The following is a 72089-nucleotide window of genomic DNA, read 5'->3' as shown; positions in this document are numbered from 1 at the left end:
GTCATGTACCTCCTCCCCCGACGGAAGATCTCAAAGAGGTGGGTTATTTGCTGTCATTTTGTACCTGAAGTTGTGACACACATAAATTAGTAACAAAGAAGGAAAGAATAATACTACACAAAACTATTTAGATAGATAGCCAAAACTGTTAGCTCCACGGCAACGACACCAAAAAGTGATCGGTGCCAACCCTGCACTACTACAAAGTAGCGAGAGTGGTCGAAGCAACTTTTACCCGAGAAGGTCGGGATCGATTTCCACAGGGAGATAGAAATGGGAATTGAGTTTCTATCTAAATTGGAGATGCGTAATTGCTCTTAATTGCACTTTTAATCATAGTTCGTTTTGATATTACTTCTAAATTTATACTAATAAGATGCTAAATTAAGCTAAGTTAAGCTAAGAGTAAGATACTTGAAGGGTTGTCTAAATAGTTAAAAGGGACTAGGGAAGTGACTTTCTCCTAGGTGGATACTTGACGGATTCTCGAGTCTAAGGCTAGGTTGTCATGTTGGGGATTACGATATAACCAATGCACTGAGCTTCTCACTCTATACCTCTCGGTAGTATGAGTGATTTTGCCCTAATTGACTTTCTCAAGACCAATTGGGTATGATAATTTGTGCAAGCAATTTAGGTTCAAGTCGGGTATTAATCTCTAGGTTTAACCCTTTAATTGGGGATATTAATCTCTTGAATACGCCCTAATTTTTTGTTGGACTAATTTTTCTAGACTCAAGTTCTCTTTCTCAAGAAGAACCCAAGTCAAATAGGCATAAATTAGTGTTTGCAACCACTGATTCAACATTGAAACCATAAATTAGTCCAAATATCAAACACCCATAGACATTCAAGCCTTAAAACACAAGACCCATCAAATACCCACACTAGGGTTGAGCCACAATCCTAGCTAATGGGTTTAGCTACTCATGATAATAGAAGAAAACAAAGAAATAGATGAAGAAAAACCCATAATATTTAATTACAAGCTAAAACTTGAAGATTCAATGATAAAACTACTCCAAAATTACTCAAAATAGTTAAGAACTACTGGTCACGAGCGCAACCCAACGTTAAAATACAACTGATGACCTAAAAATGGGAAAAGAAACTATTGATACTAGGTTGAATTTTCTGGACAAAAATACCCCTACGGGGGTAGTGCGGTCCGCACAAAATCGAGTGTGGCCGCACTGAGGCTTCTTGGCTTTAAACTCTACTCTCTGAACTTGGCCACCGCGGGCCGCACAAAATGCACCACGGCAGTGGTGGCTTCTATTGCGGTCCGCACAAAAAGTACTGCGACCTCACTGGCAATGATTCCCCAAATTGACAACTCTCTGAACTCCAGCTTTGCGGACCGCACAATATTGAGTGCGGCCGCGATGAAGCCAATGCGGTCCGCACAAACTGCTTTGCGGATGCATTGCTTGAGTGTCTGAAATGAGCACCTCTCTGAACTTCCTCACTGTGGACCACACAGAATGGAGTGCGGCCGCATTGGACCTGTTGCACTGTGCTTGGACTTGTTCTTGGCACTTGTGCATGTTTCACTCCTTTTTGAGCTTGTTTTGATGAATTGTCACCTTGTTGACCAAATCCTGCAAACAAGTACAACATGTAAGCCTTTGGAACTATTTTTTACACATTTTTAATGAAAACTCAAGTAAGAAGAAGTGTAAAATGCATCATAATCCCTAGTTATCACTCGCACCTGCGCCCTCTTGTCTGCATCTGTGCTATGCAGGTGCGTGAAATCCTTCACTCCTGCGACCCTGACCTTCTTGGCCTTGCTGCACCTGCGACCTTCCTCTCTGCTTCTGCGGGCTTGTACCTACGATGAAAATTCTGCAGGTGCGAATACACAAGCTGAGTCCAAACTTCAGCAGTCTTCAAACTTCAAAACTTGTTCCGTTAACCACCCGAAATCAATCCGAGACCCCCAGGACCTCAACCAAATATACCAACAAGTCTTATAACCCAATACGAACTTAGTCGAATCCTCAAATCACCTCCAACGACATTGAAAACATGAACTACACACGGATTCAAGTATAAAGAACTTTGAAATTTCCAAATTCTACAAACAATGTCAAAACATATCAAATCATGTCCGATTGACCCCAAGTTTTGCACACAAGTCATAAATGACACCACGGATGTAGCCTAACTTCCGAAAATCCAACCCGACCCTGATATCAAAAAGTCCACTCCTGGTCAAATTTGCCAAAAAATTTAATTTTTGCCAATTCAAACCTAATTTTAATACGGACCTCCAAATCACATTCCGGGCGTGCTCCTAGGTCTAAAATCACCTAACGGAGCTGACGGAACCATCATAATTCACATCCGAGGTCATTTATACATAAGTCAACATCCGATCAACTTTTCCTACTTAAGCTTCCAAATAAGAGACTAAGTGTCTCAATTCCTTCCGAAATCACTTCGGACTCGAACCAACTAACCCCGGTAAGTATAATACAGATTTAAAACATAAATAAAGCAGAAAATTAGGAAAACGGGGCTACAACTCTCGAAACGACCGGTCGGATCATTACACTATAAGTGACCAAATAACTAATATCCAAAGTTCTAACTTCCAAACCTATTTGACTACTCATATCGAAACTAAATTAGTTCTAACATCATGAGTAGCAAGCCACAAGGCATTCTAATGATCTCTAGTAGTAAGCCACACAGTATTGGATATCTTTTCTCTCATATGATTTAGATTAATCTTGTTAGATACTAATATTCTAATAAGCTCTATTTTTGAGTCCCAACTTGATTAGTATATTTTCACTCGTATAATTTATATTTATCTTGTCTTTGCTTAATTTATTTTACACTACCATTGAATAGCCGAATGACTGAGACAGTTTCAAAAAGTCTTATTTGGTTATACAAAATGGAATAACCGAAAAATTTGTATGGTATAAATTTTATAAAATAACCGGCTGAACCGAACCATTGACACCCCTAAGATTAACCCATGAGATTATAATCTCACTTCTATATGGGATAATTGATCCTATTTTTTTTATGTAAGTTTTATCGTGATATAAGTTAATGCTTTCAATCAAACGCGAAATATCAAATTCTATACCGAGATAACCCCTTAGGGGTGATTTTGGTATGATGGATAAGAAAAAATAATCATGGAATAAAAATTTACTACCACCTTATCTCTTGTTTGGTTACTAATTCTGGGATAAGTTATACATGTTAGAGGATAAAATAATAATCCCAGGATAAGTTATTCCAGGATAAAACGACAATTTAATAATCCTAGGATTAATATAATATAACAAATAGTCAATAAGAAATAATACAAGGATAACTAATTCCAACATAACTAATCTCAGTATAACTAACTCCAACCTAACTAATCCCAACTATCACGACCCAAAAAATACTATAGGCCGTGAGAGAGTCCAACGTCGCCGTTAGGCAAGCCAATGGTGGACTATCAAAATAATTATTTATTTTATTACTTTTGAACTCATAAATTTGTATTAAATAAGGAAATCTATGCATTAGAAATCATAAGTACATACAATTAGTAAAATATAAAATAAAAATGTGTCAATATTAAGCAAAACTACAAACAACTACAAAAACATCCCAAAATCCGGTGTCACAAGTGCAAGAGCATCCACTAGGAAGTATAATAATAATAATAATAATACAACATATTCCTGGAATATAAGATAGACAAGATAAAGTAAATAAATATGATGGAGACTCGGTGTGCTACGGATCGTAACATGGAATACAGCTCACCCAGTTTGTGTCTAGCCTAACCCCGGAGAAGTAGTGATAAGGGGTCAACATCGATACTTACTGGTGGCCCAATAAATAAAATATGGGAATTATAAATAAGTATGAAATACAACAATATCAAATTCAAGTTAATTCAAATAGTTATCTACGGGAGATAAACTCCGCATATGCAGAAGCAAAGGAAAAGCGTCGATCGAAACTCGAAGCTTTCAAAATCATTGGGAATCGAAATTGAAGTCTTCCTTTTCATTCAATCTAACAATTTTTTAAAAAAATTCTTATTGAACCAGGAGATCTTCTCTATCCATCTATACTTTTTCGGCTATTTTGAAAATCATTTTCGATTTTAGGGTTTCACATCTCCTCTATTTTCTATAGGTCTATTCAATTTTGAGTTCTTTTTGTAAAATTAATTGTTATTATCTCTTAATTTCGTTTTTTCCTTGATTTCTCTGGTTTTTTGAAAGAAAAACCGTCATCTTTTTTGATAATTTTGGCTTTATTGAACCTCAAAAATCTGATTTTCTCCCCCTTTCATTCTTTCTTCTTTTCCTCTTTTTTGCACTATTGTGTTAGACCAAATATCCCTCCACTATTTTTCCACCCTCCTTTTATCATGTTTTTCTCTTCTTTGCTTTTATTGGGGATCCACCAGTGGTAGCGGAGGCAACAACTTTTTTGGTTCTTGACTTTTGTTGTGTCTTTTAAGTAATACGTGGTGGCTATTGGAGACGAGCCAGGAGCGGGCGCGCAAACATAGGAGTGCTGCTAGGGTGAGTAGTAGTAAGGGGCTGTGGAAAGTTAGACGTGAACGAGCCAGGTGCTGGATTAGTGTCGTGTACATCAAGACGACTTCCAGGTTCTTTCTCGGGAGTTGGTACCTCCCATTTTCCTATTCTCCTTCCCCTTGCGTTAGTTAAATTGTTGCCTTTTTAGTTCGCATTAGTGTTAAGCTTTCTATTAGCTTCAACTTTTTTTCTCCTAGTCTGGTCCGTTTGCCTAGTGAGTGTGAGTGATTCTCCTTAGTCTATTGTAGGTATAGTGGTTGGAGTATGGGATGGTAGAGTAAGGTCATATCTTTGGGGAGGACAGAGGGCAGGGTAGGGGTCAGGGGGTGGGACGAGAGGCAAGGGAGGTAAGGGGCACAAGGGTGCTTGTAGGTTGAGAATTGGGTCATGGAACATAGGTACATTGGCGGGTAAGTCTATAGAGCTGACGAAGATCCTACAGAAGAGGAAGGTCAATATAGCGTGTGTCCAAGAGACTCATTGGGTAGGTTCGAGGGCGAGGAATGCAGACGAGTATAAGCCGTGGTACTCTGGAGTCCTGAAGGGTAAGAATGGTGTAGGCATTCTGGTGGATATGGAAATTAGAGAGTTTGTGGTAGAGGTTAGGTGGGTGAATAATAGGTTAATGTCTATTAGGTTGGTGGTTGGAGAGTGCACCCTAAATGTCGTTAATGCGTATGCGCCGCAAGCAGACTTAGATGAGGAGATCAAAAGGCGCTTCTAGGAGGGGTTGGATGAGATTGTGCATAGTATTCCACCTACTGAGAGGTTATTTATAGGAGGGGATTTTAATGGTCATATTAGGTCGACTGAAAGCGGTTATGGCGAGGTGCATGGTGGATTCAGTTTTGGGGATAAGAACGCATGAGGAACTTCACTGTTGGATTTCCCAAGGGCGTTTGAGCTGGTGATTGCTAACTCTAGTTTCCCAAAGAGAGAGGAGCATTTTGTTACTTTTTAGAGCACGGTGGCGAAGACTCAGATTGACTATCTACTCCCTAGGACGCACGACAGAGGGTTGTGTAAGGATTTCAAGGTTATCCCAGATGAGACCAGTCGCGCCCCCTTTTTCTCGCGAAATTTGGTTTATGACATTTGGTGTGGGACAACTTGTTCCTTTTGGGAGCTGAGTTTTTGCAATTTTGAAGAGTCGCCACCTAATGATTTAAGGTGCATTAGGACACCAATGAGGTTCAATTCTAAGTTTCATTTGAATAACCAGAGATAGGGTAGCTTGAAATTATCCCAAGGGGAAGGTATTAGGCACCCCTCGGGATCCACTAGTGTGATTCCTGGCCAGACAGTTTATTGTGAATTTAGAAAATAGACAAGTATGGGCTCAAATATTAGGGGATTTAAACGTATAAAAATAAAGAAAAATTAAAAGAAGAGTTTTAAAAAAGGAATTTGCAAATAAAGGGAAAGGGGGTCCTAGGTTTATATTTAACATGGATCACATCAATGCGATACCTGCTATGACACTCCTCAAAAGAGGGGATACACGTGGTATGAGCGAACCGGTCAACATATTCATATCTACCCTTTCCACCCTGCTAAGGTATTAAAGTGTGGATTGGTCTCGATTACTATTGCATGCTATTACCCGTCACATTCCTATCAGTCCGAAGGAGCTTAGGACTACTATTCCTAAAGGGGAGAGATATTAGGCTGATTGGTTTCAAAGGGTAAAAATCTAAGACGACATACAAAACACATACTGCATGTTGTGGAAAGCATATAAATAGATAAAGGCCTATATACACCTCCTTAAAACAAAAAAAATACATGACTAGCATGACTTGCACATACTTTTTAGGTCTGATTAAAATACTAAAGATGAGGGGAGTTTCATTATTGAAGCAGATCTGTTTATTACATAACTCAGATAAGAAGTCCAAATCAGGCCTGCCTGCTGGTTGTAGCAATTAACAAAGGCGGATTCAGTTTTTTATGGTTATTACTCTAAGGCTTGCCTAAGTGTTTAGATGGGATCCTATAGGCATGATATCTAATTGGTTCAGAATGTGGCAAAAAAAGTAATAATTCAAAATGAATTGTTTGAAATCCTATATAGGCATGCTTGCTAAACCTCGTTAAAGAATAGATTATTTAAAACTGATTCAGAATAGGCTGATCTTAAATTGAACTAGTTTCAGATTCTGTAGGCGATGGTATCTACTATTGCTGATTTTAAACCATATGGACATGATATCTAATATTGAATGTGAATGGAAACGAACCAGATTTACTTGGGAATCCCTATAGGCATGATTTCTATATGTTACTGATTTCGATATTATGAACATGACACTTATTTATATCTGCTTAGAACCTAAAGCATGATATCTAAGTGGCATGCAGTATGTAAATAAGTCCTATAGGTAGGTTATCTAGGTGTGACATTGACCATGAAGAAATTGAGATAAACCCTACAGACGTGGTGTCTAAAAAATGCAGAATTGAACACAAAGAATTTAAAACAGTTATATAGGCATGCTTTCTACCCTTGAGCATACATAGCTACCCAACCCCTTTCACTAGCCAACCCCTAAATTTTTATTACATATTATTACAAACCAGAAATAATGAATTACATCAGAAAAGTACAAAGAAAAGTTACAACTAGAGGAAACCTGATTCTTGACTTCCTCTCTGAGTTATGGAATAAACCACCTCAAAATGCCATTGATCCAAAGCCTTTCTCGAACTTGAGTGTATTAGAGTTCCATAAGGGTCTCAATAGGACCCCGGGCAGTGCTCACACCCAAGTTACATAACCAAAATAGGGATGAGTGCAGTGTGGAAATGTCAGCCCTTATGTATCCAAGTTCAAAGGGAGCTCATAGGTCCCAAGGCAGGGCTCACGTAAGGGGGGCAAAACATAAGTTTAAGAAGATGGTGAAAGTGCAGAAACAGAGTTTCAAGAACTGAGGGAATAGAGGAGGGGAAAGGATGATAGGGAGACAACCATTAGCATTTTACAGAGTTAACAATTTCATACAGAGGGGTCAAGGGATTGGGAGTCCATTGCAATGAGCCTATACACTTAGGTATGGGATAACATTGGGCATGCACAACAATAGGAAGTGCTGACATGCATGTAACCCAATCACAACATATGAGATAAACATGGAGGTTATGATCCCAGGGGAATCAGGTTTGGGTCATGCACAACAATGTCCAATGTTGTCATGACCCAAACCAACCACAAGTATTAAACATATTGGGGTAGGGATTTAGGATTCACAAGTCATGATACATCAATTCAGAACAGGAAAAAAGGGAAGTTACAGCATGCTTTAATAATGGTACTGGGTTAAATACAAACAGTAGACAAGCAAGGATGAAAGAAACAATCAATAAGCATGTTATTATTGGTGTAGAAGCTTAATTAGAACATACTAGTAAGAAATGCAAATGCAGAGGAAAATAAACAAGTTTCCCACAGCCTAGCCTTGGCTTTCAACCGGCTAGGTAAGGCAGAAATATAGTAGTAACAAGGGAAAAAAGAGAGATTTAGTGGAGTGTGTGTTCGAACTCAAGTGTTTATGCCTTGTGTTCGTGTCCTTGAAAGAAAAGAAGTACAGGGTATTTATAGTTTTTTGAAAACGAGTAAGAGAGAGGTAATAAGCTACAAACATAGAAACAATCATAAATCAGAATCAATTATATAAGTTATTGCCTTTAATTAAGGGATCACTTGCTTAACGGGCAGTGACAGATTCAAAATAAGGAAGGAAATCAATTTGTCAGCAGGCTGACAGTTGCCATAAAAGAAGTAGTAAAACATTAAGTAAGCAATCGAGTCTAGGTACAGAAATACTCTAATTTTGGAAAGGATTCAGTAAGGCAAAACATGAAAAGAAATCAGTTAACCTTAACAGGCGAGTGAAATCAGAATTTCGCAAAGGAAAAGTTTGAAATCAGTCACAAGTTTGAAGATCAGTCAAAGAAGGAAACTCAACATATAAATGCATAAACACTATACATGCGAGGCCAAGCATGTTGGCAAAAGGAAATAACATACAATAGTAACACAAAATTCAATAGATAGCATCATTCGAAGCATGATAGTCTAGTAGGTCAAGTCACATTGAGCCAGTAGTGAAGAAAACATAGAATATCAAAGGCATGCGAAGATCTCACAGTAGTAGGTGAGGAAAACCCCCTTTTAATAATTAGGGTTTCAAGCATAATCGAGTTTTAGAGATGATAGAAAACCAGACTAAGAAGAATCACACAAAAGAATAAAAGGCTTTGAAATAAAGAACTTCAAATCGAGTCATGCACTTAAACGAACAGTCTCAGACTCAAAACCATAGAATTTTCAATAACAGTAGAGTTTTAAAAGAGGATAAATAAACAAATCAGACAAAACTCAAGCAAACAAGCATTCGTCTAATAAACAGTCAAAAGAAATTAGGGCTTTTAATATGCAAACTCAGGTAGAAGAACGATATGAGCAAACATAGCAAAACATGTCAAAAATCAGAGGAAAGTTTTGAAATAACTTAACATGAACCCTAATCGGAAAAGATAAGGGGTTTTGAAAGCAGAGTTTTAAAAAGAAATTTCGAGAAAAACGCTTAGAAGTCCAAAGCAAACATAGATCTGAAGCAGATCTAAGAGAAATCGAAAGAACCTTAGAGGTTAGGGTTTCAGAAGAACCCCAAGTGATGAGAAAGGCCTTGAAAACCATCGATCTAAGCAGGAGAGTCAAAAGTCTGACTCGAATAGCCATGGCTGGCCGGAGAAAGGTTAGAGATGACCGGAGAACAGTCATCGAGCAAATACTGGACAAAACCCTTTTAGGATATAGCCATGAGACCACATGAATGAACACGTAGGGGCCATGAGAGGTTGATACAGGTCTCTGATGACCTTGGAAGGCCATGGATTAGAGTGGATTAGGGTGGCGGCGACTAGGGTTTGATGTGGTTGTAGAGAGGATTTGGGAGATGAGGGGTTTCAGAGGCGATAGATTATGAAGAATGAAAAGGGTTTGGGGGTCTTTGGTTTTAATTAGGAAAGGATTAATGGGAGTCGTTGATCTAAACGATCAACGACTGGGATTAGATGGGAGTCCGGGTGGGTCATTTAAATGGGTTGTGGGTCAGTTTGAATGGGAATTGGTTTAGGGTAATTGGGCTTCAAATTGGGTTCAATTGGGGTTCAAAATCGGGCTATAATTGAAATAAAATGGGGCTAACATTTAAATATCCAATTTTTCCTATTTGATTTATAAAAAATAGTAAAATATTTTTGTAAATAAATTAAAGGTACTAAAATGATTTATAGTACATAATTATCAAATTAAAAATACTGTACTTAATGTTAATAAATGTAAACGCAACTAAATCTTAAAAGAGGCTAATATTGCAATTATATTCAATTTGGCTCTAAAAATACTAAATAAATTTGTAAAAATATGCAAAAATTATCTTAGCTATATTTTGGAATAAATATGAGAATACAATAAATGAATCACCAAAATGATAATTTTGGGAATTATTATTGGATTTTTTATGAACAAAATAGGAAAATAAATTGGTTGAAAATCTTTAAAAATTAAGGGAAAAAAATAAAGCATTTGGACATACTTATATATGCACACATATGATATTTTGAAAGTATGTTGCATATTAGAAAAATATATAGGGAAAAATTGGGTATCAACAAGACCCTCGGGATGCAGCATAGGCTCTTGGTGATGGACATCAGTATTATGATGAAGAGAAAGAAGAGGGCTACATGAGGTCAACCGAGGATTAGGTTGGGATCCTTGAATAAGGATAAAGCTCAAGAGTTGGAAGAGAGGCTATCGGTTGTGGGAGCTCGGAGAAGCAGTGGGGATGCGATCGTTATGTGGTCAACAACGGTAGATTATATACGGGAGGCAGCGAGAGAGGTGTTGGGAGTCTTGAAGGGTTTTGTTGGCGGGCACAAAGGCACTGGTGGTGGAATGAAGTGGTCTAAGGTAAAATGGAAGCGAAGAAGGCGGCATACCTGAAGTTAGTAGAGAGCACATGCGAGGTTGAGAGGAATGCGAATAGGGAGAGGTATAAAGTAGCTAGGAAGGAGGCAAAACTGGTGGTCACGAAGGCTAAGACTGCGGCTTTTAGGCGTCTGTACGAGGATCTACGGGCCAAAGGTGAAGAGAAGAAGTTATTATGGCTGGCTAAGGTGAGGGAGATGAAGGCGAGGGATTTGGATCAAGTGAGGTGAATTAGAGACGAGAACGGTAGAGTGTTATGGGAGAGGCCCAGATTAAGCGGAGACGGCAGACTTACTTTCATAAACTTCTAAATAAAGAAGGGGATCATGATATTGTGCTATGCGAGTTGGGGCATTCTGAGAGACACCGCGATTTTGGGTATTGTAGGCGCATCAAGGTTGGGGAGGTCATGGGAGCTATGCGTAAGATGAGCAGGGACAGAGCTACCGGGCCCGACGAGATCCCGGTAGAATTTTAGAGGTGTGTGGGTAGAGCAGGTTTGGAGTGGCTGACAAGGTTATTTAATATCATTTTCAGTACAAAGAGGATGTCGGGCAAGTGGAGGTAGAGTACGGTAGTTCTGTTGTACAAGAACAAAGGTGACATCTAGAGTTGCAACAACTATAGAGGTATCAAACTATTGAGTCATACCATAAAAGTGTGGGAGAGGGTAGTAAAAGCGAGGGTGAGAAGGACGATGACTGCATTAGAAAACCAGTTCGGGTTCATGTCAGGTCATTCTACTACAGAAGTTATCCACCTTATTAGGAGGTTGGTGGAACAGTACAGGGATAGGAAAAAGGATCTGCACATGATGTTTATTAATCTGGAGAAAGCGTATGATAAGGTTCCTATAGATGTTCTTTGGAGATGTCTAGAGGCTAAAGGTGTGCTAATTTCTTACATTAGGGCAATTAAGGACATGTATGATGGAGCTAATACTCGGTTTAGGTCAGTGGAAGGCGACTCCAAGCATTTCCCGGTTATTATGGGGTTATACAAAGTATCTGCGCTCAGCCCATTCTTGTTTGCTTTGGTGATGGATGCACTGACATGCCATATTCAAGGAGAGGTACCATGGTGTATGTTACTCACTGATGACATTGTTCTGATTGACGAGATGCGGAGTGGCATTAATGATAGGCTGGAGGTTTGGAGACAAGCCCTTGAGTCAAAGGGTTTCAAGTTGAGTAGGACGAAGACAGAATATCTTGAGTTCAAGTTTAGTGTCGAGCCAAGGGAAGTGGGCGTGGACATGACGCTTGGATCGTAGGTCATTTCCAAGAGAGGCAATTTCAAGTACCTTGGGTCAGTTATCCATGGGGATGGGGAGATCGACGAGGATGTCACACACCGTATAGGGGTGGAGTGGATGAAATGGCAGTTAACATCTCGAGTCCTGTGTGACAAGAAAATGCCTCCGCTACTCAAAGGTACATTTTATAGGGAGGTGGTTAGGCTGACCATGTTGTATGGGGCTGAGTGTTGGCCAGTTAAGAATTCACATACCCAGAAGATGAAAGTAGTAAAAAATGAGGATGTTGAGGTGGATGTGCGGGCACACTAGGATGGATAAAATTAGGAATGAAGATATTTGGGAGAAGGTGGACGTGGATCCTATTGATGACAATATGCGGGAAGCGAGACTCAGATGGTTTGGGCACGTTTAGAGGAGGAGCTTGGATGCCCCGGTAAGGAGGTGCGAGCGGTTGGCATTGGTGGGTACGAGGAGAGGTAAAGGTCAGCCTAAGAAGTATTTAGGAGAGGTGATCAGGCGGGATGTGGCAAGACTTCAGATCTCTAAGGACATGGCACTCGATAGGAAGCTGTGGAGGTCTAGCAATAAGCTTGTGGGTTAGGAAGTAGTTAAGCATATTTGGTCTACTAGTGTGAGGCTAGGCTGATAGGATTTAGTCTTAGACTAGTAGTGGTCAGTGTTGTGTTTACACTACTCTTCCGTTTTCATAGTGTTGGGCCTTATTTACTGGTCATTATTCTTGCCTTTTATCTATTTGCTAGTTTTTGTGGTGTTGTTTTTATTTCCATGATGATGTTGATATATTGTCTCTTTTTGTCTTTTCGTCTTCTTGAGTCGACGGTCTTTCAGAAACAACCTCTCTACCCCATCAGTAGAGGTAACGTCTGCGTACACACTACCCTTCTCAGACATCACTTGTGGGACTACACTGGGTCGTTGTTGTTGTGAAATACAACAATATCGATAGAATAAGAAACAGTAGTTAATGTGATCCTTTAAAAGTATCATTTTTAAAATTCCAAATACCACATGTCATCTCAAAAAAGAAGAATCATCACGTAAATATCCCATCTCAAGTCATAAAGGGAATATCATGTAATTTCCAAGCCTTAATCAAGAGGGTAATATCGTGGATACCGGACTCCTAGCAATTTCACGCATAAATTATGTCGTGGTCATACAGCCCGATCTAGAATAGTGTGTACACAGCCGAGGGTCAACTGACGCGAATCATAGATGCATCTCAATATACTTCCAAGGCATTCAGCCCGATCCACAAGAAGGGAAGTAACTTATTGAATTATGGGCCACATGTTTGCAACACAAGAACAAGAGCATAAAGTGAACATGACTTTTAACATCTATCAAATATCTCACCAAACAACTCAAGTGATATAGATTGGCCTAGCATAATCCCAAATCATATTTCACTTATAAATTCAAGTATTTAAACTAGCAAATTGAGTTAAAATAATTTAAATATTACATGATAAAGTCCTAAGTCTACCCAGACATAAACATGATTTTAGCTACGTTCGAACTCTCATCACTTCATGCGTATGTAGCACCCACAACTAGTAGCACATAACAATTTAATACCTACAGGGTAGTTTCCCTCTCACAAGGTTAGACATGGGACTTACCTTGCTCCGAAATATCGGATCCAACGCCTCCCTAACACGTCATACCAATGTCGAACGATCCAAAACTTATCAAACAACGTGCAAACCAATCAAAATATACCCAAAGGACTCTTAATTAATCAATTTATAATAATTCCCAACTCCACTCGAAAAGTCAACAAAGTCAACCTCCAAGCCCATATGCCCATATTCCAAACAATTTCGAAGATAAACATTACCTATAGCAACACGAACTATAACATATAATTTATTTCCAATTTCATGTCCATTTTTGAGGTCAAAATCAAAAAAACCATATGTAGGTTTTCTTCTAAAAATTTCACAATTTCTAGCAAATTCCATGTTAAAATCCATATAGAATCCATGTATTTAACTCGAAATAAGTAGGAATAAATTTGTCACGACCCTAAGTTCCGTATGTAGAATGTCGTGACGACACCTAGTCTCTAATACTAGGTAAGCCTAACAACATGCAGAATAATTGAAGTACAACTTAGAATCTCAAAACTTCCGCAATTTCATAAATAAAATCTATAATTCAATATGTACAACTCCCAAAACCTGGTGAAATATAAGTCACAAGATCTAAGTAATAGTGTTGAACAGTCCTATACATCACTGTCTATAAAACTGTAATAAAATAAGGAAGAACACGATAGAAGGGGACTTCGAGGCCTATGACACGGGCAAGTGTACCTTGAAGTCTCCAAGGCAACCTCAACTCACTAATGTCAGGACTGATAGAAAGTACCTGGATCTACACAAAAATATGTGCAACAGCGTAGTATGAGTACACCACAATAGTACCCAGTAAGTGTCAAGCATAACCTTAGTAGAGTAGTGATGAGGTCGTGTAACGACCCGGGCGGTCATTTCGAGAGTTGTAGCCCCATTTCACCATTTACTGCTTATTTGGTACTTTATAGCTGTTATGTGACTTATTGGAGTAGTCAGGCCGGGTCTAGAGAGATTTCGAAATGAATTGAGACACTTAGTCTCAAGGTTAGAAGCTTAAGTTGAAATGGTTAACCGGATGTTGACTTATTTGTAAATGACTCCAAAATGAATTTTTAATGGTTCCGTTAATTCCGTTGGGTGATTTTGGACTTAGGAGCATATCAGGGCTGTGATTCGGAGGTCTATAGTTAAATTAGGCTTAAAAGGGCGAAAGTTGGAAATTTGAGAAGTTTGACTAGGAGTGGACTTTTTGATATCGGGGTCAGATTTTAATTCTAAAAGTTAGAGTAGGTCCGTGGTCTCATTTTTGACTTGTGTGCAAAATTTGGGGTCAATCGGACGTTTGAGGGGAGGTCCGCATTTGCGTGGGAGTCACTGCGTTTGGGTAGGGTAAATTTGAGGGGCAGGTTATTTTGTTCTATGCGAACGCGAGAGGATGGCCGCATTCGCAAATAAGGCTTAACTGGGACGATTTAAATGTTCAAAACAAGAGTTTGAGTTCACAACATAAAAAATGATTTAGGAGCTTGGTGGAAGGCAATTTTTGGAGAAATTTTCACGTAGGTGTTTGGGGTAAGTGATTCTTACCTAGTTTTGGTTAAAGTCCTTGATTATGCCTTTGATTTTAACATTATATTAGTGATTTGGGGTGGAAAATTGGAGAAAAGTTCTTATACTAGAATTTGAGGTTTTGATCGAAATTTTGGTATCAGATTTGAGTAATTTTTGTATGTATGAACTCGTGGTCAAATGTGTGTTTGGATTTTGTGACTTTTACCCGATTCAGAGACGTAGGCCCGGGGGCCGACTTTTGAGTTGACTTTTTGACTTTTGATTTAAAGCTTAGTATTTTCTTATGGAATTGATTCCTTTAGCTCGTACTGATTGTATCGAATTGTTTGTGGTTATATTCGAGGTATTCAGAGGTCGTTTCACGAGGCAAAGGTGTGTTGGAGTAGAGATTTTCTCGGATTATTTTAAGTAATAGTTTTAAATTTGGCTCTGAGGGTATGAAACCCCATATTATGTGTCTTGTGATTGGTTCGGATGCAACGCACATGCTACGTGATGGCCGTCTGGGCGTGCACCGTAGGAATTCTACCTTGGTCTATTCCATGGAATTGTGAAGTTGAATAACCTGTTGTTAGATGTATTCTCTCCATGTGTTATAGGAATTTGACTAGAAAATTGTGTTAGAAATCATGTTTAGGCTATGTGTTGGTACGGTAGGGACCCACAAAGGCCGTGTTACCTGTTGAATTATATGCTAATTGCTGCTTATACTTAGTCCCAGTTTTACTTGCATATCATATATTAGTCTCTATTGTTCTTTGTTGATACATTATATCATTTCTATTTTGTGCTGATTTTCATGATTACTGAGAGCCTGAGATACTGGAGAGGTTGATGACTGAGTGAGGCCGATGGCCTAATTGTGAGGATATTTATACTATATCACGTGAGTTGTCTGTGCAACACGTGAGTTGTCCATGCGAATTCAGATATTGATACTATAGTACGTGAATTGTCCGTGCAAATTATAGTGTTTGGGCTGAAGGAGCCCCTCCGGAGTCTGTACACACCCCCAGTAAGCGCAGGTACCTACTGAGTGCGAGTACCAAGTGTTGAGTAAATGGGAGGGCTGAGTAACTGTTGCCTTAAGAGGATGCATTTGATTTCATTATTGTTGCACTTAGCTGCCGTGTATCATTGTCTTGAAATTTATGAAAGGTATTACACTCTCTTCCACTTGAACTTGTCATGAAGTAACTGTTTTGACCTAAATTGTCGAACTTGAAAGCATGCCTAACTTCCTATGTTGAAATCAATATAATTGAACTATAGTTGTGAATCTCGTCACTACTTTCAGTTCTTTATTTAGTCTTGTTACTTACTGATTTGGTTGTACTCATGCATCCTGCACTTCGTGTGCAGATCGAGGTGTTTTCTGACACGGTGGTTGTTGATTCTCTACGCAGTTGATCCTTTGGAGATTTCAAGGTATCTTCCCGGTGTTCGCAGATCTTGTTTCTCCTTTCCTATCTTTCCGCTTATTGTATTTAGTTTCGGACTATCATAGACAGTATTTTCCCAGATTTATGATGTTTAGATGTTCATGTACTCCGTGATACCCCAATGTTGGGAATTTCCACATTATGTATTGGGTTTTCTATCCCGTTTATGAGAACTTTTATTATTTAAAACTATTTTACTCATTTTCAGTTAAACGTGTTGGAATATTTTGAAAGTCCACTTGTCTAGTATCACGTTAGGCGCCGTTAGGATTTTGGGCCGTAACAGGTCAGGTCAAGGCCCTACTAGAGATAATAAAAAATAAAACGAAAAATATAACGATATAATGATAATGATAGTTTAAACGAAACAATAAGGAATTTACAGAAAGTTAACAATACAAAATCAAGATAGTTAATACAACACGGAAGGAAACAAGGATTTACATGTTAAGGGAACATATAACCAAGACAAATACATCAAATATAGAAAGATCAACAAGGGCCACTACCGAGGTACCGCCTCGTAGTCCCAAATCATAAAAGTAACTCACAGTTTTTCCTTATATCCCCGCGGGAGCCTTATACCCATACCTTATACCACCATATGCATATCAATATCACAATGCATCACAAATCGTACCTCAAGTGCCCAATATGACAATTTGCCAAAGAAACCAAACAATGACAGAATTTCACAAAAAGGAGCCCACGGCTCACCCAAGATGTACACAAAGTCTCAATTGAAATCACGGTCTTTGTAACTCAATACCAACTTTAACAACAAGATACTCCACGGTTGAATAATGCATACGAAATAAGAGAACAAGGATTTCAACCAAACAAGTAGAGCAATTAGCAAGTAAGAGATAAGACAAGTAGACATGTGAAATTAGACTAAAAATATGAAGACTACAACATGTTAAAGTAACTCAATTAAGGCATGAAAGGAATTTACATAACTAAAAACCAGTAATTTTCTACATTTAGCCCGTGTACACACTCGTCACCTTGCGTACATGGCTTTTACATATCACAATTATCACAAGTAACACCAAATCCTAAGGGGAAGTTCCCTCACACATAGTTAGGCAAGTCATTTACCTCAAACCACTCTAAATCAATCAACTAGAAGGCCTTTCCCTCGATTTTTCCAACTCCGAACTGCTCGAATCTAGCCAAAACAATTTCATAATGTAAATATAACTGTGGGAAACTAATTTAAATAATGAAATTACGATATTTGCAAAGAATAGAAAAATCTCCCCAAAAAGTCAACTCGGGCTCGCGTCTCGGAACCCGACTAAAATTATAAAATCTGAACCCAATCAATATCGAGTCCAACCATACAAGAATTATCCAAATCCGACCTCATTTTGCCTTTCAAAACCCAAAAACGTAGTCTAAGAAGTTCTACCACTTTTTCCCAATTTTTCCAACTCCAATCCTTAATTACATGACAATAATAATGATAGATTAGTGAAATTTAATCGAAATTGAGATAAGAATACTTACCCCAAAAATTCCTCTGAAAAACCCTCGAAATTTCGTCTCCCACCGAGCTCCCAAAATCCCAAAATGAAATAAGAATCAAAACCCTCAAAAATTCCCTTTTCTGCCCAGCAATTCTCGCTTCTGCGAGGCCTTAGCCGCATATGTGGCTCCGCACCTGTGGAATTTTCATTGCAGGTGTGTCCCTCACTTAGGCCCCTGAAAACTCGCTCTTGAGGACACCCTAAGCGCACTTGTGCTTGCGCTTCTGCAGAAGACCAGCCGCATTTGCGCATCCGCTTCTGCGCACCACTAACTGTACCTGCGTCCCAGCTGGCCATACTCACTTTCACTTCTGAGGCTCGAGGGCAGCTTCTGTAGTGCCGCACATGCGGTCAAAAGTGTGTAGGTGCGATTGCATCAGAACCAGCAATGGTTCAACAATCAACCAAGGTCCAAAATGATTTAATTCCGATTCGATCACATCCGGTTCCCCCGGGACCCCGTCCGAATATACCAACTAGTTTCAAATCACATAATGGACCTGCTGGAGGCCAAAAATCACATCAAACAACGTAAATTCTACGAATCGCAACCCAAATTCAAGCCTAAGCAATTATGAACTTCCAAATTTCGAAACTGATGCCGATTCATACCAAACAACTCCAATTGACCCAAAATTTTACACACAAGTTATAATTGACATTACAAACCTATTCCAACTTCTGAAATCGGGATCCTATCCCGATATCTATAAAAGTCCACTGATGTCGCCCAAGTTCACACCTCAAATTGGGGTTGTGAATTGGTCAGTGCAATTATAATTACCCAGCTAGGAGTCGGGATTGAATCCGCAGGGAGCATAGATAGGATTAGGGATATACTCGAACTAAGCGTATAATGTGTCCAAAATGCACTTCCACATACTTTATTATTTTTGACTACTTCTAAATTAAGCTATTGTTTGCAAATATAAAACTAGAGAATGATATTTTTGGTGTTGTTTTTCAAGTTTGTAAAAGATCTAGGGCTGTGACTTCCACCTAGGTGGTTGCCTAACGGGTTGTGGGCTTTAGAGCGAGTTTCGTTGGTCGGGGCGTAATATAGAAATCAACACGCAATTACCCACTCAATACCTCTCGGTAATAGAGTGGTTTTACCCAACTTGGCTTTCTCAAGTCCAAATGGGTAATTCAGAAAATAGTTGATAGATGCTCAAGTCGGATTTTACTATCTCTAGATTCAAAGCTTTAATTGGGACTATCAATTTCTTGAGTTCACCCCAATTTCTTGTTAGCCAAGTTTTTCTAGACTCAGTCTCTCTTTCTTAAGTAGAGACAAAGTCAAATAGGCTTGAATCAATATTTGCAACCATTAATTCTACAACTAAAGCAAGAACTAGGCTAAATATTATACACCCAACCATAAACAAGCCCTAAATCAAGCACCCATTAGGTACCCACACTAGGGTGGGGTCACAACCCTAGCTAGAAATTTAGCTACTCATAGATGAAAATGAAGAAATTAAAGAAGAAATGATAATTAAACTCATATTGCAAGATTAAAAGACAAAATCCTAATGTTTAATTACTAATGTAAGCTAAAGTTACTAAAACTAGTAAAGAAAAACGGCTACATATATTTTGGATATACAAAACTTAACCTAATTTCGTCAAAAAGACTATTTATACACAACTGGAAATTTCGGACAAAAATGCCTTTTCGGAGGTTCTGTGGCCGCACAATTCTATGTGCGGTCCGCACTTGTTCTTCAGCCTTAGCAGGAGCTTGGTCTACAGCCGTATAATTTGCATTTCACTTTTTTTGCGGTCCGCACAAAACTGAGTGCAGCCGCATAGGGCCCTTCTGCGGACCGCACAAAATTAAGTGCGGCTGCACAATAATTGTGCAGTTCACATATCCTTGAAGTTCGAACTGGGACTTCTCTAAACTTGAACTCTTTGGTGGCTTCTGTGGCCTCACAATAATTATGCGATCGGCAAATTACACTAGACCTTTGACAGGATACACTTCATCTTCTGTGGCTGCAGAGAGAATTCTGCGGTCCGCACATTATGTTTTTTTCCTGCTTTTTGCTCATGAGTTTACTTCACTCCTTTTTGAGTTGGATTTAATCTTTGTGGCTCATTTCCCAATGCTCCTACAATTAAGCATATTTTATTAGTTTTCAGGAATTCACTTAAGCACTTTTGGACCAAAACAAAACTAAAAAGGCGCTAATAAGTAGTCAAAATATCAACTTATTATCCACTCCAGGTGAAACTTCCCAAAAATCCTCCAATTTCCAACTTTTGCCAAATCACGCCGAAACGACCTACGGACCTCTAAATCAACATCCGGACATGCTCCAAAGACCAAAATCACCATACGGAGCTTTCGGTACCATCAAAACTCCATTCCGGAGTCGTCTTCACACAAGTCAAATTACGGTCAACTCCTACGATTTAAACCTCCAACTTAGGGACTATGTGTCCCATTTAACTTCGAAACTCACCCGAAACCAAAACTAAACACCCCGACAAGTTACATAACCACAACATAGAGGAAGCATAATTTAAGGGATCGGGGTTAGAATACTCAAAATGACCGGCCGAGTCATTACATCCTCCCCTATTAAAACAAACATTTGCCCTCGAACGAGTATAGAGACATACCTGAAGTAGTGAAAAGATGAGGATAACGGCTACACATATCATGCTCGGTCTCCCAAGTTGCCTCCTCGACTAGATCACCCCTCCAATGAACTTTAAATGAAGCAATGTTCTTCGACCTCAACTTTCAAACCTGCCTATCCAAAATGGCCACCGACTCCTCAACATAAGACATCCTTGTCCAATTGGAATTAGCTAAAGTCTAATACATGAGACGGATCGTCGTGATACTTAAAAAGCATAAAAACATGGAACACTGTATGAACTGGAGCTAGACTAGGTGGTAGTGCAAACCTGTAGACCACCTCTCTAATCCTCTCAAATGGTCCGATATACCTAGGGCTCAACTTGCCCTTCTTCCCGAACCTCATAACACCCTTCATGGGCGAAACCTGGAGCAAGAACCGCTCCCCAACCATGAATGCAACGTCGCGAACCTTCCAATCCTCATAACTTTTCTGTTTGGATTAGGCTGTATGAAGTCGATCTTGAATCAATTTAACCTTTTACAAAGCATCCTGAACCAAGTCTGTACCCATAGCCTAGTCTCACCCGACTCAAACCAACCCACCGAAGACCGCCACCGTCTATCATACAAAGCCTTATACGGAGCCATATGAATTCTCAACTGGTAACTATTGTTATAGGCAAACTCCACAAGCGGCAATAACTGATCCTAAGACCTCCCAAACTCCATCACACATGCATGGAGCATATCCTCCAATATATGAATAGTGCGCTCAGACTGCTCATCCATCTTAGGGTGAAATGTTGTGCCAACTCAACCCGTGTACCTAATTTATGTAGTAAGACTCTCTAGAATCGCGATTTAAACTACTTACCCCGATCAGAAATGATGGATACCGGCACGCCATGAAGCCTGACAATCTCGTGAATATAAACTCCCACCAGTTGCTCAGAAGAAAAAGCAGTCACCAATAGAATGAAATGAGCTGACTTGGTCAACCTATCCACAATCACCCAAACTGCATCGAACTTCCTCTAAGTTTGTGGGAGCCAACAACAAAATACATAGTAATCCGCTCCCATTTCCACTCTAGAATCTCCAACTTCTGAAGCAATCCATTTGGCCGTTGATGCTCATACTTCATATGTAGGCAATTTAGGCACCGAGTTATATACTCCATTATGTCCTTCTTCATTATCCTCCACCAATAATGCCACCTCAAGTCTTGATACATCTTCGCGACACCTGGATGAATGGAGTACCGGTAACTGTGAGCTTCCTGGAGAATTAACTCACACAAACCATCTACACTAGGAACACATAGCCTGCCCTGCATCCGTAATACACCGTTATCTCCAATAGTGACCTCTTTGGCATAGCTGTGCTGAACCGTGTCCTTAAGGACAAGCAGATGGGGGCCGTCATACTTATTACGCCTTGCAATATTACGTCAATATTATGTCTCGCAGTATTAAATTACGACGATGTTGCACCCTGTAGTACTGTACGTTGAATTTATCGTAAGGTAATTGACATTAGTCCAAGAAAAGTAATTATTTGGAGATTATATGGATTATGCTATTTTAAACAAATGGTGAGTAAATTTATGAAGGTGAGAGGGGAAACAAGTCAAAGAAAATAAATAATTCGTCCAAGTTTGGCATATTGGGATAAAATATGGGTTGAGCCTTAATATTCGATATTTATGGACTAGTGTCATACAAGGTACTACATGACCATGCTAGTAAGGTGTACAAGGTATGTTAAAAGAGAGTAGTATTTTCAGTAAGTTGAGATAATTCTTAATTATGCGGGTAATTGGTTAATTACCGGGTAATGGAATATTATCTAATTAATTGGAGATATATTGGATAAGTATTAAAAAGCATGAGGTGGCAGCCCCATGCAATTGGAATGACTCGTATCACAATTTTAAAGGTGGCATCTAAGTGTCATTTGCAATGACAGTTACATACAACTACAAAGACTTTAAAAGAATGGATTGTAGTCTTCATTGATTATAGGACTTCTTTCTAAATCCAAACACATTCAATAATGGATTGTAGTCTTTATTGATTATAAGACTTCCTTCTAAATACAAACAGATTCAAGAATGGTAAATTTCATTCCAACAAATAACCGACATTAATCTTGAAACAAAACAATTCCAACGAGATTTTTAGCACCATAGCAACGTGAGATTTTGTGATTCTAAAGGAATATAGTGCAACCTTTTTCAAGAATATCATACGGATTTTTCCCTACCCCAGGTATGTTAAGGCAATCACTTCTTTCTTTTTGGCATGATCCAAATAATACAAATGAAACGAGCAAAATACGCAACTTTTATAAATGACTTTATTCATAAAAATACTAGGGGTGTCTATATTCTTGATTCTCCATGTGAATTATTATTATATCTTTTGTTCGTGGGTCTCAGAAAAATACGTATTTGATAAAGTTTATCCGAAAGGTATATTGATTTTTATTGCATTCCGAGAAAATCCTATTAATGTATTTCTTATGCATTTCATGCATTTATACATGTACATTGACCCATAACCAGATGGCCTTATATACGCCTATATATATGTATATGGGATATGGAAAAAGTTATGGCGTTATATACGCACCACCACCTGATCAGCTGGTATACGTTGATGATGTTGCCCACAGTGGCTGAGATGATATGGTGGGATGCCCTCAGAGGCTTGATGATATTATGAGACATGATATTCATACGCATATACATGACACTATAATTATTCTATGATTTACAGAGTTATTCAGACTTACATGTTGAGTCACTTACTCTATATTTCCTTCCACATATGTTGGTACTCGGTTGAATAAGGTACCGGGTGCCCGTCGCAGCCCATCGGTTTGGGTCGTGACAATACTGACGCTCTTTGATACGATCATAAAGAGAAGATTGAGAAACCACACAAGCCAAAACTCGACCCGTCTCAGAAACATCCAGTCTAACAAACTGGTTGGCCAAATCCTAAACATCTAATGCTAATGGCATTTTCGTTGTCGGTAGATTTACTAAACTGCCCAAACTCTCCGCATTGCGACTCAAGGCATCGGCCACCACATTAGCCTTTACGGGATGATATAAAATAGTGATATCATATTCCTTAAGCAACTTTAACCACCTCCGCTGACACAAGTTAAGATCCTTCAATTTGAACAGATGTTGTAGACTCCGGTGGTCGGTGTAGATCTCACAAGGAACACCATACAAATAGTGCCGCCAAATCTTCAAGGCATGAACAATAGCTGCTAACTCAAGGTCGTGGACATGATAGTTATTCTTATGCACCTTCACCTGTCTAGATGCATAGACAATCACCCTACCATCCTGCATCAATACCGCGCCGAAACCAATATGCGACGCATTATAATACACAATATAAGACCTGGAACCTGTAGGCAATAACAACACTGGGACTGTAGTCAAAGCAGTCTTGAGCTTTTGAAAGCTCTCCTCACACTCCTCGGTCCACCTGTACAGATCACCCTTCTGGGTCAGTCTGGTCACAAGTGCTGCAATAGGTGAGAAGCCCTCTACAAATTGACGGTAATACACCACCAAACCAAGAAAACCCTGGATCTCTGTAGCTGAAGACGGTTTAGTCCAACTCTGCACTGCTTCAATCTTCTTCAGATCTACCTTGATCCCCTCAGTCGACACTACATGAACCAAAAATACTAACGAATCGAGCCATAATTCACACTTTGAAAATTTTGCATATAACTCCTTTTCTCACAATGTCTGGAGCACGATCCTCAAGTGCTGCTCATGATCCTCCCGGATCCGGGAGTACACCAGAATGACTTCAATAAATGCAATGATGAACGAGTCAAGATAGGTCTAAAATACATTATTCATCAAGTGCATGAATGTTGTTGGGGCATTGGTCATCCCAAAAGACATCACAAGGAACTCGTAATGATACCGAGTCCTGAAGGCAGTCTTTGGGATATCTGGCTCCCGAATCTTCAACTGATGATAGCCTGAACGCAAGTCAATCTTGGAGAACACTCTGGCACCATGTAGCTAATAGGTCATAAATGTGTGGTAATGGATACCTGTTCTTCATCGTAACCTTGTTCAACTGGCGATAACCAATACACGTGCGCATAGAACCATCCTTATTCTTTACAAACAAGACTGGAGCACCCCAAGGCGACATACTAGGCCGAATGAAGCCCTTTTCAAGCAATTCTTGCAACTGCTCCTTTAACTCTTTCAACTCTGTTGAAGCCATACGATAGGTTGGAATAGAAATGGGCTGAGCGCTCAGTAACAAATCAATGCCAAAATTGACATCCCTATCGAGCGGCAAGCCCGGAAGATCCACCGAAAATATATCTGGATAATCCCTCACCACCAGAACAGACGCCACGGTAGGAGTATCAGCACTGTCATTCCTCACAAAGGCTAAATAAGCATTACAACCCCTTCTCAACCATACAACGAGCCTTTAGAAATGAGATAACCATGCTAGGAACATGATCTAAAGCACTTTCCCACTCCAATCATGGTAATCATGGCATAGCCAATATCACAGTCTTGGCATGACAATCGAGAATAGCATGATAGGGTGGCAACTAGTCCATGCCTAAAATAGTATCAAAATATACCATATTGAGCGACAATAGATCGGCTCTGGTCTCAAAACCACCAAGAACAACTAACAATAATAGAATCTCCCACAGGTGTGAAAACATAGACAAGAGAACTCAAATTATCATGGGATACACCCAAATATGGAGTAAAGTAAGATGACACATAGGAATAAGTAGAGCCTGAATCAAATAATATTGATACATCTCTATGACAGACCAGAACAATACATGTGATGACTGAGTCAGATGCAACTGCCTCTGTCCTAGCAGGAAGAGCATAATATCTGGCATGGCCTCCCCCTCTAGGGCTACCTCTACCTTCCCGACCTCCACCTCTAGCTGGCTATGCAGGTGGAGTGGCAACTGCTGCGGTAACCATGTTCTAAGGACTCAATGGAACACGCGGAGCCCTAGTAGTCTATGGAGGTGCAACCCTCCTGAGTCTGGGGTAATCCTCACCATGTGACGAGTATTACCACACTCAAAACAAGCCCTTGGAGTACGTGGTTGTTGTGGCTGGCTCAGGCCTGGTCGGTTGGTCTGACCAACGAAAGCACCCCGTGTAGGAGGTGCACTAGACAATAGCGGTGCATAATAGGGAGTCGAGGCCTAGGAGTGGCCGGAATACCGCTGGAACCTGGAACTACTGAATGAACAGGGCGACTCACACAGCCCCTACCATGACAAGCTACAATTGGGGCACGAGCACCAATATATCTGCCAGAATCTCAAGGCCTCATGGCCTTACTCTCTTCTCTCTCTCGAGCCCATATACCCTCCAACCTCCTAGTGATCTCCACTACTTGCTGGTATGCGATGTCCATTTCCAACTCTCAGGCCATGCTAAATATGATATCTGGGTTGAACCCCTCGATAAATCGACAGACTCGCTCTCTAATAGTAGCAACCAAGGATGGTGCATGCCTAGACAAATCACTGAACTAGACCACATAATATGACACAGTCATAGAACCTTGGTGCAACTACTCAAACTCTGCGTGCCATGCATTTCTGAGACTTGGGAACAAACTCCTTCAAGAACATATCTGAGAACTGAGCCCAAGTGAGTGAAGCTGCCTCGGCGGACTACCCAACTCATATGCTCGCCACAACTAATAAGCCGCTCCCTTAAGCTGGAATATAGTGAAAGCATCCCCACTAGACTCTACAATACCTATAGTATGGAGGATACAATGGCACTCCTCAAGAAAACCTTGGGCATCCTCTGACGCCAAATGGCTAAAAGTAGGAGGGTGGTACTTTTTGTACCTCTCGAGCCTGAGCTTCTCCCCCACAGAAGCTGCTGCCCTAACCTCGGGTTGAACTGGGGAGACCGGCTATACTGGTATGACCTTTGGAACTTGGTCAACCTGAACCCACTGCTTGGGGTACGGGCGGTGGGAGTCTATGCTCCTCCCCCGGCCTGAGATGTGGCAGGAGCAAGTGGTATCAACCTTGACTGAGCTAAAGTACCAAACATGCTCAGAAATTGGGCGAGAGTCTCCTAGAGTGTTGGAGCAGTAACAGGCGTTTCAGTTGTCTGCTCTCCAATAGGAGCTACTGGTGGCTCCTCTATAGCAGCTCGTGCAGGTGATCTGGCTGCGCCACATGGACGTCCTCGGCTTCTACCACCGCCCCAGCCTCTCGCAGCTCTAGCAGGGGCGCGAGTGTCTAGTCATCAGATCCAGCTGTACGTGTCCACACCATCTGTGAGAGAATAGAAAGACAGAAATTTAGAATCCCGAAATCAACATATTTGCACGATAATGTATCAAAGAAATGAAGCTTTCCTAATGGTTCCATTACCTCCCGAAGATAAGTACATACGTCTCCATACCGATCCGCAAAACTCTACTAAACCTACTTGTGACTCATAAGACCTATCAAATTCCGTGTTAAAATCCATGTACTTAACTCGAAATAAGTAAAAATAACTTTGTCACGACCCCAATTCCCTCTGTAGGATGCCGTGATGATACCTAGTTTCTAAGACTAGGTAATCCTAACAACATGCAGAATAATTGAAGTACAACTTAGAATCTCAAAACTTCTGCAATTTCATCAATAAAATCTGTAATTCAATACGTACAACTCCCAAAACCTGGTGAAATATAAGTCACAAGCTCTAAGTAATAGTGTTGAACAATCATATACATCACTGTACATAAAAGTGTAATGAAATAAGGAAGAACGTGATAGAAGGGGACTCTGAGACCAGCAAATGCGAGCAGGTGTACCTTGAAGTCTCCAAAGCAACCTCAGCTCACTAATGCCGGGACTGATAGGAAGTACCTGGATCTGCACAAAAAGATATGCAGAAGCGTAGTATGAGTACACCACAATGGTACCCAGTAAGTGTCAAGTCTTACCTCGGTAGAGTAGTGAAGAGGTCAGGTTAAGGTCCTACTGGAGATATAAGAAACAAGATGAAAGATACAACGATATAATGAGAATGACAATGGAAATGAAACAATAAGGAATTTATAGAAAGTTAACAATACAGAATCAAGATAGTTAATACAAAACGGAAGGAAACAAGGGTTTACATGTTAAGGGAACAAACAACCAAGACAAATACAGCAAATAGAGAAAGATCAACAAGGGACACTACCGAGGTACCGCCTCATAGTCCCAAATCATAAAAGTAACTCACAGTTTTTACTTATATCACCGTGGGAGCCATTACATTTAATTTTAAAAAAATATTTTTCCTGAAATAGCACCCCGCGCTTTAGCTCACCTTATCCCACTGCATGGCTTCTAGTAGTTCCTCTACTAGCCATGCGTATCAAGCCCATCTTATTTCACTAAATGCGTTTTAACACCCAGACATTATACCACCGCATGCATATAATTATCACAACGTATCACAAATTGCACCTCAAGTGCCCAATATCACAATTTGGCTGAGAAACCAAACAATGCCAGAATTTCACAAAAAGGAGCCCACGGCTCAACCAAGATGTACCCAAAGTCTCAATAGAAATCACGGCCTTTTAAACTTAATACCAACTGTAACAACAAGATATTCCACATTTAAACAATAAATACGGAATAAGAGAAACAAGGATTTCAACCAAACATGTAGAGCAATTAGCAAGTAAGAGATAAGACAAGTAGACATGTGAAATTAGACTAAAAAAAATAAAGACTACAACATGTTAAAGTAACTCAATTAAGGCATGAAAGGAATTTACATAGCTAAAACCCGGTGATTTTCATGTTTAGCCTGTGTACACACTCATCACCTTGCGTACACGGCTTTTACATATCACAATTATCACAAGTAACACCAAATCCTAAGGGGAAGTTCCCCCACACAAAATAAGGCAAGCCACTTACCTCAAACCACTCTAAATCAATCAACTAAAAGGTCTTTCCCTCGATTTTCCAACTTCGAACGACTCGAATCTAGCCAAAATAATTTCATGTTGTAAATAAAACTATGGGAAACTAATTTAATAATGAAATTACGATCTTTGCAAAGAATTGAAAAATCATCCCAAAATGTCAACCCGGGCTCACGTCTCGAAACCCGACCATAATTATAAAATCCGAACCCCCATTTGATATTGAGTTCAACCATACAAGAGTTATCGAAATCCGACCTCATTTTTTCCTTTCAAAACCCAAAAACTTAGTATAAGAAATTCTACCACTTTTCCCCAAATTTTCCAACTCTAATCCTTAATTACATGATAATAACAATGATAGATTAATACAATTTAACCGAAATCGATTTAAGAATTCTTACCCCAAAAATTCCTCTAAAAAACCTTCGAAATTTCGTCTCCCACCGAGCTCCCAAAATTCCAAAATGAAGTAAGAATCAAAACCCTCAAAAATTCCGTTTTCTGCCCAATGATTCTCGCTTTTGCGAGGCCTTAGCCTCATCTCTGGCTCCACACCTGCAGAATTTTCATCGCAGGTGCAGCCCTCGCTTAGGCCCCTGAAAACTCGCTCATGCGGACACCCTGAATGCACTTGTGCTTGCGCTTCTACGGAAGACCAATCGCATTTGCGCATCTGCTTCTGCGCGCCACTAACCGCACCTGTGATCCCATCTGGCTAGACTCACTTTTGCTTTTACGGATCGAGGGATGCTTCTGCGGTGCCGCACCTGTAGACCAAAATGCCAGGTGCAATTGTACTTGACCCGGCAATGGTTCAGCAATCAACCAAGATCCAAAATGATCCAATTCCGATCCGATTCATATCGGGTGCCCTAGGGCCCCCATTCGAATATACCAACTAGTTCCAAAACACATAATGGACCTGCTCAAGGCCAAAAACCACATCAAACAGCGTAAATTCTACGAATCGCATCCCAAATTTAAGCCTAAGCAATTATGAACTTCCAAATTCCGAAACCATTGACGATTCATACCAAACAACTCTGATTGATCCCAATTTTTGCACATAAGTCATAATTAACATTACGGACCTATACCAACTTTTGGAATCGGCATCCGACACCGATATCAATAAAGTCCACTCCCGGTCAAACTTCCCAAATTCCTCCAATTTCCAACTTTCGCCAAATCATGCTGAAACGACCTACGGACCTCCAAATCAACATCCAGACACGCTCCTAAGACCAAAATCACCATACGGAGCTATCAAGACCGTCAAAACTTCATTCCGAATTAATCTTCACACAAGTCAAACTACGGTCAACTCCTACGACTTAAACCTCTAACTTAGGGACTATGTGTCCCATTTTACTCTGAAACTCACCCGAAACCAAAACCAAACACCCCAACAAGTTACATAACCGCACTATAGCATAGAGGAAGCATAATTTAGGGGATCAAGGCTACAATACTCAAAATGACCAACCGGGTCGTTACAAACTTACCTTCTGATATATGGCGAAAATGGTCTTCAAGAATCACTCCAAATCGCCCCACATGTGCTGCAAGAACTTAAAAGTGAAGAAATGAGCTCAAAATTCCGAAATTAGATGTTTAATACACCTGCCAGGACTTCTTCTTTTGCGATCACGGTTAACAAAAGTTCCATCATTGTTTTCTTCATCGCGATCGCGCCAAGAAGCCCGCGATCGCGATATACAAATTGTGTTTTTTCTTCTCATAGACACTCTTTGGTATAATAGCTATAACCTTTTGTACAAAATTCCAAATGATACACAGTTTAATTTTCTGAAAATAAGATTCAAAGAACTTTTATTTTTGAATTATCTCCAAATTCCTTATAGATTACAAGATATAAGCTCCCAAAGTGAGACTAACAATAGAAATTCCTTGTTCGCAATCGCGACCCTACCTTCCGCGATTGCGATTCACAAGGCCTGAAATGCACTTTGCTCTTTGCGATCGCGGCCCAGACCTACGCGATTGCAATTCACACCCCTGGCATCAGATATCAGCAGTTCAAAATGACCTAAAAGTGGTCCGAAACCACCCCAAAACCCACCCGAGATCGGAGGAACCATGTCTAGTCATTCAAACAAGTTTATATACCCTATGTAAACTTGTCCAAAGGCTCAGAACATGAATTACAACATCAAAACCAAGAATTAAAGATCATGTTCAATTTCTTAAACTCTCTTAACTTTCAAACCTTCATCCTTCGTCGAACGCGTTCGAATAACACTTAGATATTCCGGATCACGACCAAACTTCACGCACAAGTTCCTATCAATAAAATGAACCTATCCAAGGTCCAGGAACGCCGCTCGGAGTCCAATAACACCAAAGTCCACTGTAAGTCAAACATAGAAAGTTTCAAAACCTTCAAAATGCAAACTTTTGATAATAAGCACTGAATCTCTCTCGGAGCATCCGATACTCAACCCGAACATACGCCCACGTCCAAAATCATCTTACGAACCTATACAACAATAACAACAACCCAGTATAATCCCACTTAGTGGGGTCTGGGGAGGGTAGTGTGTACGCAGACCTTACCCCTACCCTCGGGTAGAGAGGTTGTTTCCAAATAGACCCCCGACATCCTTCCCTCCAAGAACTTCCCACCTTGCTATTGGGGAGACTCGAACTCACAACTTCTTGGTTGGAAGTGGAGGTTGCTTACCATCAGAGCAACTCTTCTTGTCATTTTACGAACCTATAAGAACCTTCAAATCTCGATTTCAAGGTCGTTTATCTAAAAATCAAACGTTGATCAAATCTTCCAACTTAAACCTTCTGAATTGAGAATTATTCCTCCAAATCAACTCTAAACTTCTTGAAAATGAAAACTAACCACACGTGCAAGCCATAATACATAAAGTGAAACTACTTAATGTCTCAAACCGCCGAACGACGTGCTAGAGTTCAATGATCGATCAGGTCATTACACCAACATAACTAATCCCAAAAGCATAAGTACTACTAAAATAACATTATCTTCTGCTAACCACTGGTACCATGACTCACGCTTCTCTCTCCACGTGTCATCCGAAGCTTCCATTGACATCAGATAGGCCCAATCCCCTTCATTTTCCCAGATTACCCTTTTTATCTATTGTATTACTAGCATTTCTCGTGTCAGCATCGAACTGCGTGCCACCCCATTGACATACTAGTTGCATATAGTAAAAATTACTCTATTGCTGTGTTGTTGGAAAGTTGACGAAAAGAAAGGAAGAGTTAGCTAGCCATGGATCACGCAGCGGATGCTCATAGGACTGATTTGATGACCATAACAAGGTTCGTGTTGAATGAGCAGAGCAAATACCCTGAATCACGTGGTGACTTCACTATCTTGCTCAGTCACATTGTTCTTGGCTGCAAATTCGTCTGTACTGCTGTTAATAAGGTTAAATTTCTTTTATTTATAAATATTGTGGTACAGATGACTGATATGGCTAACTATAACTAATTTGGGATCAAGGTGTAATTCATTGATTCATATAGCCAATCCCAATTGAAGCATAGTTGACTGATATTGTTGTTGCTAACTTTATACATGTCTTTACTTCGATTGACTTTTTTTTTTCTTTGATTGACTTAGTGGGCGTTTGGACATAAGAAATGTGAAATTCCGGAAAAAAGTTGAAATCTTTTTTCAAGTGAAAATGATATTTGAAAATTAGAGTTGTGTTTGACATGAATATGATATTTGAAAATTAGAGTTGTGTTTGACATGAATACAATTTGGAGCTGATTTTTAATGTTTGTAAGTGATTTGGAGTGAAATTTTTGAAAAATAATTTTTTTTCAAAATTCCAAAATTCAGCTTAAAGGGAAATTTGAAATTTTCATGGCCAAACGCCGATTCCGAAAAAAGTGAAAAAAAATTTATGGCCAAATGGGCCGTAAGATTCTTGCTTAATCAAATTGTTTTTAGCTAGAAATTTGAGTCATGGTCAATTTCCTCATCCAATCATCTATGCACACGCGCTCGTCCGCGCGCACACACTGCTCTTCCGTAAAGGCAATATGGTTTTTGGGTTTTATTATAAGTATGATGGGTTGCCATTTTGCTTTCAAAAAGGATTTCTTTGCTTATGCTATGCATTGAAAATATGTATTCTTGCTATCAAGAGATCTTTTTATTTTTATAATTTTATGGTAATCCAGGTATGGCCGTGATATTCACTTTCAGGTTATCTCGTCATTGTCTTTGAGTTTGGGAGTCAGTATAAAATGGAATAACTCTTAATTTGTGTGAACATAAAGCTTATAATTTCTTAAGTGCATGGCCAGGAGGGTGAGCTTTTCTTTGATAAATTTGTTTTGCTTATAGCACTTAGTTAAATGGAGGAATGTCATTCTTCTTTCTCTCTTCTCTACTCGAATTGACTGCAGTTGGATAGGCCCAATAGCTGCTCTCTAACCTATCCTTCGTTAGTATGTTAATGGTCGAGGAAGAGGAAGCTTTACTGAAGTGACTCTTTCAGCGTGCACTTCAAACTAGTTTTACATTGTTTTGTTCTATCCTTACTTCCATTATTGATGTGTTTGCACTGTGTATACATCTTTTCAGGCAGGTTTGGCCAAACTCTTAGGGCTTGCTGGTGAGACTAATGTGCAGGCAAGTTGTTAGGAATGCGGCACTCATAGTGTTGAAGTGTTAAGTCTTTGTTTCTTATCAGAATGTTATAATTTCTAATTGAAGGGTGAAGACCAAAAGAAACTGGACGTACTCTCAAATGAAGTTTTCATCAAGGCTCTTGTCAGCAGTGGCCGAACAGTAAGACCCAAGACCCTCATGTTTTAGTGTACTGTGCTAAAATACATTCTCGTCTTGATATGAAAGAACTCAAAATTATACAGTGCGTTCTTGTGTCTGAAGAAGATGAAGAAGCTACTTTTGTGGAGCCAGCTAAGCGTGGAAAGTACGTATTATAGCTTTTCACAAGTTTATACTAAGGATTTTTTTTATTTAGGTTATCATTAATGTGATTGCATTTCATACAATATTAAAACAGGTACTGTGTAGTTTTTGATCCTCTGGATGGATCTTCCAACATTGATTGTGGTGTTTCAATTGGAACGGTATTATTCCACTTTGAACTATTAATTTTTCTTTCATAGGCTTTCAACTTGTATAATTTTTACTTCTTACGTGATGGCACAATGACAAAATGCGTCTGTTTTATCTAGATTTTTGGGATTTACATGATGAAAGATGCTCATGAACCAACACTAGATGATGTCTTGCAACCTGGAAAGAATATGTTAGCTGCTGGATACTGCATGTATGGAAGTTCTTGTACGGTACGGGAGTTACCTTTTATTGTAATAGATTTGGGAGTTGTTGGATTCCATAAAAAATAGATCTAAAAGTATACGAATAATTATATGAGTCCTATTGGAAACTCTTTCGAAGTATGAATTGCAATTACTGGTGACAATAATTTTTTCGGGCTCGGTTATTTGCAGCTTGTCTTGAGCACTGGAAAAGGTGTTAATGGTTTTACACTTGACCCCTCTCTTGGCGAATTCATCTTAACTCATCCAGATATCAAGGTAAAGTCACCCCGCAGCTATTTACTTCTGTTTAAGATGCAGACATGTCTCCTTACCTACTGGCTTGGTTGGCCACCCATTTCTGGATCGTGGCATGAGTACTCAAGATTGTCTTAGAACTTAAAGTTGAATATATCCCAGGAGGGTAGAGTTTGAAGGGAAACAATATTTCTAATCTTTAGATAATTTTAAAAGATTCTTTTGTGATACCTTCAGTTTCAATAAACGTCGTCTGTTAAAAGTTCTGTTAATTTCTTTCGGAATTTTCTTTATGTTATTACTTAACTAGTTAATCATTTCTTACTTGTTATCTTTCACAGATTTTTGATAATGCTGTAGTATTAATTTTGAAGTTGTAAAAACTTCTCGATTAAGCTATAGCTATCATGATGAGGAGCTGACTACAATAGTTGAATATTCATTCATCTCATATTTAACGATGTTTAAAATCTTCTCTTAAAATTGTTCTCTTTTTTGAAATTATTGAAAATTGGTAATCCTAAATTTCATTATAATTCTTAGTTATAGTATGATAATTATGTAATTACATCATAATAGAGCTATGTATTAAAATTGGAAAAATTAAGGTAAATTGGCCAAGGATGTTATTGGAAGAAAAAGGCACTCCGGTGCACTAAGCTCCCGCTATGCGCAGAGTCCGGGAAGGGCCGGACCACAAGGGTCTATTGTACGCAGCCTTAACCTGCATTTTTGCTTGTTGCTGTTTCCATGCTCGAACACATGGCAGCAACTTCACCGGTTGAGCCAAGGCTCATTAGAAGCAAGTTAGATTTCACTGTATAGTCAAATCTTACTGTAATTGACTAAACAGACGTAAAAAGTCGCAAATAATCGAGTGGCTGTTGTTGACTGTATTACAGCTCCTTTCATACAATCCATGATAGCTTGTTTGTGAAAATAATATAATGGTTTACTATGTAAAATGTGATCTCTTGGTAACAATCCTACACAGCATGCCATTGTTTTAGCATAAAATTTATCCAAAAGAAAATCATTTTAGCATAAACAACATCCTGTGTCCTTTTCTGACTCTGAAGTTACCTCTGCTTAAAGTTAAAATTCTCTTTCCTCAACTGCTATTTGTGACCTTTAGTTCTTAGCCTCATTTTCTCCACATCAGTCATTCTACTGCTTGTCTGGATTTTGTATTTGTTTTCGGAACATTCAAATTATGATCTTCCTATTTGCTTCTACTTTCTTTTATGTTAATAGGATTGATGTTGCATCTTTTCCATTTAGCAAGATCTTTATTTTGCTTTGTACATGCAGATTCCTAAGAAAGGGAAGATTTATTCAGTGAATGAAGGAAATGCCAAGAACTGGGATGGTCCAACATCCAAGTATGTGTAATGAGTTTAATGATCTACATTTTCCAGTTTCTATGATGTCTTACTTTTATTTGAATTTCAGATATGTGGAGAACTGCAAGTTCCCCAAGGATGGTTCATCACCCAAATCTTTAAGATATATTGGAAGGTACTGGAGCTATGTAGTGTGAGACTTAAATTGCGCAGCTTCTTATGTGTATTTTTGTGGGTTTTAACCCCTGTGATTTCATTTCCTTCCATAAAAAAATGCAACTTCAAGTTCATTGTTCAGGCATTGAATTAACTTTCTAAGATGTACTTAGAAATAGAGATGAAAAACTTCTGGTGTATTGTCATATCACAGATATCAGAATGTGTATGATCTTCACCAGACATCTTGTATTAGAAGCTATGTTGCGCGGACTCTCCAAAATGTAGCCGCACCCGTGTCGGATCCTTCAAAAATACACTACTTATGGAGGATCCGACACGTATCCGGCCACATTTTTAGAGGATCCGAGCAACATAGATTAGAAGTACTCGAATTTTGTATGAACCAACTTATTTGTCCTGGCATCTTAATCAGGTGTCAACCATGAATGATTGCCATTTCTCTCGTCATATTGGGCAATATAATTGTGTTCGTCTGATTAATTAGAGAAGTAATGTGAAGCTGAAACTCTTAACATATACAGAAATCGCTAATGCTGAGCTGCTCAGAACAAAAGCGATTATGATCTATCTATTTTTCTCGTAGACATGGCAAAAGTGGAGACCAAGCTTCCGATACTTTTAGCTTGAAGTCTGATAGCCTGAGTGGTGTCATCTATTGCTAAGATGAGTGGCATTTTAAGAATCATTATGACCATCTTACAGCTTTATAAGTCAACTGTAGTTCAAACTTCAAAAATTAAAAGTTCATATGAAATGTGCAGACAGCGCTGAATATCTATCAAATACTTATAATCAAGCTCTTGACTGGTTTGGTTTGATTGAATGGGTTGGTTTAATCAAATGGCTCCTTATATTTTGAGTGAGACATGAATAGGTCTTGTGAATTCTGAAAATCGTGAACGGGTGTGATGTTGGTGTTTTTTAATTTCAATTGTTAAGATGGATTGCTCCACTGGGATTTGCATTTTGCATTTGTTTTTAATGGGCAGATGCAACAACTTTTGTTTCCATTAGACAAATCTGAGTAAATGAACTAATCATGTTCTGAGTGTGATCGTAGATGTATGTTAAATATAACCTGACATAAGTAGTTATTATCACCTCATTTTACATGACATCTGACTGTTGTCTCGCAGCATGGTAGCTGATGTTCATCGAACATTACTCTATGGTGGAATCTTTTTGTACCCAGCTGATAAGAAAAGCCCCAACGGGAAGCTGCGGTAAGTTATGCACATCTTTTGAGTTACAAATGGAACTTCTCAACGATAATGATCTGAAAGAGTGCAACTGAAACTGTATGAAACAGGGTTCTTTATGAAGTATTTCCCATGTCATTTCTGATGGAACAAGCAGGAGGCCAAGCATTTACAGGAAAGCAGCGGGTAAGGTTTCTGCATATTTAGTTAAACTATAATAGAAAATCAAACTGCAAGTTTGTTTTGATTCCACTTTCAGTCCTTGCCAAAAAATCCTCCTACGAAAAAGTGAAAAGTGTCGCGGAGCTGGTATTCTCAGCTCAGTACTATTATACCTTTCTTCTTTTGGACTTGAGTTTAGTGCTCGAGATGTCAAATGTTGTTTAGTTTTCTGAGTCAAGATTAAAGATCCCTGAAAAAAAACATCTTCGAGGGCTTAGATGGCAGTAATTGTTTTATATGGTCATCTTAAACAGATAAATGTAGAAAAAAGAACTTTAATGTAGTCAAAGTATGTCCCTTTTAACTACTAATATTACTTTTATGCAGGCACTTGACTTAGTTCCTAAGAAAATACATGATCGGGCGCCAATATTCCTTGGTAGTTATGATGATGTGGAGGAGATCAAAAGGCTTTATGCTGCTGAAGAGAAAAACTAATGGATGCACATTTACCTTTTCTCACTTGACAACTCTTGCTGGTGCTGATTACTAATTTTTCAATGTAGATCAAATTGCTCATTATAGTACAAAATCATCAAGGATGATTACAGTTCTATGTTGCACAATAGAGTATAAGCTACTCTGCTAATAATACCTGCATATAAAATGAGCTTGTCAAGCTGCTACGTGTTTTTATTCTATTTGCCTATTGCCACTTCATCAACGTGTGAAAAATTCGGGTCAGGGTCGAAAAATTCGAACAAGTTCAGGGCGCTGTACTGTTGAAAATTAACAAAGTTTTACTATTAGAACATTATTCTGTGGAGCAAGAAATTGTGTTCAGGATTTTTCAAGATACGAAGATGGTAGAACTTCGTCCAGAGATGGTAGATTTTGATTTTGAGGCCTCTATTACACATCTCTTCATGTTAGGCTAATGCATTATATATTATTTGTCCAGCTTATTACTCAGCCGAATCCTAGTAAGTAGTAATGAATGGGAATATGAAGCAGATCCTTATTTTTCATTTGCAGTATTCTCCTTTCCCTTTACTCGTTCTAGCATTTTATATCTACGATAATACAAGGTGTAAAGATTTTAAATTTAGGTAAAACCCAAAATTTATTATTATGAATTTAAAGAAGGGAGAAGCTTATCAGGCCATGTTTGGCCCAAAAAAGTATGTACTTGTTTTCTGAAAATTATGTTGTTTAGTTGTGACTAAAACAAAGAAAAATCACTAAGAGATGCAATAGAATGGATGAGATTCCTCTATCAATGGTTTTTTTTTCTTTTCTTAAAATTTTGAACAAATCGGAGCGACAAATGGCTGAATCTGGCAGCAAGGCCACTCTGCCACTTACAACACTCCGTCACGTATTTAAGTCATAGGACTTTTTCATTCTTATACACTATTTGAAACTTTATTACCCTTAATGTCCATGTTTAGCTAATTACCTAGCATAAACAAGTTTTATTTATAAAATATATACAATCCACCTTAAAAGGCTCCCAAATTCATTATTTGTGAGGGAAAAAAAAAAGAGAGGCATCTTACCTTTTTAATTAAATTATCTATAGAAAGTGCAGTGCTCTTAAAACGTATTGAACAAAATTTGAGATTAGCGAACACGTTAAATAGTATATAGCACTAACTATTTTTTGGATACTGATTTTGCAACGATTATTTGAAACTAGCAGAAGTAATAGATGCAACCTAATTTTAAGACGACTGATGAGAATAACAGATTTGTACTGGGTCGATTTGGAATTGTCCTTCAACGATACGATTAACGATCCTTAACGACTATCTATTTTACCTGTTTTTTTATTTTTATTTTTATTTTGGCAGAGGTTTAGTGATCTGCTTGATGTTTATAACGATTCCACCAGTGAGAACAAAAGAAAGGTAAGACTTCAAATCATTCTTTGTTTCTCTTATGAACAGTAAGTAGAAAAACTAATTAAAAAGGCTCCCAAGTATTGCCGCCCCTCTATTGATTCAGTTTGAGACGATAATACAAACAACAAAAGCTGGAAACTCTAATTGCAGTAGCAATTGCAAAAATGCAATAGTATAGCAACAGAAAATAATATTAACAAGAAGAAATGAAAATTACACCACCCCCTATTCAGTTTCTTAGTTGAGTTGATGTAATGCCCAAGCAGAAACTTAACATGTACCGGGGTGAAGGTCAATAAAATACGTTTATACAGTTGTTGCTAATTCTTCGGGAAGACAAGATATTAGGCTTCTCCTAAGACAAATGTACAGCAAAACCAGGGAAAGGTTAATATTCAAAATCAGATACAAATTTTATACAGTTAAATACAACTACAATATCATAAAACTTAAATATAATTTTTATACAAATTTTATACAATATGTCTTTTGTATATTTGTATCTGATTTATACATAGTAAAACTTAATTTCATACAACTAATTATATATCATACAACTTATCTACAACTTTCATATATTATTTCTACCCAGTTATATACAACTACAATATTATACCACTTAAACACAATTTTTATACAAATTTTATACAATACGTTTTTTTTGTATATTTTGTATTTGATAAATACATAGTAAAAACAAATTTCATACAACTAATTATATATAATACAACTTATCTATAATTTTCATACATTATTTTTACTCAATTATATTCAACTACAATATCATACAACTTAAATACAATTTTTATACGATATTGTTCAACTTTCATACAATATTTAAATAAAAAAATATATATATAAACAACATAATACAATTTTTCTACAAATTTATTATAACTTTACTACAATTTCTGCAGTATAATGCATGTCATGTCTTCTTCTTCGAGTTTCAATCGGAAATTCAGCCAAAATCAAGTCTAATCTTCGCCAAAACACCCTCAAAATCGAGATATAAACTCCAAACCATATTTTCAATTGTTTGCAACAACACCAAATCCAAACAATGGTTTTTAAAAATTCAAATTCGAATTCAAAGCTTTATAACGACTATCAATGGTGGAATTGCTGCTATTTTTCCTTAGCTTTACATTACTGAAATTAGGGATTGAGAGATAGAGAGAGACGTAGAGAGAATCTCAATTCTTTGCAACAATACCCAAATCAAACAAATAACCCAAATTCGAATTCAAAGCTTCAAAGCTTTTTAACGGTTGTCAATGGTGGAATTGTTGCTCTCTTGTGCAAGATACGTGGGGAGGGGTAGTTGGGATGTGGAGAAAGAAACGTGGGGGAGTGGAATACGGAGAGAGAAATATGGGGGGAATGGAATTTGAACAGTTACAGTGATTATAGAAATTGATTAATTATCCTTAAATCCTAAAATTGTACATAATTGATAATTTTGTATATAGGAGTTAATTAGAGTGAAACTTGAGTAGGAGAGGTAATAAAGTTTCCAATAGTGTATAGGTATGTAAAAATTTCGTAAGGACTTATTAACTTCAAGGCGGCCACTGCGGCTCATCTGCCACAATGACTTAATCCACGACACGTGCGGCAAGCCTGTCCATAGCATTCAGTTCCAAGAATATCACTTATCCTTTTAATGTAACTTTCTTGGAGCAAAACACCAATTATAATCAAGCATAAAAAAAAGGAAAAAATCACTTTAAAAAAATGGAAAAGGAAAAGAAGGAAGCATTATTTAACTATGCTAAATTATTATGTTTTGGTGTATAAGTAAGTAATCTTTACCCTTGTATAGTGGGTACTAACAATCAGTTATTCAAATATAGAAAAGGTCTTCCCTTTCCTCTATTAACGGTTCATCCTTTCCACCAAAAGAACAAGATTGACGAAAAAAGTTCCGCTTTTCATACTTGTCGACATGGCAAATCTAACAAGTTTCCCCGTTAACAGCAAAAGAACAATCAATTACCATCTCCGAATTCAACAACCTCCATTTCTCATATTCTTAATTCTCCAAACTTCAAATTCACCTACACCGAGTACAAATTCTCAACGTACTCAGTAATTCGTACAAACTGAGAACAAAAAAATGTCAAGCGACAGTGACGAAGATGAGCTGTTACAAACGGCATTACAGGAGCAAGCACAGGGCAAAAAACCGCCAGGGCAACCGCCAAAGCCGAATCCGAGTAGCGGCAGAGGAGGTGCGACGCCGAACAGAAAAAGCACCAATGCCGTGCCGCAGAAGCAGAGGAAAGGAGTGGAGGAAGATGAAGACGATTCGGACTTAGAGATACTCAGCATTTCATCTGGTGATGATGTTCCTTCCTCTAAGGATCGTAAGGGCGTGTCGAAGAGAAGAGGTGCTGCAAGTGGAGGAGGAAGATCAGTTGGAAAGGATGATGATGAACCGTGGGAAGGTGGTGAACCTGATTGCTGGAAACGCGTCGATGAAGACGAGGTATCCTTACTTGCCTTATATATTTACTAGTCTTGTATCTAGAATTTAGACTCAGTTCGAGTAGGTTTGGCAATATTTTAAAAATACATTTTACTAAGCATACATAGTCAGGCCACTTGTTATGTAATTAAAGGTAAATATCTTGTCAAACATTAATCGATAACCTGATAAAATTGATTAGTGGCGGAGCCCAGTAGCATTTGCCCAGACCTTGTATATGCATTAAAAAATTCACCAAATATCTATAAATATATAATAGTGAACCCAGTTGTTATTGTACATTAACCATAAACTTTAAATCCTGGACCCGCCACTGAAACTGATAACTAACCTGAACCTGCTATTACAGGTTAAATTCATTGACAGTATAATTTACGCTGTCATTGTGTTGTGGGTATAATATCTGGTAGTAGCTTTGTAAGCTGATGCTGTGATTATGATTTCATGATGTTTTATCAAAAAGCTGTGGATCACTTAAACTTTTGTTTGATTTCTTTCCTCTTACGTGGGCAATTCTTGTGGTTTTAATACTGTTAGTTGATTTTACGACTGGTAATCTCAGCATTACTCTTTCTACATACAGTCATGTTTGTTATGGAGGAAATAATTTTAAATTGGAATACCATTTTATGGATGATGTAGAGTGTTTGGTTCAGTGTAGAGTAGCAATTTACCATGATAATTATTCAAGGAGGAGGATGTGGTATGACAATACTGTTTTGGTAATATTTTTGCATACTAAAGATTAACAACACTTTCTAAGTGTTTGTTGAAGCACGTGGTATGGAGTAAGAGTTGGAAAATTCATAAAGGAAATGAGTTCAGCTGACTATATTTTCCTGAAAATTATCTTTCATAGCAAAAGTGACTTTGCTTTATTGGTGAGTACCTGTTAGAACTATAGTTGCTTATTTACTATAAGAGATTTTTCTTTGCTTCGCATACATTTGGGGGTTGTTCATCTGAGGAATTCAGTTTTATTTTGTGAGCTCTTGTATATAAATTTCAGTTGACATTCATGTGGAGGTAGATAAATGGCTTCTTTATCTTTGTAAATCAGAATATGTGCATGAAATTTTTGTTTGGCCGGTACTGCTTAAAGCAGTCTTGATTGAATGCTGAACTTAAAGATCAAAACTTTTTTCAGCTAAGGCGTCATGTTAGGGAGATGAGGGAGACTAGAGCAGTTCCAGCCACTCAAATTAAGGCTGAGGAGGAGAAGATGGCATTGGCGAAGAAGGCACTTAACAGTTTGCAGTCTTTCCCCCGTGGCATGGAATGCATAGATCCTCTAAGATTGGGGTACCTATTATCATCTTACTTTATTTATGTATCTCAAACTGTTCACTGGTAATGTCTTGTGCTAACTGGGATGCTGTTTTGTACTGACAGGATAGTTGACAATAGAACATTAAGGATGATCAGTGAGCACTCATCAAGCTCCCCATCTGTAGGTGATAGGGATCATGTAGACGCCAAAACTCGTGGTATTTAATTTTTTCACCAAATTAGTTTATCATATTACAGCTTTCTTGCATCTCCTTATCCATTACAGTTCCCCCAGGAATATTCTTTTCATCAGCCTCTTTCAATAATATTTCGAATTGAACGTGCCATGCGATGATAATACGGAGATGAATCTGTATGACCACTTTCATTCATCTTCACTTTGTTGGATGCTTCTGGATTCAAGTGTGGGCACTTACTCTTAGTACTGTTGAGTGAACTTTCCTTATTGCAGTATCTTTTAGGCCTGTAGGTCTGCTCCCTCTTTAGTTCTTGTAGCTAGACAAATAGCAGGATCTCTAACTCACATGGTAGGGCATGTGATGCTTAGGCACATAAGCAGATTCAAGACAATTTTTTTTTTATTCCTTGTGTGGTGGATCGCTTGGGAATGATGTTCTGCTACCCTACTGGGAAAGATCATATTGTGGTTGAGGAAAAGGTATGGGAGGCTGCTATGTGATCTAAATCTATTTTCCTTGTTTTGCAGTGCACTTTGTATGTGCACTAATATGGCATTGGATTACTAGACAAGCCTGCAGGAGGATTCCCTGATTATATTATTTCGTCAAGTGGAAGACAGAAACGCAGCACGTTCACTAAAACTGTGCTTTGATGTTGCAGGGCATATTTTAAAGCGAAGCTGCCGAAACTATTCACAAATACTAAAGTCATATATGTTAAGCGATTCACATACTGAATTCATACTCAATTCACGTTGTTTCTCTCTTTTTATTTAAAGCCCGAGCAATTTGCAGGATCATTTTGATTAACTATTTGTTTTCTATTTTCATTTACTGCTATGATTTCCTTCTATAGTTTCTCTATCTCAGGCAAGTTATATTTGATAATAATCAACTGCAATTTTTCACAAGATATTGCGTCAATTTTGCAGAGAGGTTGAATTATTTTTCTGAGAAGTTTGACCCAAAGTTATTTCTATCCCGAATCCACCAAGATACTAGTGCAGCTGACTTAGAGGCAGGTGCTCTTTCTTTGAAAACCGATCTTAAAGGACGTATGCAACAGAAAAAACAATTGGTCAAAGAGAATTTTGATTGCTTTGTATCTTGCAAAACAACAATTGATGGTGAGCTTCACATCTTGTTTGATACTTATGAGGTTTTCGCCTTACTTTGATTTACCATAGGAAGATCTAATTCTGACTTATGTTTTTGCCATAGATATTGAATCAAAGTTGAGACGCATTGAGGAGGACCCTGAAGGTTCTGGAACTTCTCACTTATATAATTGTATGCAAGGAGTCAATTCAATTGCTAACCGTGCTTTTGAGTCACTGATTGAAAGGCAGGTAAACAGGATGTGATGCTGTATTTATCAGTTCAATCTATTTAGTGAAGTAGATTATTGTAGGTGTGGGTGTTTTGCCTCCTCTTTTTTTGTTAGATATAAAAACTAGAAGCATTTTCCGTGTAGGCTCAAGCTGAGAAGATAAGAACTGTTCAAGGAATGCTTCAGAGGTTCCGAACATTATTTAACTTACCCAGTACCATTCGTGAGAGCATTAGTAAGGGTGAATACGACCTGGCAGTCAGGGAATACAGGAAAGCAAAGTCAATTGTTCTGCCTTCTCATGTAAGTGAAGGCGTAAATATTCTGCGACTTTTAAACTTACCAGTATTGGATTGTGCTTTCTGTTTGAAACTGTTGAGACCGATCTAAATCCTGCAAAACAAGTACACCTACACAAGATTATGCAGAAGTTTATTGCATCTATACATGTTCATGTCTGGTGCTTGAGGCCCTATGTTTCCCGGTCTTAGTAATCAATTAATCCAAGATACCTTGTGGTCATGAATGACATAGATACTCCAGGCTAGTAAATGGCTGTTGGCAGTGCCCAACTCTAGTAGGGAAGAAATCTTAATTATAAAATATAATTATAGAGTTTTTATATACATTTCACCGAGGCCCTTCCTACAATGTGCTTTTAAGCAAATGCTTACTCTTAACAATGTTTTATACTGAGAATTAATGCTTTTTCTTTATTTAACACATCTGTGTTCACCTCAATGTAAAGGAATAGGAACATCCTGAGTGCCTTGTTTAATGAGTCCATATTATATTAAAAAGGCAAAATACCTTACCCCCCCCAAACTTGGCACAAATTATTGATTACATCCTTGAACTATCTGTGGTCTTAATTACCCTCCTATACTTAGTTATTTGATACCTATTACCCCCTTGGACAATCTCATCCTAGGAAAGTGCATTCGCCGGCCACGTGGATTTTCCTGTCCATGTGGCATTTTTTGAAAAATAAAATATATTTTATACCTTTTTAAGTGTGTTACTTTTTTAGATAATCTTTTTCAAATAATATTTATAATAAAACTTGGTTAGAACTACATTATTTAGGCTAATTTTTTTAATTTGGATAAAAATAATAAAGTTATTGTTTTTGAATTTGACCAAATAGTCAAGGCATCTAAAAAGATATAAAAATACATAGTTTGATTTTTATTATTTTGACTATAATTTTTTATATAGCTCTAAATTATGGAGCTCTAAAAATATTATTTTTTTACAGATATTACCGGAAAAAGTAAAAATACACAATTGAAATAAATAGTCATTACATCAAAAGAAGAAAAAAAAAGAGTGTACAATTGCAAGGTCATTATTTTGGCTATACCTTTTTATCTGGTAAAAAATAATGGAGTTGTAGTCATTTATTTTTACTGATGTGACTCGAAATAAAAATACACAATTAAAATAAATAGATATTATATCTAAAGAAAACAGATAACAGAAAATACACAAGTAGTACTCCATTATTTTTGCTAAAAGTTTTCTATTTGGCTAAAATGATGGAGTTCCAACCAAACTTTTACAAATTTGGCCCCCCCCCCCCCCCCCAAAAAAAAGAAAAAAAGAAAAAAGAAATATGCAGTTGGAACTAATAAACATTATATCTATAGAAGAAATTAAAAAGAATAAAAATTAGCATCAAGTCCACAATTTATGTCGAGATGAAGCAAGAAGAAATACATAGTTGTAACAAATAAATCATTATATATGACTATATGTAATTAAAAGTTAAAAACTAACCTACCTGTAAGTTGATATTTAATTTTCTCACTCCTACGCGCTTAAAAGAGAGTGCACCCACACTCTTTGCCACATCAACGTCCAGGGAGGTAATGGCTCTCAAAAGGCCAAGTTCAGGGGGGTAATTAAGACCACGAATAGTTTAGGGGTGTAACTAATAATCCGTGGCAAGTTTAGGGAGGTCTTTAGGTATTCCGCCTATTAAAAAATATATTTTAAGATCTCCCTTGTTTCTGGCTAGTGCAGATTGTTTATGCTCGTTGAAATGTAGATTCTTTGGGTAGGCATCTTTCATCACATGGGAAAAATTCTTGATAGAGTTTCATGGTTTTGATGTTTTTAGTTTGATTTAGTATTAAACATGTCCCTTGACTTTTATATGATGCTTGACACCTTGAGGTTATCTTCTGATTATTATTTAAGCTTCTTTGTTTTTTTTTTTTTTTTTTTTTTTTACTTCTTTGCACATAGATTCTGTTTTTGTTGTTGTTATTTTTGTCATCATTATTCGCAGCTTTTGCTTTTGTTTTAGTCACTATTTATTTTATGCATTTTCTTCAGGTAGGTATTTTGAAGCGTGTCCTTGAGGAGGTTGAAAAAGTTATGCAAGAGTTTAAAGGCATGCTTTACAAGTCTCTGGAAGATCCTCATATTGACCAAACAAGTGTAAGTCAGCCGTTAGTTATTTTTCCAACTTGAGTTCGTCTTTTTGAATAAAAGAAGATATGGCAAGTGTAGGATGGCATCACAGTGGACTGTTGGTTCTCTAAAAGTCTCCATAAGGAGCTGCGTCAATATTGCAGTATAATGGTGAAATAGTCAAAGGACCGAAGATCTCAACTCTGTCGTGTCTCTGGATTTAAAGCAATAAAATTTAGCCCTGGGTTTTCAATACGTTTTTACAAATGGTTTGCTTCCCCTCCCTTAACAGATCCAAATCTGCTTTGATAACCATTGAGCGGTTTTGACTATTCTGTTCCACAACTATTTTTCTTATTCATTTGGGAGTAACATTTATCTGGAGGGGTACAAATTGCCTGATGAACTTGTAATTCGAAACATAGCTTGAGAAGCTACTATTTGAGATCAGGTTGTAGATCCACCACAGAATGATGGCCCTTGTGTTACCGTCGACTTAAAACAAGAGTGGTTTGTGATACCTTACCTTTGCTAGAGGAAGAATATATCTGTGAAACGAGTTCCATGTGTTCCAATCCATATATTCGCTTCTTCCACCCCCACCTAATTAGTTGTGCTTGATTGGGATGCTACTATATGACAAAGAGCTCGAACTTGTTCACTTGGCTTATAGCGGTTATTGTCTTTCTGCTACTCCTAGTGTAGATAATTTTTTTCTTTTTGCGTCTGCTTGCAATTTACCTATTCGTCAAAATGCCTCAAATATATTCTTGCTAGGTTATCTAATTTCAGAATTTTTTAAGGAATTTGTTTCTCTTCTGCAGGGAATCAGTTGGTATTTGCCTTTCTGACAACTTGTTAACTTATAATGGCTTCTTTCCAAATACTTGATATTACCATTGTCCATGCAAATGATAGATTTTCTTATATAATTGCTTTATTTGCAGTCTTCATCTCCATTTGGGCTTGACTTACATACCTTGGCATTGGGTGCAACCTTTTAAATGCTGACAATTTTACTTACCTATTAGTTTTTAGAAAGTTCTGAGGTTTCTCAATGTATAATTGTTACTCATGTGGTATTCCGTAATGCTTCTTGTAGCTTGAAAATATAGTGAGACTCTTGTTGGAGTTGGAACCTGAATCAGATCCTGTATGGCACTACTTGAATATACAGGTGAAGCATCTAAATCCAATATTATCCTTTTTGATTACATATAATGGTGTTATGCTTAGGGTGGACCAGTTGTAACATCAGTACTTATAGATTTGTTCTCTTTGATCTCTCTCCTCTTCACTTCTATGCTTTTCATGTTTGAGAAATTTGGCTTTTCATTGCTTAATTCTTATAGAAAAGGAAAATGCAGGGTAGATCATGAAACCCCTCTTCTCTTCCTAATTAATAATGATTGGCATTTTTCTTTCCTTCTTTAACACAGCGTAATAGTATCTCCCCTTATGGATGTGGTAAATATTGTCTAGCTTTATGAATAGCACTTCGTTCTGACTTAAAAACTGCGGACATAATTCTGCTATTTCGCAGAACCACAGAATTCGAGGCTTGGTTGAGAAATGCTCTTTAGATCATGAAGCAAGGATGGAGAATTTACAGAATGAGATGAGAGCAAGAGCTTTATCTGATGCAAAATGGAGGCAAATTCAGCAAGATCTGAACCATTCTGTAAGTATGATTGCCTGTTATCAGAAAGCCGTTGATAATTAGTTCAACTTCAAATTAATGATTCTCATTACATGTTACAAAATGATGATCAGTCAGACATTGACTACTCTGTATCTCCTGGTGATTTGCAACCATTAGAGATGATCGGTGAACAAGGTGATGCTCTTAGAGGAAGATATATACGTAGGTTGACTGCTGTTATTATTCAGCATGTACCTGCCTTCTGGAAAGTTTCCGTTTCAGTTTTCAGTGGGAAATTTGCAAAGGTAACGAGACTCCCTACCCCCTGTAGTCTATTCATCAGGTTGGTGCAAATATTCTAAGGATAAGATTAAGATATCCTCTGTCATCAACCAAGTCAGTGAGGACCAAATAGCTTCGTGGAGTAAATTTGATGCACTGATGCACTTTTAGAACAAAGTTGTTAAATTAGTACTCGCCATATATAGTTGATCTCACTTTTGATTTTCCCCTTAAATTTGTTTTCTCAAAATCCATTACTAGCGTCAATTTTGGATCACATTACTCTGACTAGCTTGTCTACTCATTACTCTGACTAGTTTGCTAAATTGGACATATTTCTCATTCTTTCATCTTGTCCAATTTAAATCAGATTGGTTGATTTGCAAGTTTCTAGGAGAACTCCAACTCTTGAGAGTATGCACAATCTTTGAAGATTGAAAAGCCTAAATGGTTTTATAATGTAAATTTTCTAAGCTTAGATGTGGGCATTTTAAGATAGACACTGTGATTATTTTATTTTACTTGGAGGTTTGGATGTCACATGCTGGGTTGCTTTGTACTATGACGCGAACATCTATGATTAGATAGCTGAAATCTGATGCTCCATTGCCACACTGAATTTTGGTTGTGTCCAGCTGTGACAGCCATCTAACTGTTCCTTTTGATTATAATTTCTCCGTCATTGTTTTTGTAGCGTTTGGTAACTTCAAGTAGTATATTTCTTGGAATAGGTCAAGATGATTACCATTTGTTTCTCGTACTAGAGAAATTTGTTGCTTCTCCAATTTTTTGGGGATGTGCATCAATGTTGCAGTCTTTCCTATTAATATTTATTGTTTGCTTCCATTTGCTAGATTTTAGATTTTAATGGTTCTTTTTCCTGTAAATAGACTTCCCAAGTGTCTTCTGATTCAAATGTCAATGTCTCTGCAAAGAGAACTGAAGAAAAAGCAGGAGACGGAAAGTACTCAAGTCATTCTCTTGATGAAGTTGCTGGAATGTTGCAGAGTACTTTATCAGCTTATGAATCCGAGGTAAATGCTTCCTCTTGATGGCTGGAGAGTAAGTTGCCATGGGTTATGCTTACTTTTAGACGCAGGTGCACCTAGTTGTTTCCCTTTTCTGGCTGTTGATAGAGGAAGTTGTTTTTGACACTACCACTTTGGTTTATTATTCTTCAATTTTGAGGCCGTCTAGTGTTGGTCTTTATCTTCTATCTTTTGTATTACTCTCTGGTGAGACGACAGCACAATTTTTGCCACAGAACAAATTTAACCACTGCCTAATTCAGAACATATTCCTGATATCAACAACAACAACAACAACAACCCAGTAAAATCCCACAGGTGAGGGGTCTGGGGAGGGTAGTGTGTACGCAGACCTTGCTCCTACCCCGATAGAGTAGAGAGGCTGTTTCTGGTAGATCCTCGGCTCAAGAAAACGAACAAGACAAAAAGAGACAATATATCAGTACCATCAACAGAAACCATAGAAATAATAATAGCATCATAAGAGCAAGAAAATAGATGAAACGCAATAATCATAACCAATAAATAAGGCCCGGTGCTATGAAAAACGGACGAATAGAGTGAACACAATATTAACCCCTAGCAGTCTAAGGCAAACCCTATCAGACTAGCTACACCCGGTACGAAGAAGAAAAATGTTCAACTACCTCCTAACCTACAACCCTAATGCTCGACCTCCGCACCTTCCTATCAAGGGCCATGTCCTCGGAAATCTGAAGTCGCGCCATATCCTGCCTGATCACCTCTCCCCAGTATTTCTTAGGCCGCCCTCTACCTCTTCTCGTTCTCACCAAAGCCAACCGCTCACACCTTCTTACCGGGGCATCGGGGCTTCTCCTCCGCACATGCCCTAACCATCTGAGCCTCGCTTCCCGCATCTTGTCATCTATAGGAGCCACGCCCTCATTCCTAATCTTATCCATCCTAGTGTATCCACACATCTACCTCAACATCCTCATTTATGCACTCTTATCTTCTGTATATCAGTATATGTGAGTTCTTAACCGGCCAACACTCTACCCCATACAACATGGCTGGTCTAACCATCGCTCTATAAAACTTACCTTTGAGTATCGATGGCACTTTCTTGTCACACAGGACTCCAGGTGCTAACCTCCATTTCATCTATCCCACTCTTATACGGTGTGTGACGTTCTCGTCGATCTCCCCGTCCTCCTGGATAACCGAACCAAGGTAATTGAAACTGCTTCTCTTGAGGATGACCTGTGATCCAAGCCTCACGTCCATGCCCGCTTCCCTCGAGTCGGCACGTAACTTGTACTTCAGGTATTCTGTCTTAGTCCTGCTCAACTTGAAACCTGGGCCTATCTCCAAACCTCCACCCTCTTGTTAACACCGCCTCACGTCTCATCATTTAAAACGATGTCATCAGTGAATAACATACACCATGGCACCTACCCCTGAATATGTCGTGTCAGTACGTCCATCACCAGGGCAAATAAGAACGGGCTGAGCGCAGATCTTAGATGTAACCCCATAACAACTGCGAAATGCTCTGAGTCGCGTCCTATTGTCCTAACCCGAGTCTTAGCTCCGTCATACATGTCCTTGATCGCTCTAATGTAAGTTACTGGCGCCTTTTGCCTCCAGGCATCTCCAGATAACCTCTTTAGGGACCTTACAACAACAACGACAACAACCCAGTATAATCCCACAAGTGGGGTCTGGGGAGGGTAATATGTACGCAGACCTTACCCCTACCCCGAGGGGCAGAGAGGCTGTTTCCAGGAGACTCTCGGCTCAAGACAGCAACAAGAGACGATACATTAGTACTATCAATAGACTTATACTAAAATAACATAAAATAACAGCAATATAAGAAATATAGGAAATACGAAAAAGATGGAAGGTATACTAATATCCAACAGATACATCCCTGTATCAGTAGCTGATCAGTAGCATCCTAAGATTAACTCCTAATTGGCTAGTCTCACTCTAGTGCGTTGTAGAAATATCCACAACTTCCCCCTATCCTACAACTTTAATGGTCGAGCTCCACAATTCCCTGTCAAGGGTCATGTCCTCAGTAATCCTAAGACGCACCATGTCCTGCCTGATCACCTCTCCCCAATACTTCTTAGGTCTCCCTCTATCTCTCCTCGTGCCCACCACAGCCAGTCGCTCACACCTTCTCACCGGTGCATCAGTGCTCCTCCTCTAAATGTGCCCGAACCATCTCAGTCTTGCTTCCCGCATCTTGTCCTCCATGGGGGCTGTTAGAGATAGCCATGTAAATGTTAGAGATAGCTATGTAATTGTCCCACATTGGAATAGGAGTAGTATCCCCTTTGTATAGAGTAGCTATAAATAGCACCTCTTGTATTGCATCACACACAATATCAATATATCATATTTTCTCCCGTGCCTTCTCACATGGTATCAGAGCTATCGTGAGAGATTTATCGCTGTGCATAAATTCCAGCGATTCCGGGAAGTAAAATCAGTCACCGGAACCCTTTTTTCCGGCGACTTTCAAAGTTGTTTTGCGTCTGCTTTGTCTCGGTCAGTGTTGTGCACAAAATCCAACACTACCACAAGAGTAGTCACTGTCCGGCGACCAAATCCTAGTGAAAATCTTCGGCGCTACTGTAGCTGTCTAAAGAAAATTTTCCGGCGAAGTTCCAACGTTGCGTGGGCCACCTTCCGGCCATTTTTTGGCGACGACTCTTCAGGACAGATTGTTTCCCTTGCAATTCCGAGCCTACCCATCCAGGTTACACCAAATTCCGACCACTTTTTTTATTTTTCCGGCGTGAATAGTGATTTCAAAAAGTTGACTTCCGGCCATTTTTTGAAAAAGTTCCTTCAGAACAGTTGGGTCTTCTGGTAATTCCGATCCTACCCCTACTGTTTTTATTTCATTCCGACCACTTTGAATATTTTCCGGCTGCAACAGTAACTTTCCAACTGCTACAGTAGTTTACTATTCTGGTTCAGTGTTCCTTACTCTATTTTCAGTGGATTACAGTTGATTATTTCTCTTATTTGGTAATAATTTACAAGATGTCTTTGGGAATTGATGTTTTTGGGTCTAAAAGCATGAGTTCTGGAAACTCTAATGTTATGATTACCTCGGAACCTTTAATGGGAGGTTCAAACTACTTAGCTTTGGGCTTCATCTGTCGAGTTGTGGTGTAAAGGTCAAGGTGTGCAAGATCATCTGATTAAACAGTCTAGCGAAGGAGATGAAAAGGCGATAGCGCTTTGGGCAAAAATTGATGCTCAATTATGTAGCATCTTGTGGCGTTCTATTGATTCTAAGTTGATGCCTTTGTTTCGGCCATTCCAGACATGTTATTTGGTTTGGGCAAAGGCTCGTACGTTATACACTAATGATATATCTCGCTTCTATGATGTGATATCACGGATGACAAACTTAAAGAAGCAAGAATTAGATATGTCTACTTACTTGGGTCAGGTACAGGCAGTCATGGAGGAATTTGAGACATTGATGTCAGTTTCTGCTAGTGTGTCAAAACAACAAGAGCAGCGACAGAAAATGTTTCTAGTTCTTACACTCGCTGGACTTCCTCATGATCTTGATTCAGTACGAGACCAGATTTTGGCGAGTCCGACTGTCCCTACAGTTGATGAATTATTCTCTCGATTACTTCGCCTTGCTGCAGCACCAAGTCACCCAGTGATTTCATCACATATACTTGATTCCTCTGTTCTTGCATCCCAGACAGTGGATGTTCGGGCATCTCAAGCTATGGAGAATATACGAGGAGGCGGTCATTTTGGGAGATCTAGACCCAAGTGTTCTTATTGTCACAAACTTGGACACACTCGCGAAATGTGTTATTCCTTAAATGGCCGTCCACCCAAAAATGCCTACGTTGCTCAAAGCGAGACTACAGGTAACCAGGGCTTTTCTGTATCTAAAGAAGAATATAATGAGCTCCTTCAGTATCGAGCAAGTAAGCAAACATCTCCACAAGTAGCCTCAGTTGCCCAGACTGACACTCCTATTGCTGGTAATTCTTTTGCTTGTGTTTCCCAGTCTAGTACTCTTGGACCATGGGTCATGGACTCAGGCGCTTCTGATCATATCTCTGGTAATAAATCACTTTTGTCGAATATTGTATATTCACAGTCTCTTCCTACTGTTACTTTAGCCAATGGATGTCAAACTAAGGCACAAGGAGTTGGACAAGCCAACCCATTGTCTTCTATCACCCTAGATTCCGTTCTTTATGTTCCTGGTTGTCCTTTTAGTCTTGCATCTGTTAGTCGTTTGACTCGTGCCCTCAATTGTGGTATATATTTTATTGATGATTCTTTTATTATGCAGGACCGCAGTACGGGACGGACAATTGGTACAGGTCGTGAATCAGAAGGTCTTTACTACCTTAACTCGCTCAGTCCTTCCACAACATGTCTAGTTACAGATCCTCCAGATCTAATCCACAGACGTTTAGGACATCCGAGTTTATCCAAACTTCAAAAGATGGTGCCTAGTTTATCCAGTTTGTCTAGATTAGATTGTGAGTCGTGTCAGCTTGGGAAACATACCCGAGCTTCCTTTACGCGTAGTGTTGAGAGTCATGCAGAGTCTGTTTTCTCCTTGGTTCATTCTGATATATGGGGTCCTAGTAGAGTCAGTTCAACCTTGGGATTTCGTTATTTTGTTGACGTCACATTTTTCGAGTCTAAACCTTTCTTCACAACTGATGTCACTTCTGCTGACCACCATGACATATCTGAGGTCTTACCTATACCGACTTTTGAGGAGTTTAGTAATCCTCCTCCACCTTCAACCACAGAGGTTTCACCCATACCAACTTTTGAGGAGTCCAGTGTTATCCCTCCTAGTTCCCCAGCCACAGGAACACCACTCTTGACTTATCATCGTCGTTCGCGCCCTACATCAGGCCCATCTGGTTCTCGTCCTGCACCTGACACGGCTCCTACTGCGGATCCTGCTCCTAGTACACCGATTGCACTTCGAAAAGGTATACGGACCACACTAAACCCTAATCCTCATTATGTTGGTTTGAGTTATCATCGTCTGTCATCTCCCCATTATGCTTTTATATCTTCATTGTCCTCGGTTTCCATCCCTAAGTCTACAGGTGAAGCATTGTCTCATCCAGGATGGCGACAGGCTATGAGTGACGAGATGTCTGCTTTACATACAAGTGGTACATGGGAGCTTGTTCCTCTTCCTTCAGGTAAATCTACCGTTGGTTGTCGTTGGGTTTATGCAGTCAAAGTTGGTCCCGATGGCCAGATTGATCGACTTAAGGCACGTCTTGTTGCCAAAGGATACACTCAAATATTTGGGCTAGATTACAGTGATACCTTCTCTCCAGTGGCTAAAGTGGCATCAGTTCGCCTTTTTCTATCCATGGCTGCAGTTCGTCATTGGCCCCTCTATCAGTTGGACATTAAGAATGCCTTTCTTCATGGTGATCTTGAGGATGAGGTTTATATGGAGCAACCACCTGGTTTTATTGCTCAGGGGGAGTCTCGTGGCCTTGTATGTCGCTTGCGTCGGTCACTTTATGGTCTAAAGCAGTCTCCTCGAGCCTGGTTTGGTAAGTTCAGCACGGTTATCCAGGAGTTTGGCATGACTCGTAGTGAAGCTGATCACTCTGTGTTTTATTGCCACTCTGCTTCAAGTCTATGTATTTATCTGGTAGTCTATGTTGATGATATTGTTATTACGGGCAATGATCAGGATGGTATTACTAATCTGAAGCAACATCTCTTCCAGCACTTTCAAACTAAGGATCTAGGCAGATTGAAGTACTTTCTAGGTATTGAGGTTGCTCAATCTAGCTCAGGTATTGTTATTTCTCAAAGGAAATATGTGTTAGACATTCTTGAGGAAACAGGGATGACAGGTTGCAGACCTGTTGACACGCTGATGGATCCGAATTCTAAAATTCTGCCTGGACAGGGGGAGCCGCTTAGCGATCCTGCAAGCTATAGGCGGTTGGTTGGTAAATTAAATTATCTCACAGTGACTAGGCCCGACATTTCTTATCCTGTGAGTGTTGTAAGTCAGTTTATGAATTCTCCCTGTGATAGTCATTGGGATGCAGTTGTCCGCATTATCCGGTATATAAAATCGGCTCCAGGTAAAGGATTACTGTTTGAGGATCGAGGTCATGAGCAGATCGTTGGGTACTCGGATGCTGATTGGGCAGGATCACCTTCTGATAGACGTTCTACGTCTGGATATTGTGTTTTAGTAGGAGGAAATTTGGTGTCCTGGAAAAGTAAGAAACAGAATGTAGTTGCTCGGTCTAGTGCAGAAGCAGAATACCGAGCAATGGCTATGGCAACATGTGAACTAGTCTGGACCAAACAATTGCTCAAGGAGTTGAAATTTGGTGAAATCAGTCGGATGGAACTTGTGTGCGATAATCAAGCTGCACTTCATATTGCATCAAATCCGGTGTTTCATGAGAGAACTAAACACATTGAGATTGATTGTCACTTCGTCAGAGAAAAGATACTCTCAGGAGATATTACTACGAAGTTTGTGAGATCGAATGATCAACTTGCAGATATTTTCACCAAGTCCCTCACTAGTCCTCGCATTGATTATATATGTAACAAGCTCGGTACATATGATTTATATGCTCCGGCTTGAGGGGGAGTGTTAGAGATAGCTATGTGAATGTTAGAGATAGCTATGTAATTGTCCCACATTGGAATAGGAGTAGTATTATCCCCTTTGTATAGAGTAGCTATAAATAGCACCTCTTGTATTGCATCACACACAATATCAATATATCATATTTTCTCCCGTGCCTTCTCACAGGGGCCACGCCCACCTTCTCTCGAATATCTCCATTCCTAATCTTATCCATCCTTGTATGCCCGCACATCCACCTCAACATTCTCATCTCTGCTACTTTCATCTTCTGGATGTGTGAGTTCTTAACCGGCCAACACTCGGTCCCATACAACATGGCAAGCCTAACCACTGCTTTATAAAACTTATCTTTTAGTAACGGTGGCACTTTCTCCACACAGGACTCCCGTCGCCAACCTCCACTTCATCCACCCCACCCCTATACGATGTGTGACATCCTCGTCGATCTCCCCGATCCCCTGAATAACTGACCCAAGGTACTTGAAACTACCCCTCTTAGGGATGACTTGAGAGTCAAGCCTCACTTCCACTCCCGCTTCCGTCGGCTCGGCCCCAAATTTGCACTCGAGGTATTCCGTCTTTGTTCTGCTCAACCTGAAACCTTTAGACTCAAGGGCATGTCTCCAAACCTCTAGCCTCTCGTTGACGCCGCGTCGTGTCTCGTCAATTAGGACTATGTCATCAGCAAATAGCATGCACCATGGCACCTCCCCTTGAATATGATGCGTTATGGCATCCATCACCAGGGCAAATAGGAAATGGCTGAACGCAGACCCTTGGTGCAACCCCGTAAGAACCGGGAAATGCTCGGAGTCGCCTCCTACTGTCCTAACCCGAGTCTTAGATCCATCATACATGTTTTTAATCCCCCTAATGTAGGCTACCGGGACCCCTTTAACCTCTAAGCAGCTCCATAAGACCTCCCTAGGAACCCTGTCGTACCTTGTCATACGTTTTTTCCAAGTCAATAAACACCATGTACAGATCCTTCTTCCTATCCTTGTATTGTTCCACCAACCTCCTAATAAGGTGGATAGCTTCCGTGGTAGAACGACCCGACATGAACCCGAACTGGTTGTCGGATACAGACACCGTCCTCCTCACCCTCACTTTCACCACCCTCTCCCAAACTTTCATGGTATGACTTAGTAACTTGATAACCCTATAATTGTTACAACTATGGATATCACCTTTGTTCTTGTACAACGGTACCACCGTACTCCACCTCTACTCATCTGGCATCCTCTTCGTTTAGAAAATAACATTAAACAGCCCAGTCAGTCACTCCAAGCTTGCTTTACCCACACACCTCCAAAATTCTACCGGAATTTCGTCTTGGCCGGTTGCTCTGCCCCAACTCATCTTACGCGTAGCCCTCACGACCTCCTCAACTTTAATGCGCCTACAATACCCAAAGTCTCGGTGCCTCTCCGAGTGCCCCAACTCACCTAGCACAATATTCCAGTTCCCCCTATTCATTCAGAAGTCTATGAAAGTAAGTCTGCCATCTCCGCTTAATCTGAGCCTCCCCATTAATACTCTACCGTCCTCGTCTTTGATGCACCTCACTTGATCCAGATTCCTGATATCATAATCCAGATTAAAAGGGACTAGCTCAGATCTCATTGAAAGATAAAGACAAACAGGTAGTTAGAAATGACTTTCCCACAAAATATGAAACCTCGAGATGATTTCAGGAGAAAAAGATCTGTTGGTCTATGGCATAAGTTTATAGACAACTTTAGCTCTTTTACTTTTTTTAACGGAATGTAGCATATGTCTTATGTGAATCTCTATATCCATCCCTCTCTATTTTGGCCACTCTCTACTTGATGTGATCATTTCTAATCTTCTCCATTCTTGTATGATTTTATTCTTATCTAAAAGAACTGCATTTTCACAGCATTCATCTAGTGGACAGTTTGGTCTTAGAGGCCGGCATTCACTTCAGTGTATATTGCTGTCTTTTGCTTTACTCTTTTTAGGCATCTTCATACTGCATAGAATTCGACACTCCATTCAATTGTTCTATCTTAGAGCTTGTTTGGCCAAGCTTCTGGGAGGCCAAAAGTTTTTTTTTTTTTTGTCAAAAAAGTACTTTTTGGAAAATTTAAGGTGTTTGGCCAAAATGAAAAAGTACTTTTGAGCAGCAATAAAAGCAGTTTTTCTACTTTTGGGGAGAAGCTACAAATTCTAGCTTCTTCCAAGAAGCAGAAGTAGAAAATTAATTTGTTCAAGACAAAATAACCTTACAATAAATTTATATTTTCTAAATTATCTCTCAGTAATTTAACATTTCTCTTTTCCTTTTCCTTTTTTATTTTTATTTCTACTGTACATTTCTTCTCTTTTTTATTTTAATCAAATTTTTATTCTCTTTCTCTTATTTCTAAAAGTAGATTTTAGATTTATATTGAATGATGTATTTTGGCATATTTAAATTATCATTTAAACAATAAGTAATACCAAGCACTCAATGTTATTGATTTGGAATAACTATGTTTTATATTGATTAGAATTTTAATTTATATATTTACTTTACGTTTTATATTTTAATCGAATTCTTTTATAGTAAATATTAAAATTATTTTTCTATTCAAATAATACTAATCATAAATTGAACCTTTAAATTTTAATGTCCTTTTTCATAATTGGACACTTAAAAGTACTTTTTTAAAAGATTGACCAAACATAATGAGCTTGCAAAAAATACTACTCAAATGAATTGGCCAAACACATATTGCTATTTTGCAAAAGTACTTTTTCAAAAAGCACTTTTTCAAAAAGCACTTTTCAAAATAAGCAGTTTTTGGCAGCTTGGTCAAATGGGCTCTTAGTTCTATATGTTACATCCTCGTCTATCATTTCCATTCTCCTTGAAGATTGATTCTAGATCTGAATTGTGTTTGTTTAGGCTCCAATAATTCCATCCAATCTCACTTCATCTTCGTTCTTGTGCAGGTTGAACTTGCAATGCATAGATTATGTCTTTGCTTCTACTATTCTAAACCCTTCTATACTGCTTTTTTGACTTCCCTACTAGTTTTGTCAATTAAAATAATATCATTTACAAATAGTATGCACCATAGAACGTCATCTGAAATACTATTAATTAGCTCATCTAGGATAAACAAGCAAATTCTTAAGGCAATTCCTTGGTTTACTCCCATGGTCTCTGTATCTCCTCTCTCATTGTTCTTATATTTGTGACCTTTAATTAATATTTATCTTTGATGGAATTTATATTTGTTGTGGACTCTTTTTCATGCTAAGCACCTATTCTTATCTCATTGTTCTCAAATTTGTGACCTTTCATTCATAGTTGTCTGTGATGATATTTATATATTTGATATGGTTTCTTCTCATGCCAAGCACCTATCAAAGAACTTTCGTGGTGCTCTATTGCATGCTTTCTCCTGATCAATAAATATCATGTGAAGATCCTTCTTGCTCTTGTTAAATGTTCTTCGTAGCAAAAATATAACCTCAGCTGTAGTTTTACTAGGCATAAGCCCCACTTGTCTCTATCACCCTTGTCTATGCCCTTTAGTTCTTTCCCACATTTCAACCTATGGTTCATAACTTTAACCACAATAGTATGTTGCAATCTTGAATTTCTCCTTTGTTTTTATCTAAGAAAATCAAGATGCTCTTTCTTCACTCGTTTGACATTTTTTCACTCTATAATATGACTTGGTTAGGCATACTACTGTGCTCTTCCTAGCCATTTCCATACTTCTACAGGAGTACCATCTAGACCATAGTATCTTTTAACCATCATATTCGTTCTTTTTAAAGAGGCATAATCATATGAATCTAGCTAGGCTTCCGTCTGTTCTGGTCGTATAATAATATGAATGTAGCTAAGGCTTCCGTCGTGTCAAAACTTGTTAGGACATAGACATTCTTGGTTCAAGTTTTACCTCTCTTCTACCTCTCTGATGCTAGCTTATATAGCTTATGTTTTCAATTTTTGTCAAATGAGTAACAAGTTGAAACTAGTCTTTTGTTGAACCAACCTTAGCTTTTTGTTACACCAACCTTAACCACCTCTTGTAATTTCCATTCCACCTTGTATAGTTCTTTTTGTCCACCAGTTTTTAGTCTGTTTTAGCTGTCACTCGCTTTGAAATAGATTTGGTGCTTTTTCTAGGAGATTGGATATAAGTTTTTGTGATTTATAGCCTGTTTGGCCGAGCATCTCAAGAGGCCAAAAGTGCTTTTTTTTCCTAACTTGAGATGTTTGACCAAGCTTTATTTTTTTTTGGGGGGGGGGGGGGTGGAGAAGAGAAGTGTTTTTGGGAAGAAGCAGAAGCAGTTTCTGAGAAGCAGAAAAAAGTAGCTTCTTTCCAAAAGCAAAAGCAGAAGCAGTTTTGACTTTTCTTCTTACCTAAAATACCCTTAACAAAATATAGTATATACCAAAATAACCGTTAAACCTAGTACTTAGGATATTAATGTATAAGTATTTCTTCTTATATATATAGTGACTTTAGGGGTGAATGCTTTTATAATTTTAATATATTTAATTTATATTAAAAAAATTAACTACTTTTTAATTTTGTTTTCATACTTTTCTTAAATAAAATGAAAAGATTTAATTATTGTCTGTAATAAAAAAAATTTAAGATTATTTATTTACTTATAATATTAACTATTAAGTAAATCTATTCATGTCCTTATTGTAATTTCATACTTAAAAGCACTTTCTAAAAAGTTTGGCCACACACAAATTAATTGCTCAAAAGTGCGTTTTAGAGTGATTAGCCAAACACAAACTGCTTCTCTCCAAAAGTACTTTTTTCAAAAGCACTTCTCAAAATAAGCTGATTTCTCCCACTTGGCCAAACAGGCTATTAATGTGTATTCATGCTTCTTCCTAATACAATGTTGAAATTGATCTCACAGGTTCAAAACACATTTCGAGATCTTGAAGAATCAAATATTATTTGCCCATACATGAGCGATGCCATAAAAGAGATATCTAAAGCATGCCAAGCCTTTGAAGCCAAAGAATCAGCGCCTTCAGTTGCTGGTATTTAATTTTCCAGGTTGATGTACGCTGTTGTTTGTGAAATGTTCCTGAGTTATTTCTCCTGTGATTAACAGTTACAGCATTGCACAACCTTCAGTCTGAGGTCACAAAAGTTTACATATTGAGGCTCTGTTCATGGATGCGGACTACAACTGAGAAGATATCAACAGATGAATCCTGGGTCCCAGTATCTATTTTAGAAAGGAACAGATCTCCATATACAATTTCTTCCTTGCCTCTGGCTTTCCGTTCAATTATCACATTTTCAATGGATCAGATCAATCTGTAAGTTAAAGATGTCACCAACTACACACCACAGTAAGCTGAAGGGTCTTCCCTTGCTGGCTTCTTTTCAGTATGCAAAATGCTTGTTCAATTTCCTTTGATGTTTGTCAGGAAGTAATTTAATTTAGCGTATATTATTTAATAATTCGTATATGTGCATCCAAATGTATGTGTCTGTGAAGCTATCAAGAGTGATTCAAGTATACATGGGCTCGCTCATCAGTACAAACAGAAAAATATACGTTAAAAGTAGATTCTTGTGTTTCCTCAGTGCTGTTGACACACACTCGTGTCCACGTTTCTGCTAAATAGGGGGGAATTTATTTGATTTGCATTATACCGTGGTTTAGTGATACTTACTATAAAGAGTTATGCTTATTGATACCATTAACTATTAAGAAAACTCCTCCTTGAAGGTTTATAAGTTACAAACAATTGATTGAGTGCATACATAATTTCTTGTAAGCAAAGATGTAGCACTGTTGTCTTCTTAAGTTGTTTGGGCACTGTAATATAGGCCTTCAGGAAACAGGCTTGAAATTTTTACTTGGAATGAAATTTGAAAAATATCGGAACTTTTGGTCGGTTGTTACGCTCTCATTTCTGCAATCTTGTTCTGTCCAGAATGATTCAGTCTTTGAGGAATGAGGCTATGAAGTCAGAGGACATATTCATGCAGCTTCAAGAAATTCAGGAATCTGTTAGACTTGCCTTTTTGAACTGTTTGCTTAATTTTGCCGGTGTGTAAAGCAGTTGATACCTTTTTCTTTTCTTTTTTAGTTGATACTTGATACCGCAGCATTTCAGTAGCTGATATTCATTGTATGATTGGAATATGATACAAATTTTTGCACTCTGATTAGGCAAGCTGGGGCACACTGGCAATCAGCTTCTGGACGAATATAATAGAGAAAGTTTGCATTTTCAAAACGGGCATGCTGAACCAGAAGAAAAATCATCGGATCCTCTTCCTGGAAGTATTGTAGATCCACATCGACAGTTGCTGATGGTTGTAAGTAATATTGGGTATCTCAAAGATGAACTTGCTCATGAATTGTACAGCAAGTACAGACGAACTTGGCAGCAGCCTAGGTACAAAAATGGCTCTCTGGTACTTGATAGCTTGTAAATCAAGTTAAAATAGTACAAGTAGCTCTCTAGTACTGTATAGCTTGTCTATTTTGTTTGATTTTGTTCCGTCGAATATAATGTCAGAAGCATTGGAAACAATACACTCAGTGGTGACAGGACTAAGGGTACTTCAGTATATCAGTGTGTTGCAGAACTACATCCCAAGTTGGTTGCATAAAGAGTGGCAATTCAATGGGCAACAGGATTTTTTATGTTTTCCCAACAACTGCAATTGCATACTTTATATAAGATAACCATGGGAACTAAATTGACTAGTTAAGGGCCTGTCTCTCTTAACTTTTTAAATGGAAAAGTTTTTGCCCAGGAATTTGAAAGCTGTCTTTGAACAAAGAAGGACTTATGTGCTATTAGGACTTAAAATCTTCTCTTGAGTAGTTCTTTTCGGCAGTCATCTTGTATTTAGAGACTTTCACAAGATGATATTTTGTCGAGCTACCTAACATTTGAATTATCATCATACTATCTAGTGTTGTTAAAGGCCCACCTGAAATCGCTTCAGTCGTGAGGGTTAGTGCAATGCAGGGCACTTCATCTTGCTTAATATATGCTTTAGTACAGGCGCCACACGTACCTTAACATTCGTGTGCACTTTCTTGAATAGAAAAACAGTAAACAATAAAATGGAAAAGACAAAGTAATGTACTGATTGTTAAGGATGCATCGTGGGTGATTATTTTAGTGGTTAGGAATAGGAAATTAGATAATTAGAAAACAAAAGTAGTCTCTAATCTGAATTAGGAAATCTTTATTAGAAATTTAAAATTTCTTTGATTAACATGGTTTTCTTCATATGTTCCAATTTATTAAGGTTCTTTAATCATTTTATAGAATTGTTTGTATCCTTAGTTATTTTTTCTTGCATTAAATATTTATATTTTTTGTTTTGCTGTCCATTATGTTTTTTGTTTACTTTAGCTCTCGCTTTGTACTTAAAGCCTTAGCAGACACTTGGCGTTTTTCTACGTTTTTTTCCCTTTGCTGAAGCTGATACTGAAGGGCTATGCTACCTTAGGGGTAAGGATGAAGAGGATGGTGATATGCAAGATCTGATTACGTCTTTCTCTGGGCTCGAAGAGAATGTGCTTGAGCAGTATACTTGGGCGAAGGTATGAGTGATTCATATCTTCAGCAGGCCAAAAGCTGTTATATACGTACTAAGATCCATACATATGTGTGTAATGTTTGCACTATTTCATCTATAATAGACATCCTTCTGTTTTGTTTCACTTTTTTCTTACACAATGTGTGTGACAGCCTACATTAGCTCCCAGTATACTTTGTGCTTGATATTGGTGGAGTACATTTTTCTAAAAGAACAGACGATCGCCTCTTAAACTTTATCTTATCCCTGAATGTTGATCACTAATTATACTATTTTTGGAATATTGTCAGACAAATTTGATTAGAACAGTTGGTGTAAACTATTTGTTGGAGGGTGGTATACAATGGGGTGCTGCACCAACAGTTAAGGTGATAACTCTTTCTCATTCTAGCCTTCTATAACAGAAAACGTTTTCCACCTGGAATAATAGCACAATTGTCTGTGTTGCAGGGAGTGCGAGATGCTGCTGTGGAATTGCTACACACTTTAGTTGCTGTACATGCAGAGGTTAGTTCTCCTACGCTTTTCTGGGGATATTGTTGCCCGCTCATTTATTTTTGGTGGATGGAGGATTCAATTGATTTATCTGGTGCAGAGATAAAAGTTTAAACCTCAAATCTCTATCTGTACATGGTGGCTTTCTTAGCAAAACTGCTCTTCGGCATTGCTCTGTCTAACTTCCTAACTTTGGATTTTCTCTTACAGGTCTTTGCCGGTTGTAAGCCTCTGTTGGATAAGACACTTGGTATTCTTGTTGAAGGCCTAATGGACACTTTCCTAAGCCTTTTCCATGAAAACCAAGACAAAGATTTTACGGTATTAGACGTGAATGGCTTTTGTCAGCTTATGCTTGAGGTCAGTTAAACTGCTAGTGCTTCAAGGAATCACCTTTCTGCTGTTAGACAGCTTCTCTTTGGATGGTGTAAATACAAGTTGGTTCTTTACTTTTGGTTCTTTGACTGCTTTTATATTGCTTAAGGGTTTTTGCCCTTTGCGGCAATTAGAAGCAGAAAAATACTTAAAAACAAAAATGCAGAGGCTTTTGTTTCTCTAGATATTTTTATGGACTACCAAAAGTTGATAGAATAAAACACGGAACTGAAATGGAGAGGTTATGCTCTCCCATGACTAAGTGGCTGGCGTTGACTCTGATAGTCTTTATGGCTTAATCTTGCAGCTTGATTATTTCGAGACCATATTGAACCCTTATTTTACACATGAAGCAAGGGAGTCTCTGAAAACTTTACAAGGGGTCCTCTTAGAGAAAGCGAGTGAGAGTGTGACAGAGACTATTGAGACTCCAAGTCATAGCCGTCGGCCAACACGTGGAAGTGATGATGTACTTCAGGATGAAAGGCAGCAAGGGACGTCTGTATCACCTGATGACCTGATTGTATGAATACTTCCTCTTTATCGACTTTTTTTTTCAGATTCTGGGACATGTCTTTTCTCCATGCAATCTGCTTAGACATAATTAGACATGCTATCACATGGTTCAGTCCAGCCAGCAAATTTGCTGTTGGCAATGATATTTGCCTTGCACCAAAAGTTAACTAGTATAGACATCATCATTAAAGTGTTTAGCCACCCTTCCTTGCATACCTTTGAATTGTTGGAAATTTCACAGGCTCTTGCGCAGCAGTATAGTTCTGAGCTACTTCAATCTGAACTTGAGAGGACCCGAATCAATACGGCATGCTTTGTGGAGTCAATTCCTCTAGACTCTGTCCCAGAATCAGCAAAAGCAGCTTATGCTTCTTTTAGAGGATCAATGGATTCTCCTGGTAGAGATTTTAGAGGATCTCAAAATATTGGACCAGCAAGCTTCTCCAAGCATAGACGTCGATAAATTATAGGTCTATTTTCTTTTCTCAAGGTATTTCCTCCATAAATCTTGTGCAGTTGTACTAAAGTAAATTTACAGTCTTTTCTTGGATGAGAGACATTTGGCTGATAATTTAACTATAGTCACAAGCCTCATTTTAATTTCAATTTTGCTGATAATGAAACCTTAATCACAAACTCATTATAACTCATTCCTGTTTCCAGGACGAGTTGAGTTTAACAGTACCAAGAATGTAAGATGATTGGCTGTTGGACGACAGTCTTATGTCCTGTGTATAGTGATTTCAACTTTTCCAGTGACCATCCCATATCTCGAGCTGCACAGTGGGGAAGCCTCTTCATTCGAGTTGTGAAACACATAAGACCATAGGTGACTTGACAAATTAATGTCAAGGTGTATCGCAAAAGTTTTCGTTCTATCCAAATTTAGCAAGGGCCATAGTATTGTATGGCTTCCAATTTTGTTTACTTTTAGAAGTCAGCTTCAGCTGCTTTGATCTAAGATAATCTTTTGGAGAAGGAATTGGTCTTCATTAGATCAGTATAATAATGATGGAAAAGCAAGGTATTTCTCTTTGGGAAATATGCTGTTTTAAAAAGCCCATTCAGTTTCTGTATTTTCTTGCCAGAAAATTTTGGTGAAAAGTGGGGAGTTACTTGCAGTTTCTCTTGTTTCATTATCCAGTTCATGCAATGATGCATCCTTTTTAAAGCTAGTGATGGTATTGAAGGTTCTATCTTACGTGCAATATGTTAGCAAACAGTAGGTTTGGATTTGCGCAATTTTTGAGTTTCATTTTTTCACTATCACTATGTTGAGCATTTAGAATAAAAGAAATGTACTCAGAAGAAGTGTCAAAGTTTTATGAAGCTACTTTTGTTCCATTAATTTAAGAGTTAATACCCTCAAACCCACCTAAACTATACAATATTTGTCAGTTTCCTACCTAAACTATTGCCTGTACCCGAAAACCCCTTGAACTATATCCCCCTTCATAATAAAATTCCCCCGTCTCATTCTTACTAGCGCATATGATACACCCTCTAAATAATTTTTAAAACATGTCATGTGGCAATCCACGTGGATATTTAATTATGTTAATCATAAAAACATGCTTAATTAATATATGTTAATCTAATTACGTGAAGAAAAAAAAGTGAATTTTGTTACACCAGTCTGTCATATACTCCTCTATTTGCATTCATCGGAGATGAGCTCTAAGTAGTGATTCTCTTCATTAATCACGGTTTCTACCATCGATTACTCTGTCTATTGTTGCTGCTATTTGAAATCGGGATTAAATTAGGGTTTTGTGATTGTCTGTTGAGATTTGTGATTTTTGTTAGTAAACAAAGACAGAGAAGAAGAAGAAGAAGAAGAAGAAGAAGAGAAACAGAGAAGATGAATAAATATTCAAATAATGAATTTTTTGTCCTAACTTCTTGCCTTGTTATTAGTAATTTATTTTCTCGGTGCTACTTTATTGGGGATTTTGTGTTCCTTTTTTCAAATACATTTGGGTAAGAATGAAGGATGGATAAAACGAGAAAGATAAGAAATAAACTCAACAATAACAAGAGAGAATTTCATATGGATTAAGATGAAAAAATAGAGAAGAAAGGTCTAATATAAAAAAAAGAGAAGGAGAAAATATATGTTTTAAAAAAAGAGGCTAATTAGCCGTTAGTTGTCGTCGGATAGGCCCATTTTAATGGTTATTATCACCCTTCACGCACTTTTAGACGATTTATTTCACATAATATGCCACATAAGCGACAGAGGGTTTTTATTATGAAGGGGATATAGTTCAGGAGTTTTTCGGGGACAGACGATAGTTTAAGTAGAAAACTGACAACGATTGTATAGTTTAGAGGGTTTGAAGGTATTAACTCTTAATTTAATAAATTTGTTTCTTCGCTTTGGCCTGAAAATTTGGAAGTTTATACAAACCAGCTGAGGATCGTATATATCTTTTAGCTCAGAGGAACGAGGATTTTCTATCCTCTCCGGCCGCTGAGTTTGAACCAAAAAATTGTAGAAATATGATATTTTTTGGGATGGTCTTTAACTTTTGATTTTTGCTTGCCCCATGGATAGAACGTTAGGTCTAAAGACTACCAAATTGTCTACTTAAAGCTCGCATGTGTGATGTAGGTCACTGATAATTTGTGTCATCGCACTTTAATATGTTGCACTTTCTACTCTTTTTTTTTGGGCATATCGTAGTAAGGAAAAGAAGTGTGGGTACTCGTTCGAATAGCTGAAAATAGGGGTGTACACCGACCAGGTTGCCTCGGATATTACAAAACTAAACCAACTATATCGGTTTGGATTGGTTTGGTTTTGTCGGGTTTTTCAATTTTTTCGGGTTTTTTTGTTACGTGAATATTATTCAATCTTACTTTGTTAAAGTTATAGATAATGTTTTGACAAGTGGATAATATATGTTTACTAAAAATTAAAAATGTTAACAAATATATGATCTATTAAAATATTCTTATGGAAGAACTTTTTAGTAACATATGATAATTATTTTCTTACTCACCTCACAATAAATTTTCGATGATGTATGCTTTCAAGGTTAATTAAATTTAATAATTAAACATAAAAATCAATATGATACCTAAATAATGATATATTCTCTTTAATTTTAAATGATTGAAACACCACTTCAAATTCGAAAAAGATATAAGAAATCTTGACATATGAATATGAAAGAACAAAGAAATGATTGACGCATTTTAGTAATACTTAAGAAAGTGATACAACCCATTATTTAAAATAAAATAAAAAATAAATGCACTTCATAGTTCTATTAAATATTCCCATGAGAGGATCCCAAATATTTTTAGATATTTTTTAAAGAAAATTCTATATAAAGTCATAAAAGTATATATACAAATTATATATTTATATGTCAGTTTGGTTCGATTTTTTTATTCAATACCAAACCTAATCGGGTTTTTAAATCGATTAGATTTAGTTTTTCGATTTGGTGCGGTTTTCCAGTTTGGTTTGAACACCCCTAGTTAAAACTACTATAACACTAACTCCTATTTTTCTGCTTTAAGAGAAGCTAGCCTTCTAGCTCGTTTTATAGCATTGAAGAGAGAGATAGAACATTAAAGCGGGGACAAAGATTCAAGGTCATCCACTGTAAGGGATATTTGTGTACTTCACCCACACTACAAATGCATCAAAACTTGGCGTTGCATAGACCATTACTATTAATGAATTGGGGAATCTAGAGATATCAACTGAGGTGTAGTGGTCATTAGACCACTAAGATATGAATTTGTGCACTACAATTTGAATCGTGACATCTTGACTATTGAATTGTCAGCTGAAGGACGAATAGTTTATTTTTTATGAGCAAACCAAACTAACAAAACAAAATAAAAGTCATAAAGTAATATAGCTTACAGACAAAAACCTAATCCAATTGTGGGTTTATCCTCTCTTACATCACATTGAAATGGACATGAGTACAATCAGATACATAAAATAAGAGGAAGTGGACTTGAGACTGTGAGAGTTGCATTAGCCATATGTCCACAAAGCCTTTCCTTTTTTACACAAATAACCGGCCAACTTCACTGTTCTTTCTCTAGCCGGTATACATAGATTATATATAGTTATGCACATATTATAAGTGAATTATGTATACATTATACACTCGCCGGCTATTTTTAGTTCAAGAGATTAGGTGAACGGTTATTTGAGTTAATTCTTCTTCTTTTATCCCAATTACAGTTTGTCATTTGAAGCCAACATGAGCTTTTTGCAACGTCCCTTTTACGCACAGCTGCTAAATGTGGTCTTTTTCATGTGCTTTTCTTTTGGTCCATTTGTTATGGGCCCAGTAATAGTGACATTTAACATGCACCTTCATTTTCACGGGCCTTACTTTTCAACTTATTACCCACTTGTTAATTTATGCTTTTCACCTTTTTTTTTTTGCACCGTTTTCCTTCCTTTTTTATTTCCTTTTTTTCATTCTTTATTTCCTTTTTCTATTTATTTTTTGTGCCGAAGCATTTCGAAAAAAGATCATCCTTATCTAGTAAAATCTTGAAACTGTATTATCTTTTGGTTATAAACTAGTCTTTGAGTAACAGTAAAGTTGTTCCCAAGTTCAAGTCAAGGAATTAGCCATTAAATGTTAGCGTTAGAGTAGGCTCCCTACAACACACCCTTGGAATGCGACTCTTTCTCAGACCTGCATGAATGCGAGATATTTCATGCACCGAACTATTTTTTTTTCTTGCAAGTTAATAATTGGCATAATCTTGAACAAAACTTTAAGAATGCATTCCTCTAACAGCTTGCTTATCAATTTTTATTAGATATTGGCATGATTGTTTTTTCCTTTTACTTGTAACTGCATAGGAAAATTTGTGTAAGGCCATAAGGGGACGGGCTATATCACCAACATGAGAAAAAAGGTAAAACATTTCTAGGAAGATTTTGGTCCCTCTCCCACGCCTTTCTAGCAGCCAAAGCCATTTTCCATACCGCTGCCTATTCAGTTAAAAAAAAAAAATACAAGGAAAAGGATCAGGAGAAATGTTGAGGGAGAGTTCGTTAAATAAAACATGATTCTAGTTTTCTTGATAAAGGAAATATATTACAACCACATGGGGACTATAATTTTTTTTTAAATATGGAGAAAGGCGTTATATGATTCTTTTTCCGTGGAAATATGATGTCTTCTGGAATTCCCCTAAAAGTTATATAGAATATAATCCATCAAGATCATAGTGCTCAAAAGTTATAAACATTTTCTAACTTCTGATATTTTTTTGGTCCTATAAAACATTTTTCAATATGTCACTAATGAGGAATTCTAACATCGTACATTGCCTAGGAGATTCTAAGTGTTGACAAAATATATTATATAAAACTAATTAAAACTTTAGATCCTTGCACTTGAGCTGAATTGAACTATTTTATGTCCAAAATAGCTAATGCCTTATCTTCCACATGTATTCTGTCATTCTGAGGATCATCTACTCTCTTTTTTTGTGTGTGTTCTTGGGATCGTCAATTCAATACTCTATTTTCATATTAGTTGATGATTTTATTTATTGTTTATTTGTACACCCCTCCGTTATAATCTGCATCCAAAATTTCTACCTGATCATACTCCTGAAATAAGTAACACTCCTGATTAGATATTAAAGAAAAGAAAACTGAACATACATACGAAATATCTTGATTGTTCTAAGAATCGAATTTCATTATTTATGATCCCTTTACTGAAAGGGAAAATAATTAGGGAATATAAATGTGATGAACCACTTATTTTAAAATGAATTCTCCGTTCCGAGGCCTTAAAAACTTCTTTTCAGCATCACCTCGATATGCGTGTGCAGTCCGGGCGCGTAGCCGGGAAGCCATTATGTGAAATCAGTAAAAGAAATGATGAATTTTGACCTTAAAATGCATTTAAGTTGACTTCCGTCAACATTTTGGGTAAACGGATCCGGATCCATGATTTGACGGTCCCGGAGGATCCGTGGAAAAATATGGGACTTGAGCGTATTCCCGGAATTGAATTCCGAAGTTCCAAGCCCGAGAAATAAATTTTTAAAAAAAATTATTTTCCGGAATTATTTATGAGCTTTGAAAATGAAATGAGTTTAGAATTTGATGGTATCGGGCCCGTATTTTGGTTCCGGAGCCCGGTACAAGTCTTATATGTGATTTAAGATGAGTCTGTAAAATTTGGTAAGAAATGGAAGTCGTTCGAGGTGATTCGGACCCGTAGTTGTGAAAATTGATACTTTGAAAGTTTTGAGATTTTTCTTATATTTCTATGCTAAATTCGTTGTTTAAGAGGTTATTTTGGCGATTTGAGTTCATATGATGGTTTTTGAATGCATGTTTGATTTGGAGCCCTGAGGGTTCGGGTGAGTTTCGGAAGGTTTTGAACTTAGAAAAAATTGCAGGTTTTTGCTGTCTCAGTGCACAGAGGTTTTGTTCTTCGCGTTCGCGTGGTCCCACTCGTGAACGCATAAGGCAATTTCCTCAAGTGCCAGTTTGCTCTTCACGAACGTGAGGCTGTGGGGGGAGTACCCATCACGAACGCGTCCAGGCTCTCGCGAACGCGTAAGGCTTATGGCCTGGGGGAGGGGTTCACATTTGTTCTACGCGAATGCGGTCATCTGACCGTGAACTCGAAGGCTCCAGGAGCTGAAGCTCCGCGAACACGAGCGCGACAGGCCTATCGCGAACGGCATGAAGGCCTGCCTAGTGATTTTTAAACAGTAACAGAACACTTGGGATTTCACCAAAATTTCATAGCTTCTTCTTCCAAACTCCAAATTGGGCGATTTTTGAAAGAGAACTTCACCACAAATTCATAGGTATGAAATCTTAGACTCATTTTCTTCAATTTCCATTCATACCCATTAGATTTCTAGGCCTAAATCATGTTCTTAAGGGTAAAAAATTAGGGATTTGGGTAG

At 38.1% G+C, this 72089-nt stretch overlaps 2 protein-coding genes across 2 annotated transcripts; both read left to right on the top strand.

Moving 5' to 3' along the window:
* The first annotated feature begins 31711 nt into the window (after nt 1-31711).
* On the top strand, nt 31712-37705 carry LOC104214613 (fructose-1,6-bisphosphatase, cytosolic-like). Its single transcript, XM_009764308.2, has 12 exons — nt 31712-31985; nt 33156-33203; nt 33288-33362; nt 33446-33507; nt 33601-33667; nt 33776-33889; nt 34055-34141; nt 35432-35502; nt 35573-35638; nt 36780-36866; nt 36953-37028; nt 37392-37705. The coding sequence occupies exons 1-12, from the start codon at nt 31827-31829 to the stop codon at nt 37500-37502; spliced, it is 1023 nt and encodes a 340-aa protein (XP_009762610.1). The 5' UTR covers nt 31712-31826; the 3' UTR covers nt 37503-37705.
* A 2983-nt stretch (nt 37706-40688) lies between these two features.
* LOC104214614 (exocyst complex component SEC5A-like) lies at nt 40689-66355 on the top strand. The gene is made up of 22 exons (XM_070160016.1): nt 40689-41399; nt 42547-42701; nt 42792-42886; nt 43801-43995; nt 44090-44217; nt 44343-44501; nt 46539-46643; nt 47719-47793; nt 48160-48297; nt 48390-48563; nt 49431-49574; nt 61108-61234; nt 61309-61519; nt 62144-62259; nt 62383-62611; nt 63684-63777; nt 64064-64141; nt 64224-64280; nt 64479-64628; nt 64951-65166; nt 65401-65649; nt 65823-66355. Exons 1-21 carry the CDS (start codon nt 41028-41030, stop codon nt 65620-65622), a joined length of 3240 nt encoding a protein of 1079 aa, XP_070016117.1. The 5' UTR covers nt 40689-41027; the 3' UTR covers nt 65623-65649; nt 65823-66355.
* The last annotated feature ends 5734 nt before the right edge of the window (nt 66356-72089 follow it).

This window comes from Nicotiana sylvestris, chromosome 10 (assembly GCF_000393655.2).
Source record: "Nicotiana sylvestris chromosome 10, ASM39365v2, whole genome shotgun sequence".
Lineage (NCBI taxonomy): Eukaryota > Viridiplantae > Streptophyta > Magnoliopsida > Solanales > Solanaceae > Nicotiana > Nicotiana sylvestris.
Note: the sequence above shows the minus strand (reverse complement) of the source record. Positions and strands in the feature narration are given on the sequence as shown.

Coding starts and splice junctions, on each gene's coding strand:
- LOC104214614 (XM_070160016.1), top strand. CDS start 41,028: ATGTCAAGCGACAGTGACGAAGATGAGCTGTTACAAACGGCATTACAG. Junction 61,520..62,143: donor TCAATGGATCAGATCAATCT/GTAAGTTAAAGA, acceptor TGTTCTGTCCAG/AATGATTCAGTCTTTGAGGA. Junction 64,142..64,223: donor GTGCTGCACCAACAGTTAAG/GTGATAACTCTT, acceptor TCTGTGTTGCAG/GGAGTGCGAGATGCTGCTGT.
- LOC104214613 (XM_009764308.2), top strand. CDS start 31,827: ATGGATCACGCAGCGGATGCTCATAGGACTGATTTGATGACCATAACA. Junction 33,668..33,775: donor GTGGTGTTTCAATTGGAACG/GTATTATTCCAC, acceptor TGTTTTATCTAG/ATTTTTGGGATTTACATGAT. Junction 36,867..36,952: donor AGCCCCAACGGGAAGCTGCG/GTAAGTTATGCA, acceptor TGTATGAAACAG/GGTTCTTTATGAAGTATTTC.